Source organism: Triturus cristatus, chromosome 12 (genome assembly GCF_964204655.1).
Source record: "Triturus cristatus chromosome 12, aTriCri1.1, whole genome shotgun sequence".
In the NCBI taxonomy this organism is placed as follows: Eukaryota; Metazoa; Chordata; class Amphibia; order Caudata; family Salamandridae; genus Triturus; species Triturus cristatus.
Genome location: NC_140595.1, coordinates 10978039 through 11045364, shown reverse-complemented (window position 1 = coordinate 11045364; position 67326 = coordinate 10978039). Strand labels below are relative to the sequence as shown.

Genomic DNA, 67326 nt, shown 5'->3' with positions numbered 1-67326 from the left:
GAGGACATCACACACCACCACAGACTAGTACAGACTGGAGTACCACAAACCACCGCAGAGCATCAGAGGACATCACACACCACCACTGACCAGTACACACTGGAGTACACAGACCACCGCAGAGCATCAGAGGACGTCACACACCACCACTGACCAGTACACACTGGAGTACACAGACCACCGCAGAGCATCAGAGGACGTCACACACCACCACAGACCAGTGCAGACTGTCATGGACCACCGCAGACCACCACAGAGCATCAGAGGACATCACACACCACCACTGACCAGTACAGACTGCCATGGACCACCGCAGACCACCACAGAGCATCAGAGGACATCACACACCACCACTGACCAGTACAGACTGCCATGGACCACCGCAGGCTATCACAGAACATCAGAGGACGTCACACACCACCACTGACCAGTACACACTGGAGTACACAGACCACCGCAGAGCATCAGAGGACGTCACACACCATCAAAGACCAGTACAGACTGCCATGGACCACCGCAGAGCATCAGAGGACATCACACACCACCACAGACCAGTACAGACTGGAGTACCACAAACCACCGCAGAGCATCAGAGGACATCCCACACCACCACAGACCAACACAGATTGCCATGGACCACCGCAGGCTATCACAGAACATCAGAGGACGTCACACACCACCACTGACCAGGGCAGGCTGTCATGGACCACCGCAGACCACCACAGAGCATCAGAGGACGTCACACACCACCACTGACCAGTACACACTGGAGTACACAGACCACCGCAGAGCATCAGAGGACGTCACACACCATCAAAGACCAGTACAGACTGGAGTACACAGACCACCGCAGAGCATCAGAGGACGTCACACACCACCACAGACCTGTACAGATTATTATGGACCACCGCAGGCTATCATAGAACATTAGAGGGCGTCACACACCACCACAGACCAGTATAGACTGCAATGGACCAACATAGACCAGCACAGAGTATCAGAGGACGTCACACACCACCACAGACCAGCACAGATTGTCATGGACCACCTCAGGCTATCACAGAACATCAGAGGACGTCACACACCACCACTGACAAGTGCAGACTGTCATGGACCACCACAGGTCACCACAGAGCATCAGAAGACGTCACACACCACCACAGACCAGCACAGATTGCCATGGACCATCGCAGGCTATCACAGAACACTAGGGGACGTCGCACACCACCACAGACCAGTGCAGGCTGTCATTGACCACTGCAGATAACCACAGAGCATCATAGGACGTCACACACCACCACACCACCACAGACCAGCACAGATTGTCATGGACCACCACAGGCTATCACAGAACACCATAAAACGTCGCACACCACCACAGACCAGTGCAGGCTGTCATTGACCACTGCAGACAACCACAGAGCATCATAGGACGTCACACACCACCACACCACCACAGACCAGACAAGATTGTCATGGACCACCACAGGCTACCACAGAACACCAGTGGACGTCGCACACCACCACAGACCAGTGCATGCTGTTATGGATCACCACAGAGCATCAGGGGACGCCACATACCACCACAGACCAGCGCAGACTTCCAGTAATACAGACCACCACAGACCGTCACGCTGTATTCTGCAATGTAGTGTTTGGACACTGATCTCTTAACCTAAACCCCTGGACGCCCCTCCCCTGCTTTGAACCCCTAAGTTCATGTTTTGGCCCCCAGGTCGCCCTGATCGATGTATTAATAATCTGGGCCCCAATTTTTAAAGTTGAGGCTCCTGTTGACAACACTCCGCTGCACCCCCCTTGGTCGCCCGCCGTTAACCCCTCTTATTTTGGTGAACGGTTTGCCAAAGCTCACGGTAATGATATGTATGTAAATCAGACACAAGCCAGTGCTTTCTGCTACACATGGACTGGTTCCAGATGCCATTGGACACATGTTTGATATATTAAACATCGATCACTTGGGTGGTTTGGAGCACCTGTGTGATTGGTTCATTCCCCATTGGCCAGCCTGCTGCATCATTGCATCTGTGAGGAACTTTGTTCATTGAGCTTTTAAGTGTAAATTCCGGCCAGTTTTAACCCTGCATTAGAACGGTAGCAACAACAATCATTCATGCTTTTTGTCCTGAAAAAGACCCTTACTAAGACCTGCGGGTCGAAACGTTGATGCGTCGCACCAACAGGCTGCCATGCCACCGGAGCCTCACACTCTACAGCACCTTCTGGTTTTCTTCTCTAATCTCATGTATTGGAATCATATTTTTTCCATCTCTTTCTCTCCCATTGAACACTGCATTGTCGACACTTGAAGTCCCTCATGTCAGCAGCCATGATATTAATTTGTATTTAGTGAACACATTTTGATCAAATTGCCTTTTAAAATAAATTGGCTTCTTGGATCACCCACGGCCCCTTTCTGCGTTCTTTTTGTTCCTTTAATAGTGACCATTACTGGCAAATATTTAGTCGGTGGCAGAACTAAGATGAAAATTGAATTTTGTGTTGAGGCCTAGCCTCAATACAGTTTTAACTGTCTTGCCAGACTCATGTCGTCAAATAAAAAATCAAGCCAATGAGGACTCTTCTTTGTCCCAGTAAGAATCATATTTTCCTTTGATGTGCATTAAATGCAAAAAGGGATTTTATACCTGTTTTAAGTAGAACTGCATGCCAGAACACACCAAAGCTGCATATTAAAATTATAATATTGCAATTGTTGTTCTTTTATTTGCATGTTTATTACAAGGATATGGCCTCAACTGTTAGGCAGTGGCACAATTATTTTCTTTTTGGGTCTCGGGTAGACAATGCATGCGCTGTCTCTTTGAGATATTTTGTTTACTGCTGGGGGGCTTGGAGCACTTCCATTACTTACCATTGGTGCACTTCAAAGCAACTCTCGACTGCTTGCTTTCTGCTGGTCAGTTTTGTGGTTGGCAATTCCCTCTTCTTGCATGTGTCCCTCCCCTGGAGCATGGCCCAAGTACTTGTGTCCTTACACTGCTTGCATTTTTGGGATCTATTTTTCTCTTTTCTTTTGGTTGAGTCACTCTACAGAGTGCATCTTTTTTAGCTGGCTCTGTTGTTTGCTTGTTGTTTTAAGCTGTCCAGCTTAACGTAGTCTCTCCTGTGAGTACTCGCTATCTATAAACAGGCCTTTAGATCTTGTTCTTATCTTCTGTCATTGTTCAGGCTTTAGGATGTTATCTTTTCTAGCTCACAACAAAAATGAACTGTGTTGATATTTCAGAATACATCAGAATGAGAACAGTAGAAATTAACACATTTTTTTGTAGTTCTAAAGTGTGGAGGAAACAAATGTTTTAATATGTTCAAAACAAATCAATACACTTGGTGATGACTGCAGGAAGCTGGGTTTCTGTTGCAGTAATACCCCCCCCACTTTTTGCCAGATTTCTGATTCACTTTGACTTGATGTCCCCTGGGCCCCTGCCAATCAGGTTCCCAGGGCCTGTGTTCTTTCCCAAAACTGTACATTGGTAGTCACAATTGGCACGTGTCTGGCCGCATGTAAGTCCCTTGTAAAAGGTACTATGGGTATCAAGGGCACTGTGACCAGGGAAGGCCTCTAAAGGCTGCAGCACATATTGTGCCACCCTTAGAGGTCCTGTACCTTAACACACACACACACACTGCCATTGCAGGCTGCATGTTTTGCTGTAGAGAAAAGTGAAGAGTCGACATGGCACACATACCTGTGTGCCATGCCTGCAACCCACTGCCTATGATACAGGTAAGAAACCCCACTAGCTGAGTGCACTATGCCACTGGTGAGGACACAGTTGCATGAGCACTCCACCCCTACAGTGTCTAAGTCCATTCTTAGACATTGTAAGTGCAGTGCTGCCATAAAGAGTATATGGTCTGGGAGTTCGTCCTTACGAACTCCATAGCACCATAATGGCTTCACTGAAATCTGGTAGAAATCTTCTCAGCATAATAAACTCACACTGATGCCAGTGTGGGATTTAGTATGAATTCACAGGGCATCTTAGAGATGCCCCCTGAAATATGACCAGCCTCTGGTGGGTTCCCTGACTGGTACACACCAGCCTGCCACCAGGAGACATGTTTCTGGACCCCTGGGGTGGGAGCCTTCGCTCCCTGAGCCGTGAAACAAAGGGGCATATCAGCAGCAGCCGTCGATAATTATTGCTAAGCGCGCTTAGTGCAAGGATAATTATCGCCGGCTATCGCTGGATTTTATCACAGAAATAGCGTGCTATCAGCAACGCTTATCTCCAATGCGATAAAAATCCAAGCGCTGGCTGCAAAATGTGTGATTATCACTGGAAATCCAGCGATAATCGCACAAACATAGGCGATAGCTTGTTGATAAGGCAGGGCAGACTTAGCCATAATATCCACCTTCCATTGGCTAAGTCAGATTGAAAGCAGGCGTAATGAAACCTGCGATAAGTGCGGTTAGCGCTACTTTTCTTATCGCTATGCAGGTTAGCGTGCAGCTTGATAATTGGAGAAATGTCGGTTAGCGACATTTCTCACGTTATTTTGGTCAGGAACGCCCACTTTGCATCTCATTAGAGATTGAAAGCTGGGCGTTAAGGTAAATGGCGTTGAGGCATGGATACACGCGTTAGCGTGTCCTTGCTGATAGTGCGATAACATAATCGCCGCTTTTTCGTCCGAAAACGGATGCTAAAGCGGCGATAATTTTATCGTGGGCCTTGATGATATGCCCCATAGTCTTTCCTGGGCAGAGGTGTTCACACCTCCCCTAGGTCAGGAAGAGCCATCTGTGGCAGGGGAGCCTTTGTAACGCGACCCCCTGCCTCCTGCTATCAGGAGCAGGCCCCCTTCCTGTCTCACCCCCTTTTCGGCAAGAAGACAGGCGGGAAAAATTAGAGCAACCCAGAAGGAGTGCCCACCTCTGCCAACCCCATCCCTCAGGTGGGGAGGTGAAGCCCACTCTTCTGCGCCCGCCATCTTCAAATGGAAGGCACTCTCCAATCAGGATTAGGGATTGTGCCCCCTCCCCCATGTGGGGTGAGCACACCGAGGATGTAGTCACCCTAAGGTCAGTAGCCCATTGGCTACTGACCTCGAGACCCCTACAAACCCCCCCTAAATACAGTATTTAGGGGGCAGCCCTGAACCAAGAATTCAGATTCCACCAACCTACAAAGAAGAAGGGCGATAGAAAATGCCCAGCAGAGGAGACTACAGAGAACAACTGACTTGGCCCCAGTCCTACCGGCCTGTCTGCAGTATACAGAGATCCTGCACCAAAAGTCACCTTGTCCTGCAGCCAACAACCTCCAGAACCCCTTGGAGGACTGACTGCCTTCAACAAAGACCGGCTCTCCTGTGAACAGCAGCCCTGTTCAAAAGAATCAGCAAAGAAAGAGTCCGAGCCTGATGAGGACAAAGAAACCCGACGCCTGGAACCACCACTGCACCTGACGCCTAGGGCCCAAGTCTGAGTGGCCCACCGGTCCCAGCGAGGTCCCTCGGCACACTAGAGTCCAACTTCACTGTGGGTTGACCCTTCAAGGATTCCCGAACGTCGCCTGCAGCCTCTGTACAGAGACACCCCCCCAACTGTGAGTGACTCGGCAAGGTGCAATCTGACCTCAAAATGCACCCCTGCATCCGGCCGCCCTGGGCCCTGCAGAAGAGGACCTGAGGTGCACCTATATCCTCGAGGCCTCCAACTTAACTGCCCAGTTGTTAGTTCCTCCCAGAAGACTTTCTTGACCGAGCCTGCAGCCAAAACCCCAAAACGGCAACTACCATTGAAAACAACCAGGCACCAAACGTGAAATCAGCACCCTGCACCCGGCTGCCCCTGTGCCACTGTGGGTGCACCTTGAGTGCTATAGCGGATCCCCCTTTGCACTGAGCTAAACCCTAGGAGCTTTGCTCCCTCAAACTTATGGGCTGCTCGTGAGCAGCCACCAACCGGAGGCCCCCTATCCCTCATTGGATAACATTGGGCCTCAGCACTCTGCACCCGGCCGCCCTAGTGCCGCTGAGGGTGCTTTGAGAGTGCATCCTCGACCCTGGGGGAACCCTGGTTCTAACCCCAGAATACCAACTCCAAAACCTAAGTACTTACCATTAAACCGATAACCTGGTTTTCTTCCATAGGACTGCATTGACTCCCTTCTTGTGAAAATTGTTCTGTGTGGAGTTGGTTTGTATGAAACCATAAGAAACTGCAAATGCACAAAAACTGATTTACTTACCTTTTATCTAGGAAATGTCCCAGTGTGATATCTAGGCATATCACACTGAGTAAAAAAAGTAACTTAAAAAGTAATCTGAAAAGTAACATGCAAAGTAATCTCAATAATAACTGAAAAGTAATTCCAACTGTTTTATGAGGCTTACCTGTAACCACTCCAACTGCATTCAACTGCATTCAAACTGTATTTAACTGCATTTTTCTTGCAAAGTGCTATTACACTATTACACTTATCTGTACCAGGCCTGGCTTGGTTCTAGAAAATAAAATACAACTAAATAATATTTTTGATACAAACCAAATTGGTCTGAGTTCAGTCTATGATTGTGTGACATCATTTGCTGCCTGAGTGTGTACAACACTACTCTCTGATAAAGCCTTATTGCTCGCCCACACTACCACAAATAGAGAGTGAGGTGCTATCTAACTATAGCTCTGCCTACCTTTGGGGTTCCACTGGACTCTGTGTACACTATACCTTACTTCGGTATTGTATATACAGAGCCAGCTCCCTACAATGACGTTTCCACACGTTATCATTTGTGTGCCGTAAAACTGTATGTCTGTGCAAATGCAATAGTCATTTCAATTGGAAATGTATCGTCAGTGATGGCAGCGCAATAGCACACCGTGCATACTCCACACTAGGCCACTCCACTTTACACTACTCCTCTCTACAACACTCTACACAACCTCACTCTACAACACTCTGCTCCACTCTATGCCACACAACACCATGGCATGCCACTCTACATCACTCCCCTCCATTCTACCCCACTCCACTCCAATCTACCTTAACCCAATGTACCCCACTCCACTCCACTATACCCCACTCCGCTTTGCTACAATCTACCCCACTCCCCTCTACCATTCCAATCTACCATACTCTGATCCACACAACCTACTCCAGTCCAATCTACCCACTCTGCTCAGACCTACCCCACTCCCATCTACCCTACTCCACAATACCCCAATCTCCCCGCTCCACTCCACCCTACTCCAATCCACCCCATCTAGCCCCATTCTACTCCACTCCAATCTAGCCCGTTCCACTCTACCCCACCCCATCTCACTCCACTTCACTTCAATCTATCCCACTCCAGCCCAATCTACCCCACTCCAAGCTAACCTACTCCACATCACTCCAAACTACCCCACTGAAAATTGCTCCACTCCAATCTTCCCCAGTGTACCCCATTCCACTCTACCTCAATCTATCCCACTCCCTTCCAATCTACCCTATTAAAATTCACTCAATCTACCCCACTCCAATCTATCCCACTCCATTCCAATGTACCCCACTCACTCCAACCTACCTCTTTCTATTCCAATCTACCCTACACTAATTCACCCAATCTACCCCACTCAAAGTACCCCACTCCACTCCAATCTGCCCCACTCCAGTCTACCCCCAATCCACCCCACTATTCTCCAATCAAACCCATTCCAATCTACCCAAGTATATCCCACTACACTGTACTCCAATCGACTGCACTCCTATCTACCGCAATCCACCAAATCTACCCCACTCCACTCCAATCTACCTCATCCCATTCCACTCCAATCTACCCCACTTCACTACATTCTACCCCATTCCACTCCAATCTACCTCACTCTTCTCAATCTACCCCACTCTCCACCACTACAATCTACCCCACGCTAGTCTATCTCACTGCCCCAATATACATCACTACAATCTGCCCACTCTACCCCTACTCCACTCTAAATCAATCTACCCACTCCGTGCTACCCCAATCTACCCCACCCTGCTCTAAACCAATCTACCCCACTTCATGCCACCCCAAACTCCCCACTCCAAGCTACTCTTAACCAACCTACCCCACTCCACACTACCCGTCTACCCCACTCCACACTACTCCAATCTAACCCACACAATGCCACTAACACTTAGCCATGCTGAACAGCAGCCACACTGGTCTACAACATGGGAAAAATGAATATGTCACGTTACTTGCATGCTTTTTTTACGCATGCCATTACAACGCGGTCATTACAACGACCGCGTTGTAACAACGCATGCCATTACTCCGCAAGTCGGAACAACGACCTGCTCTAGGGGGGGCTCTGGATGTTGGAATAGTATAATTTACTATTCTAACTCCTGTCTGTTGAACAGTAGGGAAGGTGTTGGATTTTTAATCAAACGCCTTCTGACCCCTAGAGCAAGGCATTGTTCCGACTTGCGGAGTAATGGCATGCGTTGTAACAACGTTGTGATGGCATGCGGTGTTCCGGTTTCATGGTAAACGATGTTTACTGTGAAAAACACATTGCCAAAGCCAATTGTTCTAGTATAGGTGAGACCTACTGGCTTTGCCAATGCTTGTTTTTTTTGTTTTTTTTTTGCATATGCTTGCAATAAACAAATTAAAATAATTTCCGTTGGAACATCTAGGGCAGAGGAAGACTATTGGCATTCCTAATTCTTGTTGCAATTGTCTCCAGAATGAATGCTGTGTTTTTGCTCCTACTGTTCACCCACTCCCACCGGGGATGCAGGGGGCCCTGTCAGGACTGGTTTATTTGTGAAGCTCCGTCGTTACTCTAACCAGGGTCCCGCTCCTGAACTGTGTCTTTGTAAGTGCAACCAGAGGGGGCGCTCACACTCAACCTACCTGCTTTATAGATTTTTGTGAAACATACGTTTCTTTAAAAACATTTTTTTATTAAAGTGCGTTGTAAAACCTGTTGGCCCAATATTTCCCATATCCGCTTGGGGGGCTCCCTCAAAGCCCCTGGTGAGATGTATGGCACTGGCGTGTTACGGCTGCTCATGTCATGGAAGGTGGGGCTGGTGGGCGCTCCCCCTCAGGTTTCACGTTCACCAGCCCCACTCCGCACCGGGTGCACCCCCTCTCACGAGCCAAGTTACCCAACGCTGGGAGTTGGGGAGTTACACAAGGGGAACTGCGTGTTCCTCTTCACAGAGGCGAAGGGCCTGACCACACACCATCACTCCAACTGCTGCCTTGGGAAACACGCTGATTCACCAACCGTCTGGTCTGTAGCACGGAAAGGTGGGCCTTTCGATTCCCAGAAAGACACCCAGATATGCTCTCGTACTCAGGGGCACGCCGCCATGCCCCCCCTCCCCCCGCATTAGTGCACAGGTGCAAGGAAGTCAAGGTGCTTCCCCTGCTCTCCCCTGCAGGTTACGACACAGGGAATCAAGGGGCCAACCAGCTTTGTGGTCACTGGCATGCTGGCACACAGATACTTTATGTGTTGCTCTGGTCACCCCAGGAGGGAAGGGTATGCCCAGACGTGGGTCCCGTGCTCACTGTGCCACTGGATTCAAGCTAGCCTGGCTGATGAGGGGTGTTACCCCGAAACGGCTCTCAGGATGCTTGTTTCCGGTCCAGGGAGGACCTGGCTTGGCAGTTCGGGCTGGACTGTTCCCATGAGGCACAGGGTCAGACTGATTTGCATATGGCTGGGTTCAAACTGGAATGGCGTGTTGAGCAAAAAAACGATGGATTTAGTCCAAGATCTCTGTACTGGGGTGAATGTATGACATTGTTCAGAGTTCCATCCATCATCTTTTTTGTGTTGCTATAGCCACACTGATAGAGGGCATCCTCTGGCACTCAACATGGCACTGCTTGGCATGCTGCCACACAGGTTCTCTAGGACCCAACCAGCATTGTGGCCACTGGCATGCTGCCACAGTTATACAGGGCATCCACTGCCTTGAATGGCACAGCTTGGCATATTACCATAAAGATTTGTTAGGTCTAGAGAAAACCAGTCAGCCTTTGCCGTGCGTGCTAGCACAAATATATATTCAAAAGATGCATTTAATCGGCTTGTTTCTCTTCTTCCATGAACTATACAGACACAGGGGACCCAGGTCCAATGAGTGTGTACTACTGAAGTAAGCACAACACAGAGGCAGGGAATTCCTCCAGGGCATGCTACTGTAGAGACGCATGTCATCTAAACTCAAAGAGCACATCCCTCTCATGCATGCTACTGCTCAGAGACACAGGACCTGTCCTGACCTGGCCTCTTCCTCCCTGCCACGTGAACCATAAGGATACAGGGAATTCAGAACCTACCATGCCTTTACATGGTAACATGCAGATAAAGAGAACACAGGGCCAACCTGCATGGCCTACTGCAGTGCTGCCATCTCTTCATGCATGAACCCTGCATGTACAGGGCCCAGCTCACCTGTCCCTTGCATGTGTTGATATCTCCGGGTGGGAGATATACCAATGTGTTAGTGACAGCGTGTGTAATGATAAAACCTATTTTTATAAACACTGTGTGGTTTCTTTTCATCTAACCTACACTACAGATTAAAGTTGGTAAAACAAGCTGCTTTACACTCCTTCTGGACTAAGCCTGAAGGCTGCTCTCCATAGCTACCACTTAGAGAGCTTTCTAAGGGTGTCTAAGACCACTAAAATCACCATAAGGGTTGTCTGGATGAGTGCCGGGTGCGTCACTTAAATAAGTGTGCACAATATACTAACTTTGCCTCCTAAAGTCCGGCTTGACAACGCAGCTGTCGCCAAACAATGATGTGAGAATCACAAGGAGAGGGGCATTGGCTCCGCCCACATGTTGTGAGACCAAACTGCATGTTTTGATTGGTCAGAAGTTGTGTGCTTCCACAAAAAAAGTGCTTGCCCTCCACACAGCTGTGATCAGTTTATTTAATTACCAAGCTGGCCCAGGTTGAACATTCAGTTGCCCATACATGATTTTGTAATGCTATTAAACTGTCTTATATAACTAGATAACTTATGGTGTTTTTCTCTGTCAGTAGCACAGATGTGAGGAGGGCAGTCATTCACCAACATGAATGTTTAGGTCTGGCTTGACAGTGCGAGTAGCGAGGTGGCCTCAGGTGGTCACCTCGTAGTTGCCGGGTGGTATCACTGCATAAGGCTCCTGGGTGTTGAGGTGGTCTTGGGTGGTCACCGCTCAGGGGCTGGGTGTCTCAGAGCTGAAGGCTCCTGAGTGATGAGGTGGCCTCAGGTAGTTACCTCCTAGTTGCCGGGTGGTATCGCTGAAGAAGGCTCCCGGGTGTTGAGGTGGTCTTGGGTGGTCACCGCTCAGGGGCTGGGTGTCTCAGAGCTGAAGGCTCCTGAGTGTTGAGGTGGCCTCAGGTAGTTACCTCGTAGTTGCCGGGTGGTATCACTGCAGAAGGCTCCCGGGTGTTGAGGTGGTCTTAGGTGGTCACCGCTCAGGGGCTGGGTGTCTCAGAGCTGAAGGCTCCTGAGTGTTGAGGTGGCCTCAGGTAGTTACCTCGTAGTTGCCGGGTGGTATCGCTGAAGAAGGCTCCCGGGTGTTGAGGTGGTCTTGGGTGGACACCGCTCAGGGGCTGGGTATCTCAGAGCTGAAGGCTCCTGAGTGTTGAGGGGGCCTCAGGTAGTTACCTCGTAGTTGCCGGGTGGTATCACTGCAGAAGGATCCTAGGTGTTGAGGTGGCCTCGGGTGGTCACCTCATAGTTGCTGGGTGGTATCACTGCAGAAGGCTCCTGGGTGTTGAGGTTGTCTTGGGTGGTCAGCTCTCAGGGGCTGGGTGTCTCAGAGCTGAAGGCTCCTGAGTGTTGAGGTGGCCTCAGGTAGTTACCTCGTAGTTGCCGGGTGGTATCGCTGAAGAAGGCTCCCGGGTGTTGAGGTGGTCTTGGGTGGACACCGCTCAGGGGCTGGGTATCTCAGAGCTGAAGGCTCCTGAGTGTTGAGGGGGCCTCAGGTAGTTACCTCGTAGTTGCCGGGTGGTATCACTGCAGAAGGATCCTAGGTGTTGAGGTGGCCTCGGGTGGTCACCTCATAGTTGCTGGGTGGTATCACTGCAGAAGGCTCCTGGGTGTTGAGGTTGTCTTGGGTGGTCAGCTCTCAGGGGCTGGGTGTCTCAGTGCTGAAGGCTCCTGAGTGATGAGGTGGCCTCAGGTAGTTACCTCGTAGTTGCCGGGTGGTATCGCTGAAAAAGGCTCCTGGGTGTTGAGGTGGTCTTGGGTGGTCACCTCTCAGGGGCTGGGTATCTCAGAGCTGAAGGCTCCTGAGTGTTGAGGGGGCCTCAGGTAGTTACCTCGTAGTTGCCGGGTGGTATCACTGCAGAAGGATACTAGGTGTTGAGGTGGCCTCGGGTGGTCACCTCATAGTTGCTGGGTGGTATCACTGCAGAAGGCTCCTGGGTGTTGAGGTGGTCTTGGGTGGTCAGCTCTCAGGGGCTGGGTGTCTCAGCGCTGAAGGCTCCTGAGTGATGAGGTGGCCTCAGGTAGTTACCTCGTAGTTGCCGGGTGGTATCGCTGAAAAAGGCTCCTGGGTGTTGAGGTGGTATTGGGTGGTCACCTCTCAGGGGCTGGGTGTCTCAGAGCTGAAGGCTCCTGAGTGTTGAGGTGGCCTCAGGTAGTTACCTCGTAGTTGCCGGGTGGTATCACTGCAGAAGGCTCCTGGGTGTTGAGGTGGTCTTAGGTGGTTACCTCGTAGTTGTTGGTGGTATTGATGCAGAAGGCTCCTGGGTGTTGAGGTGGTTACCTCGTAGTTGCCGGGTGGTATCGCTGCAGAAGGCTCCTGGGTGTTGACGTGGTCTTGGGTGGTCACCGCTCAGGGGCTGGGTGTCTCAGAGCCGAAGGCTCCTGAGTGTTGAGGTGGCCTCAGGTTACCACCTCTCAGGTGCTGTGTGTCTCAGAGCAGAGGGCTCCCAGGTCCTGGAGTGGACTCACCACAGGGATTCTCATGGGTGCTGGGCAGTGTCATACATGCTGGTGTTGGGTACATAGGGCCAGATGTACGAACCTTTCATTTAGCGCCTTGCAATTTGCTACTCATTGCGAGTTGCAAATTGCGAGGCGCTAAATGAAATGTACAACAATGTTATTACACTGTTTTGCGATTTCCAATGGGTTCGCAAATTGCGAGGCTCATAATTATTAATGAGCCTCTTGCAATTAGCGAGCCCATTGGGAATGCCAGCCCTCCCAGGGATGGTGGCCTGCTGGGCTCAGCAGACCACCATGTCTGGGACTGCTTTTTAATAAAGCAGCTTTTTTTATGCAGCCCGTTTTCCTTAAAGGAAAATGGGATGCAGTTTTTTTTTTTTTAATGAAACGTTTTCATTTCATTTTTTAAGGGCAGACAGTGGTCCCTGAGGCCACTGCCTGCCCTTAAAAAATATTTTAGGGACTGTCGCAAAGTGGAAGGGGTCCCCTGAGGACCCCTTCCAAATTGTGACTGCATTACCACCCTCTTGAAAAGGGTAGTAATTTGCGACCACAATTGCGGTCACAAAACATTCACACATAGCATTGCGGACGCAATTAGGAAGGGAACGCCCCTTCCTTATTGCGACTCGCAATTCCTAAATAGCGAGTTGCAAATAAATTGCTATTCGCTATTTAGGAATTGTACATGGCCAACAGTAATTTTACATGCGCAAACGGGTTCGCGAACCCGTTTGCGCATGCAAAATCACCTCGTACTTCTGGCCCTGAGAGTGCTGTGGCAGTCTCAGACAACATAACAGTCAGGGCTGACTTTGGAGCTGGGGATCCAGGTTTGAGTCTCGGCGTCGGCTCAACATCCTGTGATTCTGGGCAAATCACTTTTTCTCCCCCTGCATTCCAAAACTTTTTTTTTTAATTAATGTATCCTTGTAACGTAACTGGTGCTCATGTAAAGCGCTCCAATACCTTCAGGTCGAATTCACGCTATATCAAACTGTGAAGAAATTAATTTAAAAAGGGTTATGAGGTGGGGTGGTTCTTGGGTGGTGAGCTCTCCGTTCTTCGTGAGGCTCTCTGTGGGAATAACTGAGGAAGTGCACATTACGCATTCCCCATTTGTGGTTCGTGATGCAACAATAACGACATGTGGTGGGCTATATAAGGATTGGCAGGCGCCCAAACGCTATCTCCTGACTGGCAGCAGCTCCGGAGGTGGCATCACCATGAACATCTTGCTGCTAACACTGGGCAGCCTGAGTGCAGGCATCTGGGCTGTGTCTGCCCGGCACCCCCCGTCTGGAAGGAATGGAGGTAGGTACTAGACCTCCCCCTAAGAGGGCACTGGGGCTCTGTCTTTTCGTGGACTACAACTCATTGAGGGGCATATTATCAAGAAACGGCATTAAAATTATCACCGCTCTAGCGTCAGAAAACTGCCGCTAAAGCGGCGATGATGGGCTTGATAATATGCCCTTGAGAATTCCCATGTCCTGGTGTCAACATGGGCTTCTATTGGAATTCCCTGCGGCATATTATCAAGACCATTATCGCCGCTTTAGCGGCAGTTTTCTGACGCTAGAGTGGTGATAATTTTAACGCCGTCCTTGATAATATGCCCCTGAGTTTCTTGCGCACTGAATTTCACTCATTGTCTCTTCTCATGAACTACAAACTCAAAGAGTTCCTTCCCCGATGAGTTTTGCTGATTGACTGTATTTTAATAGACTGAAGGCCACTGTGCACCTTGCCTGTCGAGTTTCACTGGTTCTGACTTATGTAGCTAAATTCAAAGACCTTACGTCACGTCCATCCACTTGAAACATACAAGGCGAGTGTTGAAAATATACTCATTTCCTTGTCAGTTTCAAACGAGGCGGTGCTTTGGTGCTGAGAACCGACACTTAATTGTCAACACCAGCCCTTGTGTCAGTCTGCCACATGGTGGCGCTGTCTGTCTAGTTTAGAGCTGAGCACAAAAACAGTTGTTTATTAATTCAATATACATTAAAAACAAGTAACACCTGCCGCGCTAGCCATGCCTGCAGCTTTGGGCACTTGGGTACTCTGAAGTGCACCCCTTGTAGGGTGTGATGGTCAGTAGTTGTGTTTGTAGAGTCACTGGCAGCGCTGCCAGGGGTAAGGGGTGGTGCAGGCTGTCGTGGGCTCCTCGCGAGGGCCCTGGCACGTAATATTTGACAAATTAAGCATGAACTGAAAGCAAAAGTTAATAATGTTTGGGAACTTGATCAGAGGAAGTTGTTACTGAGGGAGCGTGAAAGTTTTCTGCTCAAAACCCCAAAGTGTGCGCCCGAGATGAACATGTCACGTGGACTGGTCGTCGTCTTCCTGCTGGTGTAAGACCTCAGCTAGAGCCCGTGGCCCCCGGGGGCCCCCACTAACCTCCTGCTTTCCACCCTCCACAGAGGTTCCACGGGCTTGGATTGTGGGGGGCCAGGAGGCGGCCCGCGGCTCGCACCCCTACATCGCCTCGCTCCAGTTCCGGCGACAACACTTCTGTGGGGGGTCCCTCATCGCCCCCCAGTTCCTGGTGACCGCCGCGCACTGCCTGGATGGAATGTGAGTAGAGAGTGAGCGAGAGCGATTGAGTTCCCGAGTTACAAAACGAGTGTGTGAGGGATCTGAGGCTTGGGGTGGGGGTGGGTGCAGTCAGTCAGTGCATGAGCTCTTTGTCACGCCTGTAAACACGCTTCCGTCGCATCTTGAGACCCATTTGTGTTATAACTGCATCACACCGCTTTACACACCCGGTCAGACTCCGCCGGTGTAGAATGTTTATTTCCAGGAACTGGGCATCAGAGTGTAGTGACAGGTCATACACTCAAGGGGGCGCCACGCCATCATTACATTATAGAGAGGGCATATGCCTACGCGTGCGCTGCTGGCATTGTGCATTCAGTCAAAGGGCCTTTCGGAAGCAAATTCACACCAAATGTGTCAATGTGCGGCACTGATATCTCTGTGCAGAATGCTGGAAGGCCCAGCTCAGCCATTCATCCTTAGGTGGCTGATAAAATCAAGATCACTGAATTGCAGAACAGTAACAACTGTTATTTATGAGACTGTGGAATTCAAAGTGGGTGCAAGAGCGAAGTAAAAACAAAGATGACACAAAACAAAGGGTTAAGAACGAAGTTAGAGACCACAAAATAGATAAAGAGAAAAATAAACACCTAATATTTAACCAATTCATTCACTCTTAATAATATGTGCTTTTGCGTATAATACATGTTTCGGCCCATGTCTAAGTAGCAGGCGCCTTCCTCACGTTTATCGAACAATAACCTGCCAGATCCTGCCTCCTCTATGCACTCATGAACTCCACAGAGCCTTACACCCATGAACTCAGCAGGACGCGTTGCATGTTATTTCTTTGTGCAGCGCACCAGTCTTCTGTCGAGGGGCCGGAGTGGCTCAGGGAGGGAGCGCGAATGAAGCTCTGTTCACTGTGTTTGACTGGCACACTCTGGGATTATACCATGGCTCGAGGGACCGGACGCTTGGTATTGTGTGAGGTTTGGAGACGGATCCCGATGTGTGGCTGTGACTTGGGGGTGCGCTTAGGCGTGGCTCGAGGCAGGGTGGTGGAGACCTGGGGACATCCCTTCCCGTGTGTCTTCTGACCTGTGTCGCCAGGGCAGCACGGCGTGTGGTACAAAAGGCAAGACACGTGCTTGAACCCCAGTGTGTGATGAGCAGACAGAGTGCATGAAACTCCAGCCCGGAAGCTTGAATCAATCAATCAATCAATCAATCAATCAATCAATCAATCAATCAATCAATCAATCAATCAATCAATCAATCAATCATTCTTGGATTGTCACAGATCCAAGCATTGGACATGCAGAGTTTCTTACATCCCGTGGACCAATCCAGCCCTTTCTCTTTATTTCCATCTGGAAATAAGACCCCGTCCTAATCCGAGAAGCTAAGAGCTGGGCTCATTCATGTTATACATTTATAATCTCATGGAACCTCGGAGAGAGGCTCGCGTGCACCACAAGGGGGCTGTGTGTGGCTTCAGAGAGAGGCTCGCGTGCACCACAAGGGGGCGGTGTGGCTTCAGAGGGAGGCTCGCGTGCACCACAAGGGGGCGGTGTGTGGCTTCAGAAGGAGGCTCGCGTGCACCACAAGGGGGCGGTGTGTGGCTTCAGAGGGAGGCTCGCGTGCACCACAGGGGGGCGGTGTGTGGCTTCAGAGAGAGGCTCGCGTGCACCACAGGGGGGCGGTGTGTGGCTTCAGAGAGAGGCTCGCGTGCACCACAGGGGGGCGGTGTGTGGCTTCAGAGGGAGGCTCGCGTGCACCACAGGGGGGCGGTGTGTGGCTTCAGAGAGAGGCTCGCGTGCACCACAGGGGGGCGGTGTGTGGCTTCAGAGAGAGGCTCGCGTGCACCACAGGGGGGCTGTGTGTGGCTTCAGAGAGAGGCTCGCGTGCACCACAGGGGGGCGGTGTGTGGCTTCAGAGGGAGGCTCGCGTGCACCACAAGGGGGCGGTGTGTGGCTTCAGAGGCAGGCTCGCGTGCACCACAGGGGGGCGGTGTGTGGCTTCAGAGAGAGGCTCGCGTGCACCACAGGGGGGCGGTGTGTGGCTTCAGAGAGAGGCTTGCGTGCACCACAGGGGGGCGGTGTGTGGCTTCAGAGAGAGGTTCGCATGCACCACAAGGGGGCGGTGTGGCTTCAGAGGGAGGCTCGCGTGCACCACAAGGGGGCGGTGTGTGGCTTCAGAGAGAGGCTCGCGTGCACCACAAGAAGGCGGTGTGTGGCTTCAGAGGGAGGCTCGCGTGCACCACAAGGGGGCGGTGTGTGGCTTCAGAGAGAGGCTCGCGTGCACCACAAGGAGGCGGTGTGTGGCTTCAGAGGGAGGCTCGCGTGCACCACAAGGGGGCGGTGTGTGGCTTCAGAGAGAGGCTCGCATGCACCACAGGGGGGCGGTGTGTGGCTTCAGAGAGAGGCTCGCGTGCACCACAAGGGGGCGGTGTGTGGCTTCAGAGAGAGGCTCGCGTGCACCACAAGGGGGCGGTGTGTGGCTTCAGAGGGAGGCTAGCGTGCACCACAAGAAGGCGGTGTGTGGCTTCAGAGGGAGGCTCGCGTGCACCACAAGGGGGCGGTGTGTGGCTTCAGAGAGAGGCTCGCGTGCACCACAAGGGGGCGGTGTGTGGCTTCAGAGAGAGGCTCGCGTGCACCACAAGGGGGCGGTGTGGCTTCAGAGGGAGGCTCGCGTGCACCACAGGGGGGCGGTGTGTGGCTTCAGAGGGAGGCTCGCGTGCACCACAGGGGGGCGGTGTGTGGCTTCAGAGGGAGGCTAGCGTGCACCACAAGAAGGCGGTGTGTGGCTTCAGAGGGAGGCTAGCGTGCACCACAAGAAGGCGGTGTGTGGCTTCAGAGGGAGGCTCGCGTGCACCACAGGGGGGCGGTGTGTGGCTTCAGAGAGAGGCTCGCGTGCACCACAAGGGGGCGGTGTGTGGCTTCAGAGGGAGGCTAGCGTGCACCACAAGAAGGCGGTGTGTGGCTTCAGAGGGAGGCTCGCGTGCACCACAGGGGGGCGGTGTGTGGCTTCAGAGAGAGGCTCGCGTGCACCACAAGGGGGCGGTGTGTGGCTTCAGAGAGAGGCTCGCGTGCACCACAAGGGGGCGGTGTGTGGCTTCAGAGAGAGGCTCGCGTGCACCACAGGGGAGCGGTGTGTGGCTTCAGAGGGAGGCTAGCGTGCACCACAAGAAGGCGGTGTGTGGCTTCAGAGGGAGGCTAGCGTGCACCACAAGAAGGCGGTGTGTGGCTTCAGAGGGAGGCTCGCGTGCACCACAGGGGGGCGGTGTGTGGCTTCAGAGAGAGGCTCGCGTGCACCACAAGGGGGCGGTGTGTGGCTTCAGAGGGAGGCTAGCGTGCACCACAAGAAGGCGGTGTGTGGCTTCAGAGGGAGGCTCGCGTGCACCACAGGGGGGCGGTGTGTGGCTTCAGAGAGAGGCTCGCGTGCACCACAAGGGGGCGGTGTGTGGCTTCAGAGAGAGGCTCGCGTGCACCACAAGGGGGCGGTGTGTGGCTTCAGAGGGAGGCTAGCGTGCACCACAAGAAGGCGGTGTGTGGCTTCAGAGGGAGGCTCGCGTGCACCACAAGGGGGCGGTGTGTGGCTTCAGAGAGAGGCTCGCGTGCACCACAAGGGGGCGGTGTGTGGCTTCAGAGAGAGGCTCGCGTGCACCACAAGGGGGCGGTGTGGCTTCAGAGGGAGGCTCGCGTGCACCACAGGGGGGCGGTGTGTGGCTTCAGAGGGAGGCTCGCGTGCACCACAGGGGGGCGGTGTGTGGCTTCAGAGGGAGGCTAGCGTGCACCACAAGAAGGCGGTGTGTGGCTTCAGAGGGAGGCTAGCGTGCACCACAAGAAGGCGGTGTGTGGCTTCAGAGGGAGGCTCGCGTGCACCACAGGGGGGCGGTGTGTGGCTTCAGAGAGAGGCTCGCGTGCACCACAAGGGGGCGGTGTGTGGCTTCAGAGGGAGGCTAGCGTGCACCACAAGAAGGCGGTGTGTGGCTTCAGAGGGAGGCTCGCGTGCACCACAGGGGGGCGGTGTGTGGCTTCAGAGAGAGGCTCGCGTGCACCACAAGGGGGCGGTGTGTGGCTTCAGAGAGAGGCTCGCGTGCACCACAAGGGGGCGGTGTGTGGCTTCAGAGAGAGGCTCGCGTGCACCACAGGGGAGCGGTGTGTGGCTTCAGAGGGAGGCTAGCGTGCACCACAAGAAGGCGGTGTGTGGCTTCAGAGGGAGGCTAGCGTGCACCACAAGAAGGCGGTGTGTGGCTTCAGAGGGAGGCTCGCGTGCACCACAGGGGGGCGGTGTGTGGCTTCAGAGAGAGGCTCGCGTGCACCACAAGGGGGCGGTGTGTGGCTTCAGAGGGAGGCTAGCGTGCACCACAAGAAGGCGGTGTGTGGCTTCAGAGGGAGGCTCGCGTGCACCACAGGGGGGCGGTGTGTGGCTTCAGAGAGAGGCTCGCGTGCACCACAAGGGGGCGGTGTGTGGCTTCAGAGAGAGGCTCGCATGCACCACAAGGGGGCGGTGTGTGGCTTCAGAGAGAGGCTCGCGTGCACCACAGGGGAGCGGTGTGTGGCTTCAGAGAGAGGCTAACGTGCACCACAAGGGATGCTGTGTGGTTTCGGATGTGGACTCATGTACACCATGAGGGTGGCAGTGTTCCCTCAGAGACAGACTCATGTACACCATGAGGGTGGTTTTGTACTCCTCAGACACAGACTCATGTACACCATGAGAGTGGCGTTGTACTCCTCAGAGACAGACTCATGTACACCGTGAGGGTGGCGTTGTAGTCCTCAGACACAGACTCATGTACACCGTGAGGGTGGGGTTGTACGTACCCTCAGAGACAGACTCATGTACACCGTGAGGGTGGCTTTGTACTCCTCAGAGACAGACTCATGTACACCGTGAGGGTGGCTTTGTACTCCTCAGACACAGACTCATGTACACCGTGAGGGTGGGTGTTGTACTCCTCAGAGACAGACTCATGTACACCGTGAGGGTGGCGTTGTAGTCCTCAGACACAGACTCATGCACACCACTAGGGGTCAGTACATGCGGTGTGTGCTTGGATGAACCCAGACAGACCCAGGGCTCGGTTGCTCGTCCGTACCCAGTACATGCAGCTCCAGGGTGGAGTCTGGAGTCACACATGGTGAGACTTCCTTCCATGCAGCTGGAGTCAGACGCTCTCTCCATACGCCTGAAGCTGTCTCCTGTCATGTCTCTCCAGGACACACTCGTGTCTCCCCTTCCCTACACACCCCTGCCTATGACTCTTAATCTTTCTCACACATTCTGTCCTTACTTCCCATGTCTCTCCGTGACACTCTTGTCTCATTCCCTACACACCCCGTCTATCACTGTTACACTCTCTCTCACACACACTCCGTCGTTGCCTTTGCACTCCTCTTCGACACTCTTGTCTCTCCTTTCCTACACACCGGTGTCTATCGCTCTTACACTATCATGCACTATGGGGCATATCAGCAAGGCGAGGCATAGAATTATCGCCGCTTTTGCGGCCGTTTTCGGCTGAAAAGCGGCGATAATTTTATCGCCTAATTAGCAAGCTCACACTAACGCGTGAAAACTTGCGTTAGCGTAGGAATTCCTAACGCCCAGCTTTGTATCTCTAATGAGATGCAAAGTGGGCGTTCCTGACCTGACGTGAGAGGAGAATCTCCTATCATCAAGCCCCACGCTACGTTATCGCTACTTTCCTTACACCTGCTTCAGGACTGTCTTAGCCATGATATCCTATGGAAGGGGGATATCATGGCTATGGGGCATATCAGCAACAACCGGCGATAATTATCGCTAAGCACACTTAGCGCTAGGATAATTATCGCCGGCTAGCGTGGATTTTTATTGTTGAGATAGCGTGCTATTAGCAACGCTTATCTCAATAGCGATAAAAATCCTGGTGCTAACTGCCTAACGTGAGATTATCGCTGGAAACCCAGCGATAATCTCACGAAATGTGGCGTTAGCTTGTTGATAGGGCCTCTCAAACTTAGCCATGGTATCCACCCTCCATAGGATATCATGGCTAAGTCAGTCCTGAAGCAGGCGTAAGGAAAGTAGCGATAACAGGGGTTATCGCTACTTTTCTTGCCGCTATGCTTCATAGCGTGGGGCTTGATGATAGGAGAAATGTCGCTTAGCGACATTTCTCATGTCATGTCAGGTCCGGCACGCCCATTTTGCATCTCATTAAGATGCAAAGCTGGGCGTTAGGAATTCCTACGCTAACGCAAGTTTTGACGCGGTAGCGTGAGCTTGCTAATTAGGTGATAAAATTATCGCCGCTTTTCGGCCGAAAACGGCCGCAAAAGCGGCGATAATTCTATCGCCTCGGCTTGCTGATATGCCCCTAAATTTGTGAGGCCCTATCATCAAGCTAACACCACATTGCGTGAGATTATCGCTGGGTTTCCAGCGATAATCTTACGTTAGGCAGTTAGCGCTAGGATTTTTATCGCTTTTGAGATAAGCGTTGCTAATGGCACGCTATCTCAGCGATAAAAATCCACGCTAGCCGGCGATAATTATCCTAGCGCTGAGTGCGCTTAGCGATAATTATCGCCAGTTGTTGCTGATATGCCCCATGTTTCTCCATGATAGACTCGTGTTGTCTCTCTTTCCTTACACACCTGTCACTCCTACACTCCCTCTCACACGCCCGTCTTGACTTTGCATGCCTATGTCTGATATTGATACAATTGCGCCACCTTGCGTTGAAACGGTGTAAGTGAACACGATCAGTGAGCGCTGTGCCAGTGTTACATTGCAGTTTATAACACACTCTGCACGGTGCCCGTCTCAGGGGCACCCAGAAACGGCCCTCCCCTGGGTGCAGGATCCCCGAGCCCAACGCGGGCCGCTCCTGCAGCTCTGTGCACCGGCTAGTACCGGTGTACTGTCTGCAGTGCTGGTGTGCATCAATGCATGCATGTATAGTTGCATGGGTGTACGTGTCATTCTGGGAGTGATGGGAGAGCCAGCTGGGCTCAGAGGGTTCATGCCCCCCCATGCCGTGGTTTCCTTTGAGGAGGTCTGCGGCTGTCCTCTTCTCAGGGGTTCGCTGGTCGTACACTCACCCCTCTTGCTGGTTCTGTCCTTCCCTCTGTCCTTAGGAGCCCCACGCGGGTGACAGTCGTGCTGGGGGCCCACTCCCTGTCGGCCAACGAGGCCACGAAGCAGACCTTCCGCATCGCCCGCGTCTTCGAGAACGGCTTCGACCCCCAGAGTCTGCAGAATGACATCTTGGTGCTGCGGGTAAGTGTGGCGTGTGAGGTGTGGGGTGTGCAGTGTGAGGTGTGGATTGAGAGGTGTGGGGCGTGGAGTGTGAGGTGCTGGATGTGTGAGGTGTGGGGTGGGAGGTTTGAGGTGTGGGGTGGGAGGTGTGGGATGAATGAGATGTGGGTGGGAGGTGTGGGGTGGGAGATGTGGGGTGGGAGGGGTGGGGTGGGATGTGTGGGGTGTGCGGTGTGAGGTGTCGGTGGGAGGTGAGGTGTGGGATGTGAGGGGATGAGAAGTGGGGTGTGAGGTGTGGAGTGTGTTTGGTGTGGGGTGTGAGGTGTGGGGGGTGCATTGTGGGGTGTGAGATACAAGCACCAAGACACCTCGGCATTCGAGCGCTTTATAAACACATATCCTATCCTATCCTATCCTATATGGGTTGTGCAGGTGTGAGGGGTTGAGGTATGCGGTGTGGGGAGTGCACTGTGGGGTGCGAGGGGTTGAGTGTGCGGAGTGTGCAGTGTTAGGGGTTTAGGTGTGGAGTGTGAGGTGTGGGCTGTGAGGGGTTGAGGTGTGGGGCGTGGGCTGTGGGCTGTGAGGGGTTGAGGTGTGGGGTGTGAGGTGTGGGGTGTGAGGGTGAGAGGTGTGTGGTGTGAGGGGCTGGGGTGTGAGGGGCTGAGGTGATGGGGTCAGAGGTGTGGGGTATGAGGTGTGGGGTGTAAGGAGTTGAGGTGTGGGGTGTGAGGTGTGGAGGGTTGACCCCTCACCCTCGCTGGACCCGAGTATCCAAGAGCTACCCGCTCTCTTCTGTACTGCACTGCTTCCTGTATGATTCTTTTCGACTTCCTTTGTTTCTACATCATTCACCACGTGGCCACTTTAGGTCACAGCTGAGGGCACTGCTTCCTGTTTGATTCTTTGCCTGACTTCCTTTGTTTCTTCTCACCCTTCAGCTGGACCGGCCTGTGTCCCTGAACAGGTCTGTCGAAGCGGTGCGGCTCCCAGGGCAGGATGAGGTAGTGCCCCCGGGCACCCAGTGTGTAGCAGCTGGATGGGGCAGGCTGGGCACCGAAGGCCGCATCCCCGACCGCCTGCAGGAGCTGAACGTCACTGTGACTGGCAGGAACCAATGCAGGCCCAACAACATCTGCACCGGAGTCTTCATGCGCCAGGCTGGCATCTGCTTTGTGAGTATCTGCCATTGAGTCTCCACCAAAGCGCTACCCAGGGAGGCAGAGGCACTACATCCCAGGTGGGCACAGCAGGCCCAACCTTTGACTCTCAAGTCTTCAGACCAGGCTAGAGGGCCACAGGCCACGCTTGAGGTCCATAGGTCAGGCTTGAGGTCCGTAGGTCAGACTTGAGGGCTGTAGGTCAAGCCTAAGGTCCACAGGCCAGGCTTGAGGTCAGTATGTCAAGCTTAAGATCCACAGGCCAGGCCTGAGGTTCGTACATCAGACCTGAAGTCCACCGGCTTGAGGTCCGTAGGTCAGGCATGGGGTCCACAGGCCAGCCTTGAGGTCTGTAGGTCACACTTGAGGTCCACAGGCCAGGCTTGAGGTCTTTAGGCCAGGCTGGAGGTCTGTAGGTCAGGCTTGAGTTCCACAGGTCAGGCTTGAGGTCCACAGGCCAGACTTGAGGTCTGTAGGTCAGGCTTGGGGTCCACAGGCCAGGCTTGAGGTCCGTAGGTCAGGCTTGATGTCCGTAGATCAAGTTTAAGGTCCACAGGTCAGGCTTGAGGTCCACCGGCCAGACTTGAGGTTTAGATGCCAGACGTGAGGTCCACAGGTCAGGTTTGAGATCCGCAGGCCATGCTTGAGGTCAAAACATCAAGCTTAAGGTGCACAGGGCAGGTTTGAGGTCCATAGGCCAGGTTTAACGTGCACAGGCCTGGCGTGAGATCAAAAGGTCAAGCTTAAGGTCCAAAGGCCAGGCTTGAGGTCCACAGGTGAGGCTTGATTTCCACAGGCCAGGCTTGAGATCCGTAGGTCAGGCTTGAGGTCCACACATCAGGCTTGAAGTCTGTAGGTCAAGCTTGAGGTCTACAGACCAGGCTTGAAGTCCAGTTGCCAGGCGTGAGGTCCACAGGTCCAGCTTGAGGTTCACGGGTCAGGTTTGAGATACACAGGCCAGGCTTGAGGTCAAAGGTCAAGCTTAAGGTCCACAGGCCGGGCTTGAGGTCCATAGGCCAGGTTTGAGGTCCACAAGCCAGGTGTGATTTCAAAAGGTCAAGCTTAAGGTCCACAGGCCAGGCATGAGGTCCGTAGGTCAGGCTTGAGGTCCGTACGACAGGCTAGTGGTCAGACTTGAGGTCCACATAAGGCTTGAGGTCCGTAGCTCAGGCTTGAGGTCAAAAGCTCAGGCTTAAGGTCTCCAGGTCAGACTAGAAGTCCGTACGTCGGGCTAGTGGTCAGACTTGAGGTCCGCAGGCCAGGATTGAGGTCTGTAGGTCAGGCTTGAGATCGCCAGGCTTGAGGTCAAAAGTTCAAGCTGAAGGTCCACAGGTCAGGCTTGATGTCCACAGGCCAGGCTTGAGGTCCTCAGGTCAGGCTTGAGGTCCTCAGGTCAGGCTTGAGGTCTGTGGGTCAGACTTGAGGTCCACAGGCCGGGCTTGAGGTTCAAAGGCTAGGCTTGAGGTCCACAGGCCAGGCTTGAGGTCCAGATGCCAGACATGAGGTCCATAGGTCTGGCTTGAGGTTCACAGGCCAGTCTTGAGGTCCATAGGTCCGGCTTGAGGTTCATCAGACCTGAGTTCCACAGGCTTGAGGTCCGTAGGTCAGGCATGGGGTCCACAGGCCAGGCTTGAGGTCTGTAGGTCACACTTGAGGTCCACAGGCCAGGCTTGAGGTCTTTAGGCCAGGCTGGAGGTCTGTAGGTCAGGCTTGAGTTCCACAGGTCAGGCTTGAGGTCCACAGGCTAGACTTGAGGTCTGTAGGTCAGGCTTGGGGGTCCACAGGCCAGGCTTGAGGTCCGTAGGTCAGGCTTGATGTCCGTAGATCAAGTTTAAGGTCCACAGGCCAGGCTTGAGGTCCACTGGCCAGACTTGAGGTTCAGAAGCCAGACGTGAGGTCCACACGTCAGGTTTGAGATCTGCAGGCCATGCTTGAGGTCAAAACATCAAGCTTAAGGTGCACAGGGCAGGTTTGAGGTCCATAGGCCAGGTTTAACGTCCACAGGCCTGGCGTGAGATCAAAAGGTCAAGCTTAAGGTCCACAGGCCAGGCTTGAGGTACGTAGGTCAGGCATGGGGTCCACAGGCCAGGCTTGAGGTCTGTAGGTCACACTTGAGGTCCGCAGGCCAGGCTTGAGGTCTTTAGGCCAGGCTGGAGGTCTGTAGGTCAGGCTTGAGTTCCACAGGTCAGGCGTGAGGTCCACAGGCCAGACTTGAGGTCTGTAGGTCAGGCTTGGGGTCCACAGGCCAGACTTGAGGTCCGTAGGTCAGGCTTGATGTCCGTAGATCAAGTTTGAGGTTCAGAAGCCAGACGTGAGGTCCACACGTCAGGTTTGAGATCTGCAGGCCATGCTTGAGGTCAAAACATCAAGCTTAAGGTGCACAGGGCAGGTTTGAAGTCCATAGGCCAGGTTTAACGTCCACAGGCCTGGTGTGAGATCAAAAGGTCAAGCTTGAGGTCCAAAGGCCAGGCTTGAGGTCCACAGGTGAGGCTTGATTTCCACAGGCCAGGCTTGAGATCCGTAGGTCAGGCTTGAGGTCCACACATCAGGCTTGAAGTCTGTAGGTCAAGCTTGAGGTCTACAGACCAGGCTTGAAGTCCATTTGCCAGGCGTGAGGTCCACTGGTCAAGCTTGAGGTCCATGGGTCAGGTTTGAGATACACAGGCCAGGCTTGAGATACACAGGCCAGGCTTAAGGTCCACAGGTCGGGCTTGAGGTCCATTGGCCAGGTTTGAGGTCCACAAGCCAGGTGTGAGATCAAAAGGTCAAGCTTAAGGTCCACAGGCCAGGCTTGAGGTCCGTAGGTCAGGCTTGAGGTCCGTACGACAGGCTAGTGGTCAGACTTGAGGTCCACAGGTGAGGTTTGATTTCCACAGGCAGGCTTGAGATCCGTAGGTCAGGCTTGAGGTCCACACATCAGGCTTGAAGTCTGTAGGTCACGCTTGAGGTCTACAGACCAGGCTTGAAGTCCATTTGCCAGGCGTGAGGTCCACAGGTCAAGCTTGAGGTCCACGGGTCAGGTTTAAGATACACAGGCCAGGCTTGAGGTCAAAGGTCAAGCTTAAGGTCCACAGGTCGGGCTTGAGGTCCATAGGCCAGGTTTGAGGTCCACAAGCCAGGTGTGAGATCAAAAGGTCAAGCTTAAGGTCCACAGGCCAGGCTTGAGGTCCGTAGGTCAGGCATGGGGTCCACAGGCCAGGCTTGAGGTCTTTAGGCCAGGCTGGAGGTCTGTAGGTCAGGCTTGAGTTCCACAGGTCAGGCTTGAGGTCCACAGGCCAGACTTGAGGTCTGTAGGGCAGGCTTGGGGGTCCACAGTCCAGGCTTGAGGTCCATAGGTCAGGCTTGATGTCCGTAGATCAAGTTTAAGGTCCACAGGCCAGGCTTGAGGTCCACTGGCCAGAATTGAGGTTCAGAAGCCAGACGTGAGGTCCACACGTCAGGTTTGAGATCCGCAGGCCATGCTTGAGGTCAAAACATCGAGCTTAAGGTGCACAGGGCAGGTTTGAGGTCCATAGGCCAGGTTTAACGTCCACAGGCCTGGTGTGAGATCAAAAGGTCAAGCTTAAGGTCCAAAGGCCAGGCTTGAGGTCCACAGGTGAGGCTTGATTTCCACAGGCCAGGCTTGAGATCCGTAGGTCAGGCTTGAGGTCCACACATCAGGCTTGAAGTCTGTAGGTCAAGCTTGAGGTCTACAGACCAGGCTTGAAGTCCATTTGCCAGGCGTGAGGTCCACAGGTCAAGCTTGAGGTCCACGGGTCAGGTTTGAGATACACAGGCCAGGCTTGAGGTCAAAGGTCAAGCTTAAGGTCCACAGGTCGGGCTTGAGGTCCATAGGCCAGGTTTGAGGTCCACAAGCCAGGTGTGAGATCAAAAGGTCAAGCTTAAGGTCCACAGGCCAGGCTTGAGGTCCGTAGGTCAGGCTTGAGGTCCGTACGACAGGCTAGTGGTCAGACTTGAGGTCCGCAGGTCAGGTTTGAGGTCCACAGGTCAGTCTTGAGGTCCACATGCCAGGCTGGAGGTCCTCAGGTCAGGCTTGAGGTCCTCAGGTCAGGCTTGTGGTCTGTGGGTCAGACTTGAGGTCAACAGGCCAGGCTTGAGGTCCAGATGCAAAACGTGAGGTCCACATCCGGCTTGAGGTCCGTAGCTCAGGCTTGAGGTCAAAAGCTCAGGCTTAAGGTCTCCAGGTCAGACTAGAAGTCCGTACGTCGGGCTAGTGGTCAGACTTGAGGTCCGCAGGCCAGGCTTGAGGTCTGTAGGTCAGGCTTGAGATCGACAGGCCAGGGTTAAGGTCAGAAGTTCAAGCTGAAGGTCTACAGGTCAGGCTTGAGGTCCACAGGCCAGGCTTGAGGTCCTCAGGTCAGGCTTGAGGTCTGTATGTCAGGCTTGTGGTCTGTGGGTCAGACTTGAGGTCCACAGAACACGTTGAGGTTCAAAGGCTAGGCTTGAGGTCCACAGGCCAGGCTTGAGGTCCAGATGCCAGTTGTGAGGTCCATAGTTCTGGCTTGAGGTTCACAGGCCAGTCTTGAGGTCCATAGGTCTGGCTTGATTTCTCCAGGCCAGGTTTGATGTCCACAGGCCAGGCTTGAGATCCGTAGTCAGGCTTGAGGTCCGTACATCAGGCTTGAGGTCCGTACATCAGGCTTGTGGTCTGTGGGTCAGACTTGAGGTCCGCAGGCCAGGCTTGAGGTCCAGATGCCAGGCATGAGGTCCATAGGTTGGGTTTGAGATCCACAGGCCAGAATTAAGGTCAAAAAGGTCAAGCATAAGGTCCATAGGTCAGGCTTGAGGTCAACCCGTGATTTCTCTGGCTTGCGGCTCTAGGTTTGGGGGCTGGCCCACCGCTTGCTGAACCCGGGCCCGTGGTCACTCACCTGCTCTCTTCTTCTCCAGGGCGACTCCGGGGGTCCACTGGTCTGCAATGGCGTTCTCCAGGGGGTGTCGTCCTTCATCATACGCACATGCGGAAGTGGTGTGGCGCCAGACTTCTTCGCACGTGTCGCCGTCTTCCGCCGATTCATTGACTCTGCCCTGTCCAGCTGAGGGGCAGCAGGTGCCCCCAAGACTGCTAGAAGGGAGAGGACATGCTGCAACCAGCACCAGATCTAAATGGACCATCCTCGCTTCCAGGAGGGGTGCCCCAACTTCAAGACCTACAATTGCTAATATGTATTTCTTCTCTAAGCCTCTTAAAAATCCCTTCAGTGAAGAGGATTTATCTGGAGTTAGGACCGCACCCCAAACCTCACCCAGATTGTGTATTTCACTCCCAGTGTTTGCAGAACTTCACACACAGAGCTTCAGTACAAGGGATGGACCAGGGAACCCCAGGGGCAGGTCCATAAGTGAGGGGCAGAGTGAAGAGCTGGTGGGATGCGGGGATTGTGGGTACAGAGGGAATGTTTAGGACGCAGCGGCCTTGTAAATAAGAGTGTCCCCCCACGATGATTTAAAGCAGTGATGCCCTCTTTCTCTCAGCCGCTGTTCTTCCTACTTTACGAGCCAGCGCAGTTTTTCCATCTGAACCACTGCATAGCGCTTCGACACCCATGATGTCCTGGTGTCCCCTTTATAAGACCTCAGACATTTTGTGGCTCTGGTGAGCACGCTCGCCTCTTCTCTTACCACCTCCCGCCTTCTCCTTTATCACCTCCTCTGTCCCTGTCACCCCGCCTCTTGGCACTATGCCGGCACTTGCAGACAGCACGCGGGTCAAAGAAATCTCCCACATATATCGACAAAATACATAGGGTCATATTTACGACAGAATGGAGAAGCGTGGTGTTAAGCAAACATTGTTATGCCACGCTTCTCCATTCTGAAAACGACGGGAAGTGCAGTATTCACAAGAATATGGTGCAGCCTTGCGTTTCCCCCTGCGCTGGAGGAAGAGAAAGACGGACAAACCGGTAAAACTGTCCCAAAGGGAGGAGGCAGGAACCTGCAAGAGTCAGAGAAATGGGCACAGAGTGTCTGGAAGTGGATTAACGAGGCCAGGGGGGGATTCAAGATTATGCTGCCTTGATATTGGGCTCGGCAGCATTTACATGCACTGGCTGCAGGCGTCTGAGCAGAGCTTTGGACACCGGCACTCATTCTTTTACAAACTAAGCCCTGCAGACACGGCAAGCCGCCTGCTTGCAAAATACAGATACTGGGCTTAGCAAGAGCTTACAGTGGGCCTAGTGCCCAGCCACTGCTTACCACTGGTTGAGTTTATTGTCACTCATGTGCTTGCTTCTTATTCAATGACTTTCCTTATCCCAGTTTGTCCATCCTGTGGTTGACCCGCCCCTGGAGCACAGCCCCCATACCATCTCTCCATTTGCTTACTTCCATCCTTCTACTGCTCATATTTAGGGAGGCACTTGTTTTCTTTTGTATTCAGCACTACATAAGAGTGCATGAGTTTTCTAGCTTTCTCCCTTGGGTGATGCTTCAGACACACACATTGCCCCCCCCCCACCACCACCACACTCTTGCTATCTACCCATCGCAGTATTTCCGTATTAGCACAGCAACCATGATAATCTGTTCTGTGATATGACCGAAGAGCAGACTTTAAGGGTTGGTTTTGTTTTTTATCTTGTGCATTCCACATTTTGAATGAAAGCACAATCTTTGGTACACAAAGGGTTTTATGGCGTATGAGTCAGAAGGTGTACTTAGCATGGCACTTCTCTTGGAGGTCCATAAATCTTCTTCCTAGGCTTCTACAGAAAAGCAAATGTCTGAAATATGTGGAAAGTATATTAGGCCTTGGCAGGGGTTTCCCTTTACATTCTGACACTTCTTTTTAAATTGTATTCAGAGTATCACTGTGAAAAATATTTGAAAAATAAACCTTATTATGTATAAAATTTAAAACATGGAATTCAATGTACATTTGTGAGATAACATAAGATATGTGTTTATGGTTCTTCCAGTATTTTGATATTTTTTCATTTTGTTTTTTTCAACAATTCTTTACAGACAAACACTGGTAATCTAGGCGCTTGGCACTCGTATTGTAAAGGGTAGATGTATTGGTTTTACGATGGCTTGTTAAACTTGTAAACAGGTTCTTGTCCAAGGAAGAGCCCCGCTTCGGTGTGTTAAACCGGGCCCAGCAGCAACTTTTGGCGTGTCTGACACCACATAACGAGCTTGCCACTATCACTGTGGGAGCCAATTCAGGCAAACATGTACATAACAGCAATCCACCATGCAAGTCTGGTCTGGATTTCGTGTCACAAATGGGGGCCCAGAAATTATACCTAAAAGTGGGGTTACCTTTTCTGTACCCACATTAGAATTTTCTCTGATGGACCAGCAGTTTTGTCGCGGCGGCGGACGGACTTGTAGGGGTTCCCTGTGCAGAATCACCCGAGCGTCCAGTCACCAGCGTGGTTTACATGTCTTGCATAGAGCAGGCACAGGTGAAATGGTAGCACGCTACTCACCATAGCTTTGGGGCTCGCCAGACACTGTAGCGATGGCTGTACACCAAAAAGGACTTTCAGGCTTAGTCACCGGAAAGGTAACTTATGTGTTTGTTTTATCCCAACTACACAGAGCACGAGATGCTCTTTATCATTATAGGACAAAAACCGTCACCCCCAAAGGGTGGCATGCTTCATCCGAGGGCACCTCTTAACATTGGTCAGGTGATGCATCAATGGGGGCTACCACCCTTCTTGAAGGGGAGCTCTTAATGTTCCTACGTGAGTGCCCTATCGAGGGGTCCTATGGGTTGGTGGGGCTGCGCATAAAATCACCTACTAGTAGAACATATGATGGTATCCCTGTGTCCAGTGACTAGGTGAAGAAGGTGCTTGGAGTGAGGAATGATGAAAGTGCACGGCACAGAGAGAGCTACAACTTACTCTACAAGACACTACATCTGAGATCCATCTGTACCCCTTTTTCTGACAACAACCATAGTGGTAAAAACACACTGGGGCAGATTTACAAGCCTCTTGCGCCACTTTTGCGTCACTTTTAACGTGGGAAAAGTGGTGCAAGGGGCTTGTAAATCTGCCCCACTGATGGTAGCATGTTGCTCTCCAACACATAACCTGAACTCCGTGTGTCGCTCTCTCTGCCATGCACTTTCATCATTCCTCACTCCAAGCACCTTCTTCACCTGGTCACCGCCAGGGCTCCCCCTGCAGTCGAGATGATAGGTTGTTTCACAAGTGGAACCTGATGTACTAAAACAGACGCATGACCTTTCCCCAACCGACCAGACACCTACGATCCGCCTCCCTCTTCCTCACCGACACCCCCGCATCCTCTAAGGAAAAAGCTTAGGACGCTTCTTCTCACACCTGGCGGCCAAACTCTGGAACGATCTCCCCCTGCACCTCAGGACCGCCTCATCGCTGCATGAATTCAGAGAAGCACTCAAGACCTGGCTGTTCGAATAAACAGATCATCTCCACGATGCAGCTAGCTAGTCCAGCGCCTTGAGACCCTCATGGGTGATTCGCTGGGCTTTACAAATCCTGTTTGATTGATTGATGCATTAAATGTTTGGGCACGGATTTACTACTGACTAGCCCGGGGTCTAGGGAAACGCTGAAGAGTGCCGACGGCTGTGCCGATCAGCCTCATGCACAAAAGGAAGTTAATGCAAGTGTATCGCGAGATGCCTTTGTGTTGTGTACGCCAAACCTTTGCAGATCTCTGAAAAATGGATTTGCCAAGGGCAGGGGCAGAGTAAACACTCCCAGGGTTTGATGCGATTCCAGATCAGTCGAAGGCGCCGGGCACGGCTGTGTGGGATTCAAGCAGGAAATGAAAGGAGGTCCCAGCTAGAGGCAGGCAGGCTGACACATAGGGGCATATGTACAAGCCCCTATCGCAACCACAACGTCACTTTTACAGATGTTGTGGTGGCCATAGGAGCTACGCCTTATGTGCAAGGCAGCGTTAAGCCAATTAACGTGGCTTAACGCTGCCTTGTACATAAGGCCCCCTTTCACGCTATGTTTAGCATGAGAGGGGCGTGCAGTGGGTGTTGTGGTGGGATTTCCACCGCAACACCCATTGTATTTGACGCTGACCCCTTTGCACAAGGGTGGCCTACATAGGAGGTAGCACCAAAATTAAGACCAGGAAATTGTGGTCTTAAGTTGGCGGAACGAGGAGAAATGCATTATTTCTCCTCGTTTTTGCTTTTTCCATGTGTGCTGCCTTGTGCAGCACACATGGAAAAAGCAAAATGCCATGGTTTGTTTATGTACAGGACGATGTCCCTTCCTGTACTTAAACAAACCTGTTAAAAAAATGCCATTTTGTAACTTACATGTGTGCTGCATGATGCATGAAGCAGCACAAATGAAAGTTACAAATCGGCATTTTAGTATTGTTTATGTGCAGAAAGGGACACCTTCCTACACATAACCAATCCTTCCCTGCATGCAGACACCCTTGCACTGTGTTGCAAGGGTACCTGCGTTGGCGCTAAGTTGCTAAACTTAGCGTCATCGCAGGGGGAAACGCAAGGCTGCACCACATTCTTGTAAATATGGTGCAGCCTTGCGTTTCAGAAGTGGCGGAGCATGGCGTTAAGCCAAGGAGGCTAACGACACGCCCCGCCACCTCCTAGTACATATCCCCCATAGTTCCATTTTTAACGTGTTAATCCTACAATATTACACAATGTATGCAATTCACACTTACATGGCTGTCTGCAGGTAGGAACTTGTGGGGCAGGGTGTGTCTCAAGTCTAGTTTTTACGCAAGGCTCTGGTCGCTCACGCATATACCATGAACCTAGGCTTAATATACCGTTAAAATGATATTTTTAGTGCAAACAAGGCAGATGACATGGTTGCAGGGACTCTGTGAATGCGGCGCTATACATCATCTCACAATATCGCACGTGGCTGCGCAGTCCCATTTTCAGCAAATCTGAGCTTTGACTTCGTGCTATAATGTAGAGCAGTTTCTTTGCCCAAAACACAGACAAATCACCCCCCCCCCCCCGCCCCCGCCTCTCCTTCTCACAGCTTCTCTTGAGATACATTCACCCTGACCTGAATCTCCGAGCTCCGCTGACAGCCAGCTCGAGGCCCTTTCCTCGGCTCCCTGTCTTGGTTCTCACTTGTACTCTCCGGGGGTCTCTCGCCCTCACCTGGGGTCTCCAGTTCACATTCCCTACCAGAGAGCACGACTCCGAATGAAGATAGATTTTTATTGTCAGGATAACAGCAGAAAGCATCAGTCATGCCCCTAACAGCCAGCAGGGGGAGCCGCTTGTACGTAGACAAACACGGCCCTGAGCTCAGTGAAACATGTAGCGCTGGGAGCTTCAGGGCGCGTTGTGAGGGCAGCATGGCGCGCGGGTGACAGAATTTTAAAGCAAAAAACCGGGACATTTCCCAAAAACAGAAGAAGCACTACATTTTTACTTCAACCCAGCGCACAGAATGACAGCGCTCCTTAGCAGAGAATTACAGCAGAGGCAGTGAGAACAGACATAAAGGCTGAGCTGGCCCTGTGCGCTAGCGCTTCGCTGGCGGACTGCCGCACATCTGGGCACTAGCTGGGCGAGGAGCATGCCAACATTTCAAATCGGGAAAGAGAGCGATGGTGAAAAGAAAACAATTGGCGGAAATTATTTTCCCCATTGACTAACATTGAAAAAGAGGCATTTTTAGGTGGGAAACAGCTGAAATAAAGCCATTGTTGGCATTACAAATCGAGTCTCCCGCATGCATGGGCCGTCCACAGATCCGGTGGAGGGCGAAGGGGCTGGAAGGGCGGATTCATGGGGAGCGGGGTACGTAGAACACGGCTGTGGTGGGGGCAACGGGCAGTGGGCGCTGATGCTAGACTGGCACAGGCACTGAAACAGGAGGACTATGGACAGGGCACGCAGAGACAGGGGGCAGTGCTGCACGGTTGGCACAGACCCTTCAATGCCAGGACTACAGAAGGGAATACAGAGGGAGCATGGAGGCCTGTACACTGGCACACTTCAATGCCAAGGCTGAGGGAGGGCATGCACAGTGGGTAGCATTGGTAGAGTGCCACAGGCCCTTCAATGCCAAGGCTTTGCAAGGGCATATAAAGGCAGCGGGGAGCGCTCGCAGACTGGCACGGACACAAGAATGGAAGGTGTTTGGAAGGACAGAGACAGCGGGTAATGCTGCTGGCTGGCACTTCAGTGGCAGGGCTTTGCATGGCAGAAAGAGACAGCAGGGGCAGTGCTGCTTGGCTGGCCCAGGCACTTCAATGGGAGGGCTCTGGAAGGACATACAGAGACCGCCGACATTGCTGCTATGCTGGGACTGGCACTTCAGTGGCAGAGTTTTGCATGGCAGAAAGAGACAGCAGAGGGCAATGCTGCTAGGCTGGGGCAGGCACTTCAATGCCTGGGCTTTGGAAGGGCATACAGAGGCAATGGGGAGGGCTGGTAGACTGGCACAGACACTACAATGGGAGGGCGGCGGAATGGCATACAGAGACAGTGGGTAATGTTGCTGGCTGGCACTTCAGTGGCATGGCAGAAAGAGACAGCAGAGGGGCAGGGCTTTGGAAGGACGTACAGAGACTGCAGACATTGCTGCTATGCTGGGACTGGCACTTCAGTGGCAGGGCTTTGCATGGCAGAAAGAGAGAGCAGAGGGGCAGGGCTTTGGAAGGACATACAGAGACTGCAGACATTGCTGCTATGCTGGGACTGGCACTTCAGTGGCAGGGCTTTGCATGGCAGAAAGAGAGAGCAGAGGGGCAGGGCTTTGGAAGGACATACAGAGACTGCAGACATTGCTGCTATGCTGGGACTGGCACTTCAGTGGCAGGGCTTTGCATGGCAGAAAGAGACAGCAGAGGGGCAGGGCTTTGGAAGGGCATACAGAGACCGCAGACATTGCTGCTATGCTGGGACTGGCACTTCAGTGGCAGGGCTTTGCATGGCAGAAAGAGAGAGCAGAGGGGCAGGGCTTTGGAAGGACATACAGAGACTGCAGACATTGCTGCTATGCTGGGACTGGCACTTCAGTGGCAGGGCTTTGCATGGCAGAAAGAGACAGCAGAGGGGCAGGGCTTTGGAAGGGCATACAGAGACCGCAGACATTGCTGCTATGCTGGGACTGGCACTTTAGTGGCAGGGCTTTGCATGGCAGAAAGAGACAGCAGAGGGGCAGGGCTTTGGAAGGGCATACAGAGACCGCAGACATTGCTGCTATGCTGGCACTGGCACTTCAGCCGCAGGGCCCTCAGCTTCCGGGGCCCGGGCGCACTCCTCCTCTCTTCTGGAATCTTCCAGGACGGAGTCGATCCAGGCAATGTAGGCCGATATGCGGGTGTAGATGCCAGGCTTCTTGAGGTTCCCGCACTTTCGATTGCCCCAGGAGACGATGCCCACCGCCTTCCCCGCACACACCAGTGGCCCGCCAGAGTCCCCCTGAGGAAGGAGCACAAACAGAGATGTTACCACCACAGCGGGGCGCAAGATGCCCAAAGGTAGACCGGGACGCGGGGACCCCTTTCCTTCGGTCCAGTCTAAAACCCTAAAGTCAACCATTACTGATACTTTCAGAAAACAAATATTGACGCAGTTTGCATTTGGAAAACTAGGTGCTTATTCAGAATTCCAATCAGCCAACCCAAGGCCTGGATGCACGCTGACTTGCACGTGGCCAGTTAAATGGCATTTGAAATATCGAGTTGGAGATCGACCCTCCACCTGGGAAACATCAACTTTTGAGAATCGAGCGGATCCAGCTCCTGGGTGTTTCCATCTTCCCACTTGGTCCGTCCAACAGACCAGACCGTAGGCTCTGGTCCAACCCTAGATTCTGAAATATGTGATCGGGGGTGAACCTCGTCGTGGGATACTAACGCATGTCGACTGGCTCTTTCCGCGAATGTTATTAGTCTATATGTAAGGCAAGAACATGTACAAAAGATGGTAATGCCGAAAGCCCTGGAGACCAGCGGTAAATCACGTCAGGCACACGCCTTATACAGACTTATACCCGACTCTGCCTTCAGAGGGACAGGGATTTTAAGTAATATTATAATGTTCCCATAGACCATTCCACGCCTGGGCTCAATTAACAGCCACAAACAGTTCTGTCGGGTAAAACAAATTTCCTCAAGAGGAATTAAAAAAAATGTTCATTAAACATTAAATACTAGAAGGGCTTATAAGGTATCCCTTCAACACGTGGGAAACTTCTCCTGATTCAAATGACACAATCATTCAAGAAAATATTATCTTACAACCAACTTATTGGTCGGCTCAGCCTTTCATCCTCTGGGGAGTGCTGTGAGAGCGGCTTTTTCTAACTGGCAACAATGCCCATCCACTAAGAAACCTTGGGGTACCCTTGGCTTTAGGGCACCATAGGTACAAAAATACCAGATATTATCAAGCGACTCATCCCTTGAAACCTAAGATCAGGCGGAGGGATATCTCCCTAGAACACAGTCGCTGCCATCTCACCTCGCAGGAATCCTTGCGCCGGCCACCGGCACACAGCATGTTCTTAGTGATCTCGTTGTCATATTGGTCCCTGCGGTTGCACGTCTCACGGCTGATGATTGGCACCTCCACTTGATGCATCTTGCCGGGCCTCTTTCCGGTTAAGCTGATCATGCCCCACCCGGCCACGAGACATTCGGTGCCCGCCTCCACATCGACGTCCTCTCGTTCAATCGGGAACACCTGCACATCTGGGCCCAGAACCACCGTCTCGTTCAGCTAGAGGGGGTGAGAGTAACAGGAGAGGGGGTCATTGGGAGAAAAGATGAGGTGAGGAACAAGTGCAACCAATGAATGAAGAGTCACCTTCTGCTCCTTAAACCTCATTGTGTCCGCAGTGACGTGCCACCAGTAGAGCAGATAGCTAAGAGGAATATATGACATTACTGCGCAAACAATTACAACGCATGATTTTACAACGCGGTTTTTACAACGCAACTACCATTACATCTCATGATTTTACAACACATGCCATTTCAACGTATTTTTTAAAAACTACCATTACAGCGCATTCCATTACAATGCATACCAACACAACGCATACCATTACACAGTATAATACTTTTAGGGCAACAGTAGGTTAAGTCTTGGATAGTGTAGGGGCAAAAATTACTATTCCCACTCCAGTGAGTGCAACAGTAGGGAAAGTGTTGGATAGCGTAGGGGTAAAAATTACTATTCCCATCTACCCCAAAACCCATACCCACCCTAAAACTAAACAAGCATTGGCATGGCCAATAGGTCTCGCCTTTGGGACCTTATACGTGTTTAGCCATGCAACAGTTGATGTTGTTGCACAAAGGATATTGTGCTGGATAACTAAACACTTATAAGGTCCCAAAGGCGAGATCTATTGGCTATGCCAATGCTTGTTTTCTTCTTTAAAGGGCCAATCGGAGATGTCTTTGGCGCGGTGCTGCTATTTCTGACAAATGAAACTGTAGCCAATTCAGATGAGGTCATACTCTTGAGCAGGAACCGAAAGTGGGACTAAGTCAAAGTGATACTGAGCAGTTGCTGCTTGTTAAACTACTAGCACCGTTTATGAGGCCCACACTACTGCACAAAACTACAATAAAAGGAGAAGCGTAACAAAGAAAAAGGTATCCAAAAGGCTGCATCAACTACTGCTTGGTACAGCTTGGAAACATCAGCCCAAGATCAATATTGCAATTTTCTTGCATCAAATCAAATCAACAAAATTAAAGTTTATAGCAAGCTGACACACAAGCGTAATAAATAAAAATTCTCTAGTTCCTTATGCCCATTCTACTCGCCCTGACTAGGATCAGCTATTTCAATGGCAACGGCCTGTGGAGAAAGCAAAGTATCCACCGCCGGCATGGTGGCCGGCGCCCATATCCACCAGGGAGTGAGAGTACCTCCCATCTCACACCAACTCACCTAGCGTACACACGTGAGTAACCTAAGAGGCAGGTGAAGCTGAGCCGCCCGAGCCTTTCTTACTCAGAGTCTACATTGGTCAACATGATGCAGCCAATGAGTGAAGACCCTCATGCTCCTTAAACCTCACCACCTCCGTAGGGCACGTGCCACCAGTACAGCAGATGTGTAAGAGTCATGAGTCGACGCCGGTCAACAAAAAGCAGCCAATGAGTGAAGACCTAGCATTCCTTAAACCTCACCGCCTCCGTAGAGCAGGTGCCACCAGTAGAGCAGATCTAAGAGCCCTTACTGTAAGTGTAAGCCAGCCGACAAGGGGTAGCCCAAAAGGGAAGACTCAGCTTCCACTTCTACAACATCTGGATGGATGTCACAGTCCTTAGCCAACCAGAGCCTCAAACACTCGCCAAGAAAAGGTCAATGAGTGAAGCCTCCCAGCTCTGCCCCATTAACCCTTCCCCCTCCATGAAGCTCTTCGGAGAGTCACCGCGTGTCTCGGAGTCCTTACACACTCAAGGCCAACAGCTAAGTTGTAAATGTCCTGTTGGTTGCCCCCTACTTTTGGTGTAGATTTACAGTTGTTTTTTAAATTACAAAGGTTTCGGTAGTAATGCCACCCGGGGAACCGTGACTATAGCAGTTTTGTCACGAGTTTGTCCGAAATTCACTGGTGAACTTCACTTTTACATGTGCAGTTAAGCAGGTAGAAATGATCTTAAGCGAAATCCACGTGCAAGTGCCAAGATGATTGGTAGATTTTTGCTTCATCTTTTTAAGAGCTTCTGCCTTCATTAGCACATTTACCAGTAGATGAAGATTTATCAGACACAATACGGCTGAATATCCTCAGATGACACATAGACAGGGGCGATGCTCCAAAGAGTATGTGGGGACTGTCGTTCGATTACTAATAGCGTGTGTAAAGGAAGATATGTCGCCTTAGGATAGTCATCAGGACTTTATACACACAGTATTTTTGCCTTATCAACCTGTCCACAAACATGAACACTTTTTACACTAACCTTTTTGGAATTCAATTTTTCTTATACAGTGGTGCAAAAAAGTCAGATGTGTTTTCAAGCTCATGGCAATTTAAAAAGGTCACGATACCAATGGTGGAGTATATATATTGCTTGCTGATTAAATAAGTATGCCCTGCAGCTAAGTTTTGAGATAAAACATTTTTTTTAAATATCTGACCATGGTCCACTAGCAGCCACACTACACTGAGGGGTGGGTGGGACCTCTGGAACCTGAACAAAACCTTATTTAAAGACCTGTCTGGTAAAGCATGCCACCTCGGGTGGGTGGGGGCTTTCGTCCTAAATAAAGTTTTGTTTTCTCAGGTTATAGGATTTTTGCTTGAATTATCAGAATTTAACCTCAAGCTGTGCATGACACGCTGCTTCTCTTTGTGTGATGGAAAAAGATATTCACATGCCTCAAGCACCACCATCCTCCCAACACAGGAGATGACGTCACTAATGGGACGCTCTGGGAGGCGGTGAAACTGCTGGTGAAAGGACAGTCCACTGCTGAGGCCACAAAACCCAACACCAGCAGGAGGACTTCACTGGAGACCAGCAAAAGGGACTAGTGTTCGTAGAAGCCCGGAGAACAGTCGTGCCCATGCAATCCATAGTAACAGATACAAACCCTAGTAACAGATACAAGCCCTTGGCTTGTAACAGATACAAGCCCTAGTAACAGATACAAGCCCTAGTAACAGATATACACCCTAGTAACAGATACACAACCTAGTAACAGATACATGCCCCAGTAACAGGTACAAGCCCTAGTGACAGATACACGCCCTAGTAACAGATACAAGCCCTAGTAACAGATACAAGCCCAAGTAACAGATACAAGCCCTAGTAACAGATACAAGCCCTAGTAACAGATACACGACCTAGTAACAGATACATGCCCTAGTAACAGGTACAAGCACTAGTAACAGATACAAGCCCGAGTAACAGATACAAGCCCTAGTGACAGATACAAGCCAGAGTAACAGATACAAGCCCTAATTACAAACAAGCTAAATTATATTATGAATCGACTAAATGCTCAGTTTCCGTTCGAGGTCATACTTGGGGTCGTCTACTGGCCGCCAACCTGAAAGCAAAACGGGGGAGCATGTTTATAGAAGGGCGAGAATCAGCCCAGACTGCTACTTCGGAAGGAGACAAAATAAAATGTTTGCGTAGACACTGTGAGAAGTTGGCCTGGTATATGCAGTCCACTAGTTATAGTGGGCACCGTGCACCAGTACAAAGAACCCCTTATTAATGATAGGTTAAAGACAACCTTTATTGAAAGCTATCCTAGTGGTAGCTGTGGAGAGCAGCCTTCAGGCTAAGTCTTGAATGAATGTAAAGCAGCTTGTTTTACCAGTCTATACTCTCTTGAATGGCTAAATGAAAGGAGACCACACCATGTGTATATATAAAATATATGTATTTATTTCTAAACACACCCTACTAGTCTCTTTATGAGGCTAGAGGTAAAAGCACATATGTTACACTTCAAATATCACAGTAAATTAGCACAATATACAATCGGCCCTAGGGGCGAACCAAACCATATATTAAGAAAGTGGTATAAGAACTACGACTTGACTAGACACAAGGCCTAAAGCCTGTAGAATCGCTGGAACCCCAAGGAACCATCCAAGGTAGTGACACAGGGGACCCACGGGGGACATGTGCAGTGTGAGAACACAGCTGCGTGCTCCATTAGCTTCTGTGGGGAAAGTCGCGGTTGGAAATTTAAAGATTAAGGACACTTAGGAGTGGACTTGGAACAAACCCTTTTGGACTTAGATGGTTCTAGGGCCAACACCCACGGGAGCAGTGGAGTACTCGTGTTACCTCACCCAGGGAAGCCGGGTGCATAGGTGTCAAATGGTATTGGGTCGCGTCTTCGTTTTCAATGGCAGCTTGCTGAAAAGTGCTGCTGTCGGGAAGAGGAGATGTGTCCGAAGGGATCCAAGCCTGGATCGAAGATGTGAAGAACCTGAAAGCAGAGGGGACAGAGTCTGGGTCACTTGCCAGTGACCAGGGGTACAATAGTCGAATGCCCACCGATGTCGGGTGCTTCAGGTGCGAGGAGAAGAAGCTTGACTCTTCAGCCACGAGGACCAGGAGGCGTCGAGGATGACCAGGAGCTGGATTCGAGCTGTGCCACAAAGGATGTCGAGTGCTGCAGCCTCGGTGCCCGGATTGGACACAACAAGCCTTGGCAACAGCAACCCATGCAGGAAGAGGAAAGATGTTTCAGTGCGGACCAGCAAGGTCCTGGGGACTCCCCAAGTGATGGAGAGTCAGGGCACATCTGTAGCAACCAGGGAAGCCCAATTAAAGTTGCCTTCACAGGGACCCACTAGTCAATGGACCAGGGATAGAAAAGGAGCCTCGAGCGAAAACACAAAGGGCGGGCACACGGAACACTCGTGGAGTGTAGGCCAGCAATCTTCAGGGTAAAAGGTGCTCGGGATCTGGGCTACAAGTAACCCAATGCACAGCCTCAAAGGACGTCGAGAAGCTGATGCACTTGCAAATGTGCACAGTGTCCAGGGGTTCCGGTTCCACGATACCCATGAGGGCTACGGGTCTCAGCTTTGCTGGAGACTCGGGTCAGCCTCTGGGAAGTCTGGAAACCCACCTCCTGTGTTGCAAATTCTTAGGAGTCCGGCGGGAGCTTCGGAGATGCAGACCGGACAGATGCATCTTTGGTGCCTGCCAAGCAGGGGAGTAACTCCTTTACTCCAAGGGAGATTCTTCAGTCATCTAGTCGTGTAGATCGTCGAAGTTCCGGGATGTCTGTATCAGAGTTTCGTCCAGGTGTAATCTAAAATCCTGTAGCCAGGGGTTCCTTTCTTATACCCAAGGAAGGGGTTGGACATACTCTGGGGACCAACCTATGGGAGGGTCAGGAAAGAGGGGTGGCTACACCCATTAACTTTGTCCAGTTTGTGCCAGAGCAGGGGCTGGCAGCCCCTGCAACCGGTTTTAGCTGGACTATGCACAGGAACACCAAATGTGCCCCCAGTGCAGACTTCAAAGCACTCCTAGAGTGCTCCCACCCAGCCCTAATACACTAAGGCCTGTCTGGGAGGTGGTAACACCTCCCTGTGACAGGAAACCTATTGTCCATGCCTCACCTGCTGGAGTTTCGGTCATCAGCTGGAGGCCAGACTTGTGTTTGTGGCTGGCAGCATCCATTTTGTGATGCCAGGGCTCTGTTAGCTGGTACCGGGTACACCGGTGCTGTCATGTCTCTCCCTCTAGAAGGGTGGGATCATACTCCCACACCAGTTACTGGTGTGGGGGTATGATTCCAAGGTGTTTGACACCAAACACGACATGTTTCCGTGCAGCCATCCCTAAGTTAGCATTTACCGTTTGGTTATAATGCACGTAAGAGTATATGGTCAGGCTGCATCCCAGAAAACCCCGGAGAATAGATTCCGAAGGCTGCAGAGTGGCTCTGCTCATGCATGGGCACCCTCTCACACAAAACCCAGCACCCTGCCTTCAGGATTGATAAGGCCTGCCATAGGGGTGACTGATAGGTTTATATGTGCAGTGATAGGGTGAGATATAGTGAACCTATATCTCAGTAAGGGGTGCATGCACCACCTTACCCAGGCTGCAGTAGCAGACCTGTTGTGTCATTTTGGAGGGCTTCCCAGGGGTGGTATAATACATGCTGCAGCCCCTGGTAGGCCTCTGGGGTACCTATGCCCTGGGTACATAGTATACCATAAACTAAGGACTTATAAGGGCACCCCAGAATCCAATCTGGAGTGTACCTAAGGTACATGGAATCAATTTAGAGAGGAAGCAGCTAGGCTGGGGTCCTGAATAGCAGTGAAACATCAGCAAAAAGTGGGGGTAACCATATGAAGCAGATCCTACTCTCCTACAGACACTTCACGGACTTATACACCACAGATACATGTGGAGAAGAAGGCAGGAGAAGCCGCCTCACAGATATTCCTCTATCGGTCATATCTGACAAAGATACGGATAAACTTGACATGACCAGCTGCTATGAGACATCTTACTGGTGATATAATGTACCAGCTCACAACGGCGCCAGGCCCAGATGCCCTCACGCTAAGCTTTACTAAAAACTCACACCCTTGCTGTTTGAAACCATCAAAAAATCCCATGATCTGAAGGGCGTCCCACCCATCAGCCAGGCCTGAGGCATATATCAGCTTGTTTCGTAAACTAGGTAAAGATCAGACCCTATGTCAAGCATGTAGACCCACCTTACTTAATCTTCACGTCAAGCTCTTTGTGAAATTATTCGCGACCACATCGGACAAGCTGCTGCCCGACCTGATACAACCCACTCAAACACGGTTTATAATGGGTGGAGAAACGTGTGACAACAGCTATCAGATACAATATATTACAGATGTGGTTAAAATGGAAAAGAGAAGAGTCCTGTTGGGCTCTCGGAATGCCAGAGTGGACGAACTCAGCTGAAGATGCCTGGCGGTTAATAAATGGCGGCTCCAATCGGAGGTTGCGCAAGGTCTCATTCACCAGTGGGGCAGGTGAGGGTAAATCCTGCTGCCAAATGGGTGCCATGGTGGCAATGGGGCAGACTAGGAGTGTTTGGAGGCTGTTGCAGTTAGGGGTGTGGCAGACTGACCAGACCGCTGGCTACCTGACCCACAAGGTCTTTGGGTACCGTGCTCTCATCTACTCAGAGGCTGGGAAGCATGCGTGATGACTGGGCAGGAATTGACGCAGCTGAAAGCCCCTTCTGTAGCCACGAAAGGAGAAAAAGGCAGATTGAGGTGGATGTGCGGCCGCAGAGAGGCCTAAGGACCTAGCTGTAGCAGGAGAAGTGCTTGAATGCTGAATCTGCCTTGTGGCAGAAGAGATGGGTGCCATCAAAGGGCACGTCGATACGGGAAGCTTGGACATCCCTTGAAAAGCCAGTCGTCCTCAGCTACGCGTGGCACCCAAGGGCCACTGTCATGGAAACTGTTCTGCTAGCGAGTCATTCATGTCAAGTCTGCATCGAATTATGAACTTTACTGCATTTCTCCCATTGATGACAACTTGGTAGAGTACAGCCAGGGCCTCCTCCTAGACCTGTGCAAATCTTGTGCAACCGTATCCAACAAAGTGTGGGAATAACGGCCCAAAAGGCGTGTGGTGTTCACAGACTGCAATGCTAGGCTAGCAAAAGAAAACATCTTCTTTCCAAATGAATTCAGCCTCTTGGCGCTGTGGGGAAAGCGCTTTGGGAAGTTGAGGCTACCAAACTCTCAGGGGCAGGGTGTTGCGTGAGTAAGTTTGGTCCTCAGGTGCAGGGCGATGGCGGAGGGCAGTCATCTGATTCCCAGGAGCCCCTGTGCTGGGTTTGGACTAGGTACCCTAAGGATGTCAGTGAGGGCATTATTGAACAGGAGTAGGGGTTCAGATGTGGAGACTCTCAGGTGCAGTACCTCTGTCAAGAGATTAGTCTTGATTGCCACCGTGGGTGGCTGAAGTTCACGGACCTCAGCTGCCCTCTGCACCACCATTGGGTAGGAAGCTCCCTCCTCCGTAGCCATGGTAGGGAAAGAAAACAAACCAGCATCTGGAGAAGTATCCAGGCCGCTGGCCTCACCCGGTTCCTCACTCCAGTCCATACTCTGTTAGCCCTCATAAGGCTGGTATACTAAAGGGTCCAGTGACCCCTCCCAGTCTTCCCTGAGGCCGAGCCCAAGAGAATAACGCTCAGGCTCCGATCTACGAGGCAGGGCTCTTGCCTGAGTTGGCCGACGCCCATCCCGCTCCATGTTGCCAACAGGGGGTGGGAGGGAGGCACTGGGAGAATCAGCATCGGGGCTGGTGCTGGGGAAGGTTGAGATGGTACAACTGGTATCGGTCCGGATCCAGGAGTGGATCCTTGGTGGCCCCCTGGAACCGGAGCCGAAGCTGCTGGCGTGGAATCAGAAGGGCCCCCCTGACTCCGCAGGGTCCGAATGCGCATTGGAGGGGTCAGGTCCCCCAAATATGAGATGCATGGCCTCATAGAACTCCTTCAGTTAGGCGGGGGTCGCTCCGGATCGTGGAAACTTAGGGAGGTGCGGAGAGGGCGCAGGCGCAGTTCCGGGAACGAGGCATAGAACGCCGAGGCTCCCTCATCTCACCTGCCGACAGATGAGGAGAAGTTAAAGAGCACTTTGACTTCTTGCCCTTTTTCTTATGCCTCTTACCTGAGTGTCCCGAGGACTTCCAATGGGATGAAGAAGACTGTGGGCTCTGTGAACGATCACAGGACCTTCCCCTCGACTGGGACCTCAATTTACACAGAGTCATGTGGCTGGCCATTAGCAGCTTCAGGGACCGTTCCCTCAAAGCCCTCGGGACCATGGCCCGGCAATCGGGGTATGACTTGGAGTCATGGTCTTATTCCAGGCACCACAGAGAGACACATTGTGGGTCCGTCAGAGACATTGGTCGTGACAGGCGCCGCAGGGCTTAAAACCAGACTTGTGCGATGACATCCTCGACACACCAGGAGGTAAGACCTCACAGTCAACAAAACGTCTGGTTGGCACATATATAGGCACCGCAACGTCACTTCTGGCATGGACGATGTTGACGATGGACGCAGAGCTGATCGAAGCCACCTACCGGTGCGCAGGGGTACTACTCACGTAAAATCTTCCAGATCCAGTCTGAAGCTTGGGGAAATTGAAAAGCTAAGGAATCTGTGGCCAGAAGTCTCTATCTGATAGCAGGGGCAGAAGGAAAAGGAACTGGGATAAGGATACATGAAGATCAAGAGGGCAGATCCTTAGAGATGCATCAATTTCACTAGGCAGGCACAGAGGAATGAAACATATTATACCATAAAATAGTTTTATAGGTAATTCTTTACATCATATAGATCTTGTGGAGTTGTCGCCAATTACAGGATTATTGGAACAAGGAACCGGAGAGTATAAAAGCGATCTAGGATCTAATCTGGCCAGATGTCCAACGATGATCCCACTGGGGGTACCCTCGTCGGACATCTATCTACTGCTTAGTATGAAAGGTAAAACCATTTCCTTCCTGCTACTAGTGGCGAAACACGCCTCTATGGGGAAACCAGGGCACACATTACGGCTACAAAAGGTTTAGTCCCTATTGGGAAATAAGAAGCTGGGATAAACACCGGTACACGAAGATCCAGGGAGCCAGTGTTTAGTATCTTGCTAGGGATTGTATTAGCCTAACCTCTCCCAGACACCTGAGAGCATTAGGGCTTCACGATAAAGAAGAAAATTGATCAGTCCTCTGCATATCCCAACAGGTGAAGAATGAAAACTGTACGGCCCCGGGCGAAAGGAAATGCAGGGATAAAGGTGAAAAGGGTCTCCTAGGAAACATGCTGATGGCAGGTAATGCTCAGAGACCTGATGAAACAGAAACATCATCAAATAATGAAAGAGAAATGGGGACCTGAGATGTACAAGAGGTGGATAATGGTCGCTGGGTGGTTAGGATAGTTAACGTTGAATAGGTGGATACGCCTTCTTATGCTGTTGCCTGGAACTAAACATAATTTTGACATTTAGGACAATTCACTTCACTTACGTACTTTGTCAAAATTATCATCTTCATAACTCTTATTTTAGAGCTATATCGAATAAAGTCTCTTGTCTGCTGATTATCAAAACAAATCACTGAAAATGTATCTATAACATTACAGCAACCTGTAGAGGGATTCATGCCAGTGAAAACAGGCACTGGTAAAGCCAATAGGTCGCCGCAATCCGAGAGCGTTAGGCGTTGTCAATGTTTTTTAGCTATGTGTGGAATGGATGTATGTGGTGTGGAGTGGAGTGGAATTATGAGGGTTGGATTTGAATTGTTCATTGTGGCATGGAATGGATTGGAATTGTGTGGTGTTGAGTAGAGGTATGTGTAGTGGAATTATATGGCACGGTTTTGTGTGTTGTGGCATTGTGTTACACAAAACTGATAGATTTAAAAGGACTCTCTGACATAGTCTTGCCTATATTTGCTCTGTAAAGATACCCTGTATTCACCTTGGGCAGGCAATGTTGATAAGCCGCTGCTGAGGTATAAACAGCATCCCTTCTGTACCAATCACCTCTGTTTTTACACACAGAGAGGTGGACACAGCTACCACTTTGGACAACAAATCCACTGGGCCCAACCACACACCCATATGTAAAGTAAAAACTTGGGAGCTATGCACGATGATCTGTGTATTTTTCTTTAAACACACACATTCTCAAGATGTGTTTCCTGATTAAGAAATAGGAACTTTATTTACCTGTTTGTTTGCGTAACAGTGGATGCCAATATATCTCTCTGAGCACACGTTGTATCTGCCTGAACGAAAGCCCGTAGGCGATGTATATATCCGAACACAATGATGCAATGTTTTGTATTTATGTGACAACACAATTGTAGCCTGGCACGAGTGTGAATATAGAAACGTAGAGAAATAATGAACATCTAGTTGTGCACAAAGTGAGAGTGTATTATAATAGACACATAAAACACACAATCTTGTGCCGTTGCCTACTTTAACACAAAGTGACACTAAGCATCTACCTGAAAGCTCTGAATGCAGCGCTGTATGAAAACACTGAAGCTCAGGCACCCACAGCTGACTCCCCAAGGAGCGTCAGCAATCAGTTAGGTCCTAGGCGCAATCGCAACAAAAGACGGACATTGGCTACACTCATAAACATAGGACGTACCAGGAAATAATGATGTCTTTAGAAGGAAAAAAAACTGATTGGAAGTCAAAGGAAGAGTCATATAGTATAAATCAGAAGCATAAAGCTGGTTCTGGTTTTACTTCATGCCCAGACCATAAATTTCTCTCTGCCATCTTCCGGTAAAACGCAAGCGGTATGTTTGTTTCCATAGTGACTGTACTATAGGAGAATAAAAATCACCCAGTGACTAGATGGCGGCAACGTTCGGTCGCTTCTGAGTGTGAGACAATTTGCTGCCACATGCATCAACGAGAAAACTGCTCGCAAACGGGCAGATTAGCAGAATCTGCCCCTTTGCGACCGGTATTTTTGCATTTGGGATGCATCATCCCAAATGCAAAAATCACTATTTAAGGAATCTCTGAATAGCGATTCCTTAAATTGCGATTGCATTTAAGGAATCCCAAATTGAGATTCCTTAAATGCAATGCATGAAAGTTTAAAAATTAGCGATTTCGCTAATAGGGGGAGCAAATTACCATGAAGTTGAACTTCATGGTAATTTGCAAAAACTTTGAAAAATGCACTAAAGTGCATTTTTCAAAGTTCCATTTTACACACACACATGCCCTTGGGGCATGTGTGTGTGCAAGATGTATTCATATGCAGATTTCAGGGGTGCAACAGGGTGTCTTTTGACGGCCTGGCACCCTTGAAATAGCATGAGCAATTTGCGATTCTCTAATTGAGATTAGCAAATTGAGAAAGTCCTCCCATTCATTCCTATGGGCCTCTAGGCCCATAGGAATCAATGGGGAGGTATTCCTTAATTGCGACTCGCAATTTGCGAGTAGCAATTAAGGAATGTTTAGAAATCGCTATTTTGTAAGCGATTTCTACATGCATAGCCTTTTGCTATTCCTTATTAGCGAATCCTTATTTTTCGCTATTAAGGAATCGCAAATGGCATTGTTGATGCATGTGCCAGTTGGTCTGTTATCTCAGAAAACGGTCTCAGTGTCAAATGGAAAGGGTAGAGAAGGAATACCAAGACACTTTCTATTTTACGATTACTAAAAATACAGGAGTGTGATATTTATGTAAATGAATGTGAAACACAAATTATTTTTATATAATAGAAAATCTGAGTATCTCAGAGGTCGTTGCTTTGCAAAAGAAAACCGTTTCCTCCAGTCCCGTCTTTACAGTGGGTTCAGCATTTATTACAGTCTGCGTTCCCAGTAGACCCGTATGCAAGAGCTGCGAGACACAATAAAGCGCTCCTCTGCCTCAGTTTATGGATGCAGTTAAATCACGTGTTTCACAGCTTCGATGTATTTTTTATCAGAAAGCGTACTAGACCCATTACAAAAAAGTGAAGGTTAAAATACGGCACCGCTTGTTAGCTGCAGCGTTTCAAAACACAAAGAAAACAGAACAGGCATATGGCACAAACCTGTTGCAGCTTCAGATCTCCAATCGCTGCCGCATTTGTAATGAAATAAGAACAGGAATTAGAGCCCTGTTTACATAAACAGAGCAACAGAGCTTGGAGCAAGTGAAAAAATAAGCACTCATGTAAAGTGCTCCAAATCAAAGAAAAAAGTAGTTATGAATGTATTTGCTAAAATGGGAGCGGAGGTTGGATAGTAGTAATTGCTCAATGCTCTCAGAGAGGGCTAAACACAGGAAGAGACATGATGCATGCATTCCTTGGACGAATGGGGAGAAAGAGTGTCCGAGCGATGATGGAGCCCGCGAAAGGGAAGCCTATGGGTGGGCAGAAGCCGACAAAGTATATACAACATGTCTCTTCGAGACAGCACGTGCGCTGTCCAGAGCCGAGACCTAAAATGTTATTATGTTGCATTGAGCAAGCACATAGAAGAGTGAAACACACCCCGGCAGGATTTCTTATAACATATTAAATCTAAATATTTCCACCCTGGCTTCGAGCGGTTACGGTTTGTTTTTGAATTGTTGATTACTCTTTGTTTTTAAATTGTTGATACCTTTTAAAAAAAATAATTTTCAATTTGTTTTTGAATTGCTAGATTCCCTTTGTTTTTGAATTCCTTATCTCAATTTCGCTTAAGTGTCCGCAAGACTTACCTGAAGCAAGAGGATGTCGTTGTGGTTGTTGACTGTGGTGTAGTTAGGGTGGGCGACCAGCTTCCGGATCTCGAAGTACTGTTTGGAGGGCTCTGGCTCTGTGAGGGAGTGCGCCCCCAGGAGGACGCGGAGTCTCGAAGAATCGCTGTTCAAGGGAAAGAGAATGAGTCAGCAATGGAAAGAGCCTCAGACACTGAACCAGAAACAGCTTTCGCTCAACCTCTATCTGGGAACTCAGTTGTATCCATCATCACGCTCACATAATCCCTTATCTATGACCTCAGCAGCATACAGAGTGCCCCTCAGCCACCATCACTCTCAAATACCCCTTCATTGATGACCTCAGCAGGGGGAACAACCTTTACAACGCAACTTTTACAACGCACTACACTTACAGCGCATTTTTTACAACGCAAAATCCATTACAACGCATTCCATTACAACGCATGACACTACAACGCATTTTTAAAAACTACCTTTACAACGCATTCCATTACAACGCATACTACCTTTACAACGCATACCATTACAACGCATAATATTACACTACACTATCCAACACTTACCCTACTGTTGCACCCCCTGGAGTTAGAATAGTAATTTTTACCCCTATACTATCCAACACTTACCCTACTGTTGCACCCTCTGGAGTTAGAATAGTAATTTTTACCCCTATACTATCCAACACTTACCCTACTGTTGCACCCCCTGGAGTTAGAATAGTAATTTTTACCCCTATACTATCTAACACTTACCCTACTGTTGCACCCCCTGGAGTTAGAATAGTAATTTTTACCCCTATACTATCCAACACTTACCCTACTGTTGCACCCCCTGGAGTTAGAATAGTAATTTTTACCCCTATACTATCCAACACTTACCCTACTGTTGCACCCCCTGGAGTTAGAATAGCAATTTTTACCCCTATACTATCCAACACTTTCCCTACTGTTGCACCCCCTGGAGTTAGAATAGCAATTTTTACTCCTATACTATCCAACACTTACCCTACTGTTGCACACCCTGGAGTTAGAATAGTAATTTTTACCCCTATACTATCCAACACTTACCCTACTGTTGCACCCCCTGGAGTTAGAATAGTAATTTTAACCCCTATACTATCCAACACTTACCCTACTGTTGCACCCCCTGGAGTTAGAATAGTAATTTTTACCCCTATACTATCCAACACTTACCCTACTGTTGCACCCCCTGGAGTTAGAATAGCAATTTTTACCCCTATACTATCTAATACTTACCTTAAATGCAATTTAATATTATGCGTTGTAATGGTATGCGTTGTAAAGGTAGTATGCGTTGTAATGGAATGCGTTGTAAAGGTAGTTTTTAAAAATGCATTGTAGTGTCATGCGTTGTAATGGAATGCGTTGTAATGGATTTTGCGTTGTAAGTGCATGCGTTGTAAAAGTGTGCGTTGTAACGACATACATCCCCTCAGCAGCATACAGAGTTCCCCTCAGTCACCATCACTCTCACATAACTCTTCATCGTTGACCTCAGCAGCATACAGTGCCCCTCAGTCACCATCACTCTCACATAACCCTTCATCTATGACCTCAGCAGCATATAGAGTGCCCCTCAGCCACCAACACTCTCACATAACCCTTCATCGATGACCTCAGCAGCATACAGAGAGCCCCTCAGTCACCATCACTCTCACATATTCCCTTATCTATGACCTCAGCAGCATACAGAGTGCCCCTCAGTCACCATCACTCTCACATAACCCTTCATCGATGACCTCAGCAGCAGACAGAGTGCCCCTCAGTCATCATCACTCTCACATAACTCTTCATCGATGACCTCAGCAGAATACAGTGCCCCTCAGTCACCATCACTCTCACATAACTCTTCATCGATGACCTCAGCAGCATACAGAGTGCCCCTCAGCCACCATCACTCTCACATAATCCCTTATCTATGACCTCAGCAGCATACAGAGTGCCCCTCAGTCACCATCACTCTTACATAACCCTTCATCAATGACCTCAGCAGCATACAGTGTGCCCCTCAGCCACCATCACTCTCACATAACCCTTCATCGATGACCTCAGCAGCATACAGAGAGCCCCTCAGTCACCATCACTCTCACATAACTCTTCATCGATGACTTCATCAGCATACAGAGTGCCCCAGACTCACCATCACTCTCACATAACCCGTCATCTATGACCTCAGCAGCATACAGAGTGCCCCTCAGCCACCATCACTCTCACATAACCCTTCATTGATGACCTCATGGGATGACACCATGAGGTGTGTGGGGTTATCACGCGGTATTCATTACAGGGCCTGTGATTGCTGTGGGATGTTCATTGCAGGTCAGCTGGGGTATGATTGGGCCTTCATTACAGGTGTTTGGGGGTACCAAATGGTGTATTTTACAGGTGTGAGAGAATTATAGGCCTTCATTACAGGTGAGTAAGAGTATTGTACAGTGTCCCTTAAAGGTGTGTGTGTTATTATAGGATATTCATTACAGGTATGTGTGATTATTGTAGGACGGCCATTACAGGTATGATGGGGCCTTATTTGCAGCAGTATGAGAGCACAGTGCCTTGTTCACTGAAGGCAAATGTGATTACTACAGGATGTTCACTACATGCACGTGAGTGTAAGACGGGGCCTTCCTTTTGTGCTGGATGGTACAACTGTGTGTTTCTAACAGGTGTAGGGGTGTTACAGGCCCTCATTACAGCGAGTATGGGAAACAGCCTTTACAACGTGGGCATTACAACGTAATGCCTGGAGCACACAATGCCTTTACCACGAATATGCCTTTACAACGCACGCCTTTACATTGCATGGTAAGTATGTATAAGGCAAGTATGTCTGTGTGTGTGTATATATATATATATAACCTACTGGCGGTTGCCAGTAGGTAGTTATAGTTGAGACCATGTTTCCATAGGAAAAGTGTTTTTTGACTCGGGTATATCTTTGCCATCATTTGACGAATCTTCACAAAATTTCCCCCCAACAAGTGCCCCGGTGAATCTTGTTGTACATGGAAAGTTTTGGGGCGATCCGTTAAGCTGGGGAGAAAAAAAAGGGGGGGTCAAAAAAAGTGTGTTTCCCATGTTAATTCCCGTACAGTCTTTAGACACGCCTGCAACCCTAACCGCTGGACAGAATTTACACCAAATTTGTCAGAAAGGGCAGTTTTGGTCTGCAGATTACGCTTTCAGTTTTTTTGGTGTAAATCCCTTCAGTAGTTTGCGAGAAACTAAGGGAAATCCAAATTTGTATATCTACGATCACGAAGCCTTTGCAAATAATGACAAACTCGTGCAGAAATCTGCAGAACTCTGATTGACTGACAACACTTCAACCAGAAAGTGTTGGGAGCCATTTTAGGACTTCAAAAACAAATGCAGAAAAAAAGAAAAGGGGGTAGGGTAGGAATAGGACAACAATTAGGAGGAGTGAGAAGTATCAGTAAGGCTTACCCTCAGCTTCCCTTTTCATATGCAACAATACTCGAGGAGGGTTACCTTATTTTGTTGGATCCGATTACTATCCACAAGATAGAATGTTGCGTTGGCACTGTCTCACTCTGGTGTAGGATGGTTCACCTGGGTAAATCGGTGAAAATCACTGTGCCCTTCTGGGATATATTTTAGGGTCATCGCCCACAGGTACCACCTATGGCTTGCTTCATCATCGGACCCTCGTCCCGCTCACCATGTGTGGGGGGACGGGCTCAAAACTTTGTAAGTGGAGTTCTTTGGCTCTGTGGTTTTAGGGATTGTGAGAAGAAATTGAAATTGCATACTGGATCCTGCTACTTTTTTAATGGTGGTCCATTAGCAAGATTAAAAACAGTACGATGTCATAGAGGAGTAGTGACCCTATACATCTGAGGTTGACATGTTTCAGCCGTTAGAATCGCCAGTGTGGGTCGGTCGGCTTTCTTCAGGACCACATTTTTACACTAATCCCTTTAAGTGTAACTGGCCTTTTTCGCTGTGTAAATCCATCTTTTTAAAAAAGTTTTTAAGGAAGGCATGCACGCAAATCAAACAGACCGGTATTTTGGTATTTTTTTACTTTTTGCATTTGTCTGAGCTGAAGGACAGAGAATCAATAGCATTATACAGTAATGACATATCTATTTTATATGCATAGTACGTACGTGGGTGGGTATATGAGAGGTTCTATAGGCATGTGTGAGTGCTTCTGTGGATGATGTCATCAGTGATGTATGTCACTGACCATGTCATGAGTGATGTAATATGTGAGGTCATAAGCAGTGCATTGCGGGGGCGTAAGTTATAGTTAGCTCAGGTAACTATAACAGCTGAATTTAACTGGTTTTATAAAAGTTAAATCTGAGCCTAACTACAATTACCATGTCACCTATAGAATTTCTAAGGTTTTTAAAAATTCTATTTCCTAACTATAACAACCGTTTAACCTTTGTTTTTTGCAGTGATTATATATCTATGGGTGGGTGGGCGGATTGGGTGGCAGGGCTATTTTTAGGGATTAGGGCTGGGTAGGGCTATGGGGTGATAATCTTGTTGTTAGGCTTTAGGGGTAGATATGGGGATATGCTGGTAAAGATGTTTTTAGGGCTTAGGGTGGGTGAAGGTATTGGGTGGTAGGGGTGTTTTTAGGGTTTAGGGGTGGGTAAGGGTATAGGTTGGTAAGGGTGTTTTTAGGGTTTAAGCGTGGGTAAGGGTATTGTTGGTAAGGTTTTATTTAGTGTTTAGGGGTGGACAGGAGTATGGGATGATAAAGGTAAATAAAAGAAGCATTGGCAAAGCGAATAGGTTTTACCTACAAGAGATTTCACAAGCACGCCACAATCGCTGAGCAGGTAAAAACTAAAAATGGGGAGGTTTATATATATATATATATATATATATATATATATATATATATATATATATATATATATGGCAAAACACTGGTAACTCACTCGAGAAGCACACGGGAAGCACACAAGGTTACCAGCCTTTATTGAAGAGGTACGGGCAGGTACAGCAGCTGGTAAAATGAAGCAGCCTCTCATGCTGCCTGACGCGTTTCGAATTTCTTCTTTCTCAAAGGCTCCCAACGAGAGGTGTGTGCTCGGTCTCCTCCTCCCAACGCATTTATATAGTCCCGCCCTACATTGGAGCTACTCGTCATCTTGTGGCATTATGGGAGTTAGAGTGTCTCTTGTCCTTTTAATATTGCGCACAATTACTGCCTGATAGAGCCCTAGATTGGGCCCCTGCCGCTGTTCGAGTCCTCAATCCTGCTGTGTCTCCCCGCATATGAGGTAGGTTGATCCTTACCACGCGGCCCCCTGAGCATTATGGGGTGGTGCATCCTCAGCGGCTGAGCAACCGCTTACATTTGGCAAAACACTGGTAACTCACTCGAGAAGCACACAAGGTTACCAGCCTTTATGGAAGAGGTACGGGCAGGTACAGCAGCTGGTAAAATCAAGCAGCCTCTCGTTAGTGTTTAGGGGTGGACAGGAGTATGGGATGATAAAGGTAAATAAAAGAAGCATTGGCAAAGCGAATAGGTTTTACCTACAAGAGATTTCACAAGCACGCCACAATCGCTGAGCAGGTAAAAACTAAAAATGGGGAGGTTTATACATATATATATATATATATACATATATATATATATATATATATATATATATATATATATATATATATATATATATATATATATATATATATATATATATATATATATATATATATATATATATATGAGAAGAAAAGGTTGCCCTTGCAGTGAGATCGCTCAAATAGGTAAGTAATCCTCTCTTTATCGTCCTTGTTCACAGGCATAATCAATTAACAGAACCTTGCAGCACACCTGCTTTTGATCTTGAACAGTCCCGCCCCACATGGGCTTTTAAAGCAAATGCATTATGGTACCAGCAGTTCTGCAAAGTCTGTAACTTGGAACATCAATTAAAACATCACAACTTTGAACTTTGATGCTAAGTCGAGTGTTCCGTTTTTCTGACCTCAATAAAGAGAGCATTACTTACCTATTTGAGCGTTCTCACTGCAAGGGCAACCTTTTCTTCTCATATATATATATATTCACTGAAAAAAACATAGGTTTCAGACATGTTATAGTTAGCGGAAATTTTACTGATAAAAAACCAATGAAATTCCCCCGTTATAGTTAGTGCAGGCAACTATAACTCACGCGACCGCAATCCTCTGCTGATGCTAATACTGTATTTAGACACTTATTTGCCCATGTCTTCTTCCATAAATTTTTAGCTATACATATATTAGAAATATTTTTTTTTCATAAAGACACATATGTCATCAGCAGAAGATTGTGGTCGCGTGAGTTATAGTTGCCTGCACTAACTATAACGGGGGAATTTCATTGGTTTTTTATCAGTAAAATTTCCGCTAACTATAACATGTCTGAAACCTATGGTTTTTTCAGTGAATTTGCAAGGTTTTTTAAATGCTAATTCCTAACTATAACGTGTGTGAAACCTATGGTTTTTTCAGTGAATTTGTACGGTTTTTTAAATGCTAAGTTACTTTACGCCATTCGTGGCGTGCACGCCCACTTAACGCAGTTCGTTCCGTGCGCGCACGGTGCGCTTCGCGCACCGTGCGCGCACGGTGAGCACGCGGTGCGCTTCGCGCACCGCGCGCCCACTTTACGCAGTTAGTGCTGTACACGCAAGGTGGGCACGCAGTGCGCTACGCGCACCGCGTGCCCACGTTACGCACCGTGCGCACATGGAGGACATATTATGCGCTTCCTTGTGATAGGTAATCTGTTAAATTTAATTTGTAAGTGATGACAATAATATGCCATGCACAGAGAGGTTTTTGGTTTTTATTAAAATTTTTAGCGTAAGCGCACCGTACGCGTACGGTAAGCGTAATCGGCGAAATTTTCAAAAAATAAAAATTTACCGTTTTTGGCCTTTGAGGACTCAACTAACATGGCTATGTGCATGGGCGCTGTCTAAACAGCCCCTTTATATGTTTTTTGCCTTTATTTACTGCCCCCCCCTCAGAGTGCGAGAGAGAAAATGGCGGCCGCCGCTTCCTGGTTTCGACCGATTCGAATGTTTACTTAGATGTAACAGCCAATCAGAATCGCGCTCGCGCACGCCACCGTACGCGTACGGTAAGCTTACGGTAAGCGTACCGTAAGCTGGCTCAGATATATATATTGATTTAAAGGCTATTTTCTCAAAATCTACTGAACAGATTTACACCAAACCTACAAAAGGCACTTCCTTGACCTGAGGACTACCTCTCTGCCAAATTTCTAGTAATTCTGTTCAGCCGTTCGGGCTGTAGCCCTGTCTAAAGGTCCTATGGAAAAATGCATGGGAAAAACGCGTTTTGGGACCCCCCTTTTATCTCAGCCCCCGCTTGACGAATCCCCCCGAGACTTTCAGGGTAGGAGCGGAGCGTAGCGCCCCACCTATTTTGAGAAATTCGCGAGGATTCGTCGACCGGCGCCAAAGTTATTCAAAATAGAATGTTGCGGATTTCCTATGGAAAAGGGGTCCTAACTATAACTACCTACTGGCGACTGCCAGTAGGTAATATATATATTTCACTTACCTTATACATACAAACCATGCGCTGTGAAGCCATGCGTGGCAAAGGCATATGCATGGTTATGGCTTCCGTTGTAGCGGCAATGTGTGGTAAAGGCATATGCATGGTAATGGATGCGTGGTAAAGGCATGCGCTGTAAATACAAGCGTTGTTAAGGCATACAACTGCAGAGTATTGCATGGTGTTTATTAAAAGTGTATTTGATTATGACAACACGTTCAGTACAGTGGCTGGGGGCACTGTAGGGTGTTTAAGACATGAAGGTACAATAGCCATCATTGGAGGTGTATGAGGGTATTATAACTGCTTCATGTGAGGGTATCACAAGACTTTTGATGGGTGAGGGTATTATAACTCTTCGTGCAAGGGCATTATAACTCTTTCATTAGTGTCATGTGACAGAGGTGTGGGGGTATTCTAACTCTTTCATGTGACGGTGTCACAGGGCATCTGACACAGGTGTGTGAGGGTATTATAGCTCCTTCATGTGAGGGGATCACAGGACCTTTGGCACTGGTGTGCGAGGGCATTAGAACTCTTTCATTAGTGTCATGTGACACAGGTGTGTGGGTATTGTAACTCTTTCATGTGAGTGTGTCACAGGGCATCTGACACAGGTGTGTGAGGGGATTATAGCTCCTTTGTGTGTGGGGATCACAGGACCTTTGGCACTGGTGTGCGGGGGCATTATAACTCTTTCAATTGAGGGATAACAGGGCCTTTAACACAGGTGTGTGTGGGTATTATAACTCTGTGTGAGGGGATCACAGGGCTTTTGACACAGGTGTGTGAGGGTATTATAACTCCTTCATGTGAGAGTGTCACAGGGCATCTGACACAGGTGTGTGAGGGTATTGCAATTCCTTCATGTGCGGGTATCACAAGGACTTTGACACAGGTGTGTGAGGGTATTATAACACCTTCAATTGAGGGATCACAGGGCTTTTGACACAGGTGAGTGAGGGTATTATAACTCCTTCGTGTGAGGGTTTCACAGGGCTTTTGACACAGGTGTGTGAGGGTATTATAACTCCTTCGTGTGAGGGTATCACAGGGCTTTTGACACAGGTGTGTGAGGGTATTATAACTCCTCCGTGTGAGGGGATCACATGGCCTTTGACACAGGTGTGTGAGGGTATTATAACTCCTTTGTTTGAGGGGATCACAGGGCCTTTGGCATAGGTGTGTGGGGGTATTGCAACTCCTTCATGTGAGGGTATCACAAGGCCTTTGACACAGGTGTGTTGAGGGTATTATAACTCCTTCATGTGAGGGGATCACAGGGCTTTTGACACAGGTGTGTGGGGGTATTGTAACTCCTTCATGTGATGGTGCGACAGGGTCTTTGACACAGGTGTTTGAGGGTATTATAACTACTTCAATTGAAGGATCACAGGGCTTTTGACACAGGTGTGTGAGGGTATTATAACTCCTTTGTGTGAGGGGATCACAGGGCTTTTGACACAGGTGTGTGAGGGTATTATAACTCCTTTGTGTGAGGGGATCACAGCGCCTTTGGCACAGGTGTGTGAGGGTGTTGTAACTCCTTCATGTGAGGGGATCATGGGGCCTTTGACACAGATGTGTGAGGATTTAAACAGCCCATGTTTGGTGGGCAGGGCTATCTTGGTGCGTCTGCACCCGCACACACCCACCTCTCCGGAAGGCAGTGAGCCGCACTGAGCACCCACTGCTGGGCCATCAGGAGTCCCCCGCACTCATGCGTCTCGTTCACCTGGATGGATGCCATGTAAGGGGGACGCAGGGTCGGCTTCGTCTCTGCCCCGCCTAAGATCCGTCCCTGGGGCTGCGCCACTATGGAGGAAGAAAAAGTGAACAGTCAGAGTCTTTAACCCTTATGACATCACCTCTGCACTCCCCCCCCCCCCCCCAACATACAGGTTTGCCCTCAGAGACAGCGGCGGCTTGAGCGTCGTCCCACTTAAAATCACCCCTAAGCCTCAGAGAGAAGAAATGAAATGGTAGTTCATTAGCATTTTATTTTAATTCTCCCGTCTCGAGCCGAGCGTCAGGATGGGGACGGGGCCACTGCTGACTGACAGCAGGGTGGGCTGTCTAATGCACTGTTTAAAGTGTGCATGTCATTTTGGCCGGCCGTCTTGCGTCAGCCAGCCACACACGTTTATTTTATTTATTTATTTTATGCGTTTTTATATAGCGCGGACTTTACCCAAAGGTGTCAGAGCGTTTCACAATAGGAACAGCAGCGTTACTTGAGGAGAAAATTACAGGTGAGCATGTTACAAAAGCAAACGTTACATTACATGAGGCTAAAGTGACAATTGTGCATGTATCAAGAGCACGTGCACTTTAAACTCCTCAACCCAGCTGTCTTAAGATAGCTGGGTTGAGAGTAACTGCAGGCCTCCAGTGTGCCATGGAGCGCCGTCTGAGGCCGCTCCCTCCAATCAGGGCGCAGCTCACGTGCAGCATGTGAGCAGCGCCAGGACTGGGCAAGGCAGTTCCAGCATCTGGTTCCAGTTCCTCGATGAAGAAGAGGTCTGGAGCGAGGACGTCGCATTTGGTAAGTTTTATTATTATATATTTTGTAATAATATTTTGCACACACTCGGCCCGACCCTCTCTCTGTAGATGCCAGCCGCCACTGCTCAGAGAGGAGACAGACTTCCTGCTCAGAGAGGAGACAGACTTCTCTGTGACTTCCCCGGGGGCCCAGACACGCCTGTCAGGTTCACGCCCTGTAGCAGACGGGCTCCATGGAGCCGATTCACAGAAGAATTTGTGAGTAAAGGAAGCAATGCCCCCCCCCCTCGTGTTATTCCTCTTTCTGCTACACACGGCACATTACAGAAGAGCAGAATTGGCTATGAGAGTCTGAGTCCATGGGGCAGTGCGGTCCCACAGCGCAGACTCAACTCGGAGCGCTGGCTGCTCGCCCACCCGCACCTCTACGGCTCAAACCTGCACCTGAGAAGCGCTGAACGACAGGACATGAGGTCAGAGAGGCGACCACACCTTGAGATCGTGTGCGCGAGGTGGGGCTGCTCCCTCTTTTAAGAACCAATCAACAAGAACTCCTGAATGAAATCACACTTTTGAGTCTGGCATTAGCCAAGGCCTTTTGTTTTCAATAAACAGGCTCTAGGGGCTTCGAGGCACCCCTTTTCATCCATTGGTCTGCTGTAGTGTCACTCACATTTCACTGCCCCCTCCGCCACCCCCAGCACGTCAAAGTGGGTCAGCCCACTTCAGCCACCAGCTGACCTGACTGAGAGTGATTGCACTCTGCCCTTGCACAGTGTGCACATCCACACAATAAGTAGTCCCTTTCAGTGCAGGGACAACCGGTGCAATGTGTGCTTTAACATAAACATATATATATATACATTTTGGCTTTATGACAATGCTTGTTTAACCTGGACAAGAGGCCAGCAGCCCCCTGAACATTGCTACCAGCCTGCTCAGTTATCTAAATACAAAAACCTTTCACCTACAAAATAAGCATTGGCAAGAGCAATGGTCGGCAACCGATGATGCCAGACTTACTTATTGGCTTTGCCAGTCCTTTTTTTACAGACTAGTGGTATTTTTTTTTCAAAACTTGATTATGAATTATTAAATAGTGCATAGTGTCTGTTAAATCTAATGTGCCCGCCATTTTTATTTACTTGACGCAGCCTTAAAAGAGCAGTACATGAGAATTACTTTATGTACTCCAGAACGCCTTTTTTTTAATAGGCCCCACAACTGTCCGTGCTGCATGTCTGCTCAGGCCCCGGGAGAGAGGCTTCATACTGGCTGCGCCCTAGCAGGCAGTGCGTGTCCCATGTCTGCGCAGGCCCCGGCAGAAAGGATACATACTGGCTGCGCCCTAGCAGGCAGTGCGTGTCCCATGTCTGCGCAGGCCCCGGCAGAAAGGCTGGCTGCGCCCTAGCACGCAGTGCGTGTCTCATGTCTGCTCAGGCCCCGGCAGAAAGGATACATACTGGCTGCGCCCTAGCAGGCAGTGCGTGTCCCATGTCTGCGCAGGCCCCAGCAGAAAGGCTGGCTGCGCCCTAGCACGCAGTGCGTGTCTCATGTCTGCGCAGGCCCCGGCAGAGAGGCTTCATGCTGGCTGCGCCCTAGCAGGCAGTGCGTGTCCCATGTCTGCTCAGGCCCCGGCAGAGAGGCTTCATACTGGCTGCGCCCTAGCAGGCAGTGCGTGTCCCATGTCTGCGCAGGTCCCGGCAGAGAGGCTACATACTGGCTGCGCCCTAGCAGGCAGTGCGTGTCCCATGTCTGCGCAGGCCCCGGCAGAGAGGCTACATACTGGCTGCGCCCTAGCAGGCAGTGCGTGTCCCATGTCTGCTCAGGCCCCGGCAGAAAGGCTGGCTGCGCCCTAGCAGACAGTGCGTGTCTCATGTCTGCTCAGGCCCCGGCAGAGAGGCTTCATGCTGGCTGCGCCCTAGCAGGCAGTGCGTGTCCCATGTCTGCTCAGGCCCCGGCAGAGAGGCTTCATACTGGCTGCGCCCTAGCAGGCAGTGCGTGTCCCATGTCTGCGCAGGCCCCGGCAGAGAGGCTACATACTGGCTGCGCCCTAGCAGGCAGTGCGTGTCCCATGTATGCTCAGGCCCCGGCAGAAAGGATACATACTGGCTGCGCCCTAGCAGGCAGTGCGTGTCCCATGTCTGCGCAGGCCCCGGCAGAAAGGATACATACTGGCTGCGCCCTAGCAGGCAGTGCGTGTCCCATGTCTGCGCAGGCCCCGGCAGAGAGGCCACATACTGGCTGCGCCCTAGCAGGCAGTGCGTGTCCCATGTCTGCGCAGGCCCCGGCAGAGAGGCCACATACTGGCTGCGCCCTAGCAGGCAGTGCGTGACCCATGTCTGCTCAGGCCCCGGCAGAGAGCCTTCATGCTGGCTGCGCCCTAGCAGGCAGTGCGTGTCCCATGTCTGCTCAGGCCCCGGCAGAGAGGCTTCATACTGGCTGCGCCCTAGCAGGCAGTGCGTGTCCCATGTCTGCTCAGGCCCCGGCAGCGAGGCCACATACTGGCTGCGCCCTAGCAGGCAGTGCGTGTCCCATGTCTGCGCAGGCCCCGGCAGAGAGGCTTCATACTGGCTGCGCCCTAGCAGGCAGTGCGTGTCCCATGTCTGCTCAGGCCCCGGCAGAGAGGCTACATACTGGCTGCGCCCTAGCAGGCAGTGCGTGTCCCATGTCTGCGCAGGCCCCGGCAGAGAGGCTTCATACTGGCTGCGCCCTAGCAGGCAGTGCGTGTCCCATGTCTGCTCAGGCCCCGGCAGAGAGGCTACATACTGGCTGCGCCCTAGCAGGCAGTGCGTGTCCCATGTCTGCTCAGGCCCCAGCAGAGAGGCTTCATACTGGCTGCGCCCTAGCAGGCAGTGCGTGTCCCATGTCTGCGCAGGCCCCGGCAGAGAGGCTTCATACTGGCTGCGCCCTAGCAGGCAGTGCGTGTCCCATGTCTGCTCAGGCCCCGGCAGAGAGGCCACATACTGGCTGCGCCCTAGCAGGCAGTGCGTGTCCCATGTCTGCGCAGGCCCCGGCAGAGAGGCTTCATACTGGCTGCGCCCTAGCAGGCAGTGCGTGTCCCATGTCTGCTCAGGCCCCGGCAGAGAGGCTACATACTGGCTGCGCCCTAGCAGGCAGTGCGTGTCCCATGTCTGCGCAGGCCCCGGCAGAGAGGCTTCATACTGGCTGCGCCCTAGCAGGCAGTGCGTGTCCCATGTCTGCTCAGGCCCCGGCAGAGAGGCTACATACTGGCTGCGCCCTAGCAGGCAGTGCGTGTCCCATGTCTGCTCAGGCCCCGGCAGAGAGGCTTCATACTGGCTGCGCCCTAGCAGGCAGTGCGTGTCCCATGTCTGCGCAGGCCCCGGCAGAGAGGCTTCATACTGGCTGCGCCCTAGCAGGCAGTGCGTGTCCCATGTCTGCTCAGGCCCCGGCAGAGAGGCTACATACTGGCTGCGCCCTAGCAGGCAGTGCGTGTCCCATGTCTGCGCAGGCCCCGGCAGAGAGGGTTCATACTGGCTGCGCCCTAGCAGGCAGTGCGTGTCCCATGTCTGCTCAGGCCCCGGCAGAGAGGCTACATACTGGCTGCGCCCTAGCAGGCAGTGCGTGTCCCATGTCTGCGCAGGCCCCGGCAGAGAGGCTTTATACTGGCTGCGCCCTAGCAGGCAGTGCGTGTCCCATGTCTGCTCAGGCCCCGGCAGAGAGGCTACATACTGGCTGCGCCCTAGCAGGCAGTGCGTGTCCCATGTCTGCTCAGGCCCCAGCAGAGAGGCTACATACTGGCTGCGCCCTAGCAGGCAGTGCGTGTCCCATGTCTGCGCAGGCCCCGGCAGAGAGGCTTCATACTGGCTGCGCCCTAGCAGGCAGTGCGTGTCCCATGTCTGCTCAGGCCCCAGCAGAGAGGCTACATACTGGCTGCGCCCTAGCAGGCAGTGCGTGTCCCATGTCTGCGCAGGCCCCGGCAGAGAGGCTTCATACTGGCTGCGCCCTAGCAGGCAGTGCGTGTCCCATGTCTGCTCAGGCCCCAGCAGAGAGGCTTCATACTCCCTGAGGATAACTCAAGGAGCAAGGATTATAACGTGGAGCCCACAGGCAACGCAAAGATCTCTGCAGCAACAGCAGTAACCCGCTGAGCTGCCTACAATGATTAGAAACCTGTTTCCTGCATATTACACATGTTGGCCTTTGCAGCAGGCACATTACCTCTTAGACTACAGATTGTTATCACGTTTCATTTGTTTCCAATTTCTTTGGGGCAGAGTGTTTTTATAAAGATAAATGTAGGTGACCGCCAGACTCACTACCCAGGACTCTGCCCCCTACTGGCGGACACCCCAGGACCGCTAGTTTATGCGACCACGCAGCACGTTTCTCCCATCTCCGTCACTGCCCATAGTCAGTGAGGATGAACGACCAGGGATAACGCACCTGAAACTGAAGTCCGCATCACGACCAGCAGAGCGACGAGGGCCAGCGCCGGCCCCCCCCTGGAGGAAGCAGCCTTCATGCCTGTAGGATGCGGAGCCCTGGAGCCAGCAGGCCTTATCTCTCTGCGAGGGTCTCTCCGGAAGGGTCTCTCCAGACACAGCACCTGTCCCTCAGAGAGGGTGTCTCCAGAAGCAGGCCTTCTCTCTCTGCGAGGGTCTCTCCGGGCCTTCTCTCTCTGCGAGGGTCTCTCCGGGCCTTATCTCTCTGCGAGGGTCTCTCCGGGCCTTATCTCTCTGCGAGGGTCTCTCCTGGAGCAGGCATTAGCACCATATGACTCTGCAGTCCCAGCTCCCGTGACTTCTGGGTGGGGCGGCTGATCCTGCTATAAGAAGGCCCAGGAGGTGGGGTCTGAAGGGGTGCTGTAAAATAAGCAACCCAAGAGCCGACGGTCACACGTGGCGAGGGAACAATAGCTGTCCAGAGAGTGAGGAAGGGAGACAATGCTATCTGCTGAGAGGAAGCGAGGCGGATACACCAGGAAAGGGGAAGTGTAGGGAAGGTTGGAGGAGGCTTATTACAACCCTGCCCCGCCCCCACACCGGGCCAGGCTTCCTCCTCGAGAGTGTTTTGGGATCAATGGGGTCTATTGTCACCCATAATCCTCAGGGGATTTCCCAGACAGGAAACACCGCGAGCCTGCGTTTTAGACAGGAGAGCGCCTCCTGCCGGTGACAGGCACAGCATCTCCAACGAAAGAGGTCCGAATCCGTCCGTGAGGGCCCCGGATCTCTGAGGCCTATGCGATTGTCGAGTATTGTAAAGTACTTGCATGTTTACTATTGTTGAGAAACGCTGACGTAGGAGCAGGGCTTTAAGTGGGCCGGGTCCTGCCGGTGCTCAGCACCGGCAGTTCTAAAAGGCAGGTGCTGAGACGGGTCCCTCTCGGGCTCTCCATTTTTGCCCTCACCCTGAGGGTGAAAGAAACACAAATCTTACCTCTGCAGCAGCGGTGCCCCCTCACTGCCTTTGGAGACTCCTTATAGTTCTTTCGCAGTCTCGTTATTTCAGAACTGAAGCATTTTTAATATTATACACTGCGAATCCATGGTTGGTGCTTGCTCCTGTTAGGCAGCTAACAACCATTGGCAACGCCAATAGTACTGGCTTGTTGTCAGTGTAACGCTGCTTGTTGTATTATATCTATCTACATGTAATGACAGACTTAACGAAATACCACAAAGCTAACCTTAGGTGCTTTTAAGCCCCGCCCTTAATTACATCGGCCACGCCCCTCTGAGAGACCCCCCAGTTTTTTTTATCCCACTTAAAGTCCAGCTTAGGAGTGATGTCTTCTGTTAAGTGCTGCCTTAAGCGCCTAGAGTGCCGCCAGGCAGCGCAGAGACGCACAGCTCTCAAACTAAAATATGGGCAATTCCTGTTGGAATCATATCATGGCATGACATAACATGCCAAGATACCATGTGTATTTGTAAAGCGCACATTCATCCAGGGGTTTCTTGGCGCTAAATATCAGACGTCGCATCTTCTGGGGCTTTAGAGCTTCGTAGGCATCTCTCGGCAACAGACACGGGTAGAGCTGAGCGTCATTTCTAGCGCTTAGAAGCGCCCTGGCTCTCGGGGTGAAGCCGGAGACCCGGCAGGGCCTCTGAGTCCTGTAGGGGGAGCAGGCTGAGGGGACACAGGCTGAGGGGACACAGGCGGGGGCGGGTGAGCTGCTTCTCATCACGCCTCCTGTGTTTATTACTGCCCTGTGTCACTGGGACCAGGCTGTGCCGGCTGCTGGGCCCTAACTAGCCCCAAACCGGCCCTGGCTTCCTTGTGTTCCCTGTGCAGTCCAGGCTGCACACAGACTCATTTGCATGTGGCTGGGTCCAAACTGGGCGGCGCGGGGAGCAGAATAACAATGGATTGGGGTGTGGCCCAGAGGAATTAGCAGTGGCTGAGATTCATTCAAGCATTTCATCTTTGTATACTTCATTGTGACGCTCTAAGGGCAGGCTTTAAGTGGGCCGGGTCTCACCGGGTCTGAGCACCGGCAGGTTTTTAAAGGAGAACTCCAAACGGGTCTCTATCGGGCTCTGTTTTGTGCCCTGACACAGGCGGTCCGTTTTCTCCGGACAGCAGTGATAGCAGGCATATGGATGTGCGCTGCTCACACTGCTCACTTCTCACTAGTGGAGACGTTACGGCGTGACGTCATGCCAGGTGAGC

At 50.7% G+C, this 67326-nt stretch overlaps 2 protein-coding genes across 2 annotated transcripts; one reads left to right on the top strand and one right to left on the bottom strand.

Moving 5' to 3' along the window:
• Nucleotides 1-14151: 14151 nt before the first annotated feature.
• Nucleotides 14152-30767, top strand: LOC146772172 (myeloblastin-like). Its single transcript, XM_085637600.1, has 5 exons — nt 14152-14262; nt 15375-15528; nt 22626-22767; nt 23685-23918; nt 28794-30767. Exons 1-5 carry the CDS (start codon nt 14175-14177, stop codon nt 28941-28943), a joined length of 768 nt encoding a protein of 255 aa, XP_085493726.1. The 5' UTR covers nt 14152-14174; the 3' UTR covers nt 28944-30767.
• Nucleotides 30768-34066: 3299 nt separating this feature from the next.
• On the bottom strand, nt 34067-65640 carry LOC146772171 (complement factor D-like). Its single transcript, XM_085636870.1, has 5 exons — nt 65095-65640; nt 59838-59997; nt 50594-50738; nt 37342-37599; nt 34067-36297 (listed from the first exon to the last, which is right to left on the bottom strand). Exons 1-5 carry the CDS (start codon nt 65171-65173, stop codon nt 36076-36078), a joined length of 864 nt encoding a protein of 287 aa, XP_085492996.1. The 5' UTR covers nt 65174-65640; the 3' UTR covers nt 34067-36075.
• Between the last annotated feature and the right edge of the window lie 1686 nt (nt 65641-67326).

Excerpts from the sequence above, each read along its gene's own strand:
- LOC146772172 (XM_085637600.1), top strand. The coding sequence starts at position 14,175 with ATGAACATCTTGCTGCTAACACTGGGCAGCCTGAGTGCAGGCATCTGG. Across the intron at positions 14,263-15,374 it reads CCCGTCTGGAAGGAATGGAG|AGGTTCCACGGGCTTGGATT; the intron begins GTAGGTACTAGA and ends CACCCTCCACAG. Across the intron at positions 22,768-23,684 it reads ATGACATCTTGGTGCTGCGG|CTGGACCGGCCTGTGTCCCT; the intron begins GTAAGTGTGGCG and ends CTCACCCTTCAG.
- LOC146772171 (XM_085636870.1), bottom strand. The coding sequence starts at position 65,173 with ATGAAGGCTGCTTCCTCCAGGGGGGGGCCGGCGCTGGCCCTCGTCGCT. Across the intron at positions 37,600-50,593 it reads ACGACATCCTCTTGCTTCAG|CTGAACGAGACGGTGGTTCT; the intron begins GTAAGTCTTGCG and ends CACCCCCTCTAG. Across the intron at positions 36,298-37,341 it reads GGCGCAAGGATTCCTGCGAG|GGGGACTCTGGCGGGCCACT; the intron begins GTGAGATGGCAG and ends CTCCTTCCTCAG.